The 72089-nt window shown below is 40.2% G+C and overlaps 1 pseudogene across 1 annotated transcript; it reads left to right on the top strand.

The window, feature by feature from the left end:
* Positions 1-34058: 34058 nt before the first annotated feature.
* On the top strand, positions 34059-66747 carry LOC307106575 (nucleosome assembly protein 1-like 1; annotated as a pseudogene). The gene is made up of 5 exons: positions 34059-34155; positions 38945-39002; positions 39448-39527; positions 64564-64577; positions 66099-66747. The product of its transcript is annotated as a nucleosome assembly protein 1-like 1 (transcript).
* Positions 66748-72089: the final 5342 nt, after the last annotated feature.

Genomic DNA, 72089 nt, shown 5'->3' with positions numbered 1-72089 from the left:
AGTTCTCAGAGGAGTTCTACAATCCCAAGTCATCATAATTACACACAGAGTTTATGAAAAGTGTGGATTCCTGCTCCCTACCTCCAGAGGAGCAGCATTCAATATGTCTGGGGTGAGGTTTAGAAATGGTATTTTTACTATTTGTGACACACCTGAAAATTTGAGAACCATTTCCATAAGTGGTTCTAAGAAGCATTTGATTATTTTATTTGCTCACTAACTTGATTTTTCTGTTCTGTTGGGTCTGAGCCTTTCCTCCACTCTAGAAACTCGGGCAATTCATGTCCCCATGTCATGGACTCCAGTCATTTGTTGTCTGCCTAACCTTTGAACCCCTAACATCTAAATTCTACATTGGATTAGTCTTAGTGGGAGATGGGACACCCACTTCCAGGCCAAAAACTGAAGTAGGAATGTCCTCCTCCCTCACCCTCTCATCCCCTAACCCCTCCACACAAGCACATACCAAAGCAGGACATTTGACTCAGATTAGCCACACAGACACTGCCACTCAGACTTTGAATCATGGAGAGAGAGAGAGACCCAAGAACTAAGAGAAAATGATTGGTGGCCCAGCCAGGGAGAGTTTGTGGCCTACAGTCCTAACACCTAACAGTGTGCAGCAGGCCTGTTGTTAATGAGCATACCCATCCTGCCCCTGCCAACTTTGGATAAAAATGTCTTTGATAAGGGAGGGAAGAGGCCTTTTTTAAAGCATTAAGATGTCTACAATTATGCTAAAAGTTAGACAATCTTAGGAATATTTGATAAGGTTCAGCAAAGAGACAAAGACTCAGCTAGCATACTAACATGCCAGAATTATGCTCTGTGCAGTTGGTCAATTTTTGCAAGAGAAAGGATTACTTATCTTGAAGATGCTTTATCCTGAGGCTAGAAGAGGCAATGCCAGTTTTTTACCTTCTTCTACTTGCAGAACCTGAAAACGATTCCCAGCTTCTACTCTGGGTTTATTAAGATAGAAACACATGGAACTCAATGCCTGGACTTAGTGATAATAGGAAAAAGAAGCAAAACTTGGGGCAGGGGGTACAGTAAAAGAGAGGACTATAAAGAATAGAGAAGAGAGAAGAACATCACAGGGAACTCAGGAGGTGGACATAGGTGGATGAGAAGGTTGCCCAGTGTAAGGAGGGGGACCTATTCCCATCTCCGATTCTCATAGAAGACACTCAGCTAGAAACAAGCTTCTGTCCTTTTTTTGCCCCTCCCACACTCTTCTTCCTCAGGACTAGGAGGAACCTCAGAGACTGGGAGCTCTCCTGGCCCCCTCTCTCCCACACAGAATTTTTATAGCACATGCACACATTGCCTTTCAAAGAGAAGATCAACAGACTTGGGGGTAAGCTCAGTTCAGAGGTATCATTAGGAAGGTCTTTTTGCTGAGGAGCTAGGAAAACCAAGATCCATGCTCACAAAGTGCCAGGATAGGTCAAGGACTTGATGACCTTTATTGTCTCTTCTAGCCAGAACATTCTATGTTCTGTGAATATTGTACACATGCTTTATAGAAAACAATTTTTATCAAACATGGCTCTGCCACTGTTTAGGCAATCCCTTTACCATTCTGAATCTTAGTGTCCTTTTATCCATATATTGGGTAAATATATGAGTTACCTGTGTCCCTTCCCCACTTATTCCTTTTTACCATAAATCTCATTCTGTTCTGGTATTCCCCCACCTCCCTCCCATACAGCCATGTACCTTAGGGCACCCTGAGCCCAGCCCCAGCCCTAGGAATAGGACTGGTGAGTCTGAAAGTCATCCCATTCCTCTTGCCAATGAGTAGTTCAAGAAGTGCATGCAATGCAACTCTGGCCAATGAGCCATGACGGGAAGTTTGCAAGACGGTTTTTGGACAAAACTTCTCACTCCTAAGAGAGAGAACAATGGGGGAGAAATGACCTTTCATTTTCCTCTGGAAATATTTGGGCTCTGCTGTGATGCCTGAAACTGCTGCAGCCATCTTCCTACCAGCCTGCAGAGGTAGGCAACACCAATGACAGCAATTTGATAGAAATAAAGGGGGATCTTGATGACAAATGTTGAGCCACTGAATCAACCAATTCTGGAATCTGCCCACAGACCTGAACTAAAAGAATGAATTTACTTATTGTTAAAGACATTTTGAGTTGAATTTTCTTTTACGTGAAATCGAATACATCCAACTGATACAGAGGATATAATATCATAGCATATTTGTAAGGGCCCAGGCAGATAAAATATATAGAAAAGCATTAAGTAGTATATAAAAGTAATATGTTATTATTATCATGAATGAGTGCTTAATTCTCTGCCTTCAACATCCTCATGAATTTAATATTTTAAGGTCTTTGTAACAAAACAATTTCTAAACATAAGTAATATTATCGCAACACAAGTGAGGATGGGAAGGTGGAAAATAGAAAACTGATCTTGGGTTTTCTGTAACAACTGCAGGATTTGGCAAGGGGGATAGTCTGGGGCTCCCATTACCCCCTTGATAGGGGATCCCAACCTGACCCTTCAACCCAAGTGCCCCAAACTAGTTTAGCTTTTCTTAAGCATTTCCTTTTACTACTTTCTTTGTGCTTCTGAGTATCATTTTCTCTCTGTGCTCCCCATTGTAATCCCATTGACTGGAATGACACTCAATAGCAAAGGCAGGCATAATCAATGTCAAAATATAGTTGGAAATGGGCCCTGGACTCTGGCAGCTGTGCCACTTTTTAATTCACTGAAAACTTTATGAGTGGCTTTTCTCTCTCTCATCACAGAGCAAATGACAATGCTGAGGAGTCCAAGATAGGACTGCACTCTGCTGCTCTCTGGGTCCATTTCATTCCAGGTGGGGTTTCCACTGAGGATCAGTGCAGAAGGAGACAGAACCTGAAACATCTTTCCTTTATTTTTAAATAATTAGTAAATAATAATGTACTTCCAAGACAGAACTGGCATATAAAGTTAAACTGCTCTTGCCAGCTCTGCCAATTTGCCTAGACCAGTGGTCGGCAAACTCATTAGTCAACAGAGCCAAATATCAACAGTACAACAATTGAAATTTCTTTTGAGAGCCAAAGTTTTTAAACTTAAACTTCTTCTAATGCCACTTCTTCAAAATAGACTCGCCCAGGCCGTGGTATTTTGTGGAAGAGCCATACTCAAGGGGCCAAAGAGCCGCATGTGGCTCGCGAGCCACAGTTCGCCGACCATGGGTCTAGACCTTAAAATCAGTTAGGGTTTTATTTCTAACCTCAGATATGGAATTTGGATTTCAGAGGATCTTTGCCTAGCAGGAGGAACACTTCGGATGAAAATTCCTAATTTCTAAGAGACACACTGTTCTCAGAAAACCTTTCTTAGAGCTCTGATTAAGAGATTTCTATAAAGAAGGACTATATATTTATACCTATATCGACATCTACACCGACATCTATATCTAATCAGATCCCAAGACTTCAAGGGAGCTCAAAGCTACCTAGCCCAATCCCTAGAAAGATTCCAGAGTCAAAGAGATCAAGAGACTTGCCAAATATCACACAGCCCACTCAAGATTACAGGCCATCGCAGTAAAACTTACCATAATAGTGGCTATTATTTATTTTGCTCACACAACATGCTTTGCATTCATCAATTTAGGCCTCAAAATTACCCTATGTAGTATATGTTAATTACTCCATTTTAGAAATGAGAAAAGGGAACCTCAGATATATTAATTATTGTCCAATGTTTACCTGCCAATAAGTGGCAATGGTTCTCAAACATAGGAAGGTATAACTCTAAAGCCTAGGCTTCTCACCACCCTGCCAAGTTGGTATATATTGTACCAGATACTAGTAGACCCTATCTAATCTTACCACACCAAGATAGCACTGACATTCAGAGAAAGTGGAAATTAGAGTAAAACATTATATTTTAACTTTTATACCTCTTCATGGTTATCAAATTCTAACCAATATTAATTCTATTGTAGAGGGGGAAATGAGCCTCATAATATGATCTAAACCTACTTAATGCTTGTTTATATTAAAATAGCATCTAGACAAGATATAACTTGATCTCTTTACAAAGCACAACATCCTCTTTCCTTAAAGCTTGAAAAGATTGTTCAAAACAAGAGTAAGTTTCTTTTTTAAGTATTAACACGAAACACCTTGACTTTATCCTTTCAGATCTCCTCTATTTATCAGGCTGACATTTTGAAATTTGGGTTTGCTATGAAAATAGCTTACCCCATGAAAGAGCATTGTGTTGGGCCAATGTCTTTTTTGAGCACGGTGACTCTTGGTCTCATTGTTCTGTTTTGCTGCAGAATTACCATTGCTATTTTTAAATCATCACTGTATGCTTGTCAGCTTTGAACCACTCCTCCTCTTGGCTGCACGGGCTCCAGCTGCCTTTTCAGTCCTACTGATAAGCTATCCCATGTGTAATATTTTTATGGCTTCTCATCTATTTATAATTGCTTCTCAAAAACTAGAAAATTGTGTTTGTGTCCTACTTCTCCCCACCCCAATCTACATTACCCTTCTGACTGAAGTAATAACCTGTCATGCTTAAACAATTAGCGTAATGCAGAGGACACTCGGGCCTCCTACACACTGCTAATGGAACACCAAATGTGGCTTTAGAAAGTCAGATAAAAATGTGTTTTACATGGGCCAGCGCTGAATTCTGGCAAACCACCCTTGCACGCACATGACTGACATAGGACCATCACTGAGTGCTTCTCTGCAGCAGCAGCCTTCCTCCACCCCGAAGTCTGACACTCAGCGGGGAGGCTTCTATGACTCAAATGCAACTAGTACATCAGAACTATCATTTTGTGCAGAATGTGACACCAGGGCGGTGCCATGTCCATGTCTTCCACTGATGCTAAATTCCAGAGTAAGGTTCTAAGACACATCCCTGGCTTTAGATTGTGCAAGATTTGTTTCCAACCAAGCTGGGTTGGGTTGGGTCAGGTGTGGTGTGATCTGGCCTAGCTTGGATTTGGTTTATGGAATTGTATAAAAGGAAGCAACCCTTTAGAAAGTGTGACACTCTAATCAGCAGCATCCCTCCCACTCCCCAGTGTATAAAATTGTATCTCAATTAACCTCATTAACTTCTTTTTACTTTCTCAGGATTCTTGTTGGTGACCATGGAGTTTTTCTGCACTCTGAAAGAGGAACTCAGCAGCAAGGAACACTGACCTTACTGAATTGGTTGCTATTCATGAAGCAGTTTTATAAAATAGAACTGACTCACACCAATGGTTGAAAATGCCCTTTTGAATCTTAAGTACATATAGACTTAGATTGAAAGTCAAAAGCTGCCTATCGTTTTTAATGGAAATGGTATAGAAATAAATACCAAAAATTAACATGAAAGGATGAGCTATTCTGTCATTGGAAATTTGAACATTTTCCTCCTTCTGTGTGTGGAACATGCAGCAGGAGTGGGGCAGGGAACACGATTTTACCCGCAGGCTCCACGTCCATCAGGGACTGTCTGACTGTCACACTGAGTAGTTTTACAACCCATCAAATAGAGTCTCTTTGTTCAGAAAACAAACACAAGCCTTATGATATATTGTTTGGCTAGTTATTTTAATTTATTAGAGTAGTGTGAGATAGCAACCATGATTATCTCTGTTGGGTACATCCTGTCCTTCTCCACACACTCTACTTATCTGTTGGTTGCATGCAGAAGATGCTGAGGTTCTAGGAGATGCATGACCCAAGATGAAGGAGCCGCACCTCTGGTTCACAACATGGAAGCCTGCTTACCAGGAGCATGAGCCTTGGATTGTTACATGGGTGAGAAATAAACTTCCATTATGTCAAAGCACTGATAATTTGGGGTTTATTTGTGACAGCAACTACTGCTCTCCTAAGTAATACACAAGATTAATCTGGAGGAGCCAGAAAGCAAACCAAGAGATTCTGACTCCAGAGTCCCTATTCTTACCCACTCCACTGGAGCGGCTCTCAGGGAAGGAGGCAGCAAGCTCTTCACTGTAGTTCATTCATTCAGCAAAGTGGGGTAGAGATAGGATTGAGAGGCTAATTCTAAAGAGCTCTTCTGAAGAGAGTCCAGGCACACTTGTGCCTCACTGCATTGTATGTCTCTTTGCCCACTTGATGTCAAACAACTCAACATTATCTCGAAATGCTGATCACAGGAAGTTTGCATTTCTTTTCTCATTTTAAATGGAATGTCAGCTGTTTTCTAAGAACACACCAAAAAAAAAAAAATAGATTGACTTAAGAAAGAATAAATAAAATAATTATTCTACATCCATTCCTCAGTGAATTAGGTAATTTCTGATTCTCTAACATTGAGAAGTGTGTCCCTAAGGCAGCTGTACTCAGACTCTATGGCACAGGCTGGAAGGTGACAGCTATGAATACATTTAGGTGCTAACTGAAATCAAGCAAACTGGGTTTCCCAGCTCCCTGTCCCATGCTGCCCCTACACTTTCCCTCAGTCATCCGTTATCCAGGCCAACGCATACCTTTTTTATGGGCTGAATTTTCTGGATGGTTATGATTTTAAAATCTCTGGCCTTAGAGTGCTATAATTACTTCTTGATGATGTAATTAGTAACAAAATTTAACAGAGTATCACGGGACACCTAGAACCTTTCCAAACGCATCCACCTCATTTATAAAGGGTTTTGAGCTACTTCCCCAACCAACTGCCCATAAAATGGGGCTCCCAGGGAGACAGAATTCACCCACTCCGAGTGAGCACGGCACACTGACCTAGGCAATAACTGAGGCTGAAGAGTATTATAAATGTTGTCAGTGACCAGTAACTCACAAGTGCTCTCATTACCTTACCAGCGGTGAAGGCAGGTGTGCTGAAGTTAGCACCCTGGGATACATTAGACATGATGTAGGGAATTAGTCATTAGTCCCCATAAGGCATGTTTTCCTCCCACTGTGGTGATGTGGAGGGTTAACGTGAGCGCTCCAGTGTGAGAGCAGAGCCAGTCTCTGGCAGCTTAGACGCTGTCTAATGAGAGCTGTGCAGGCCAGCCCTGAGTTCACCCGAGATGGGGATTTTCCTTTCAACCCTGCCCCTCACCTGCCATCCCCATCACAATGAAGACTGCCAAAAGAGAATCATAAAGGTCCATTATAACAGCTTAGCGTCCAACACACACATCCTCAGCCTGGATTGCGGCTGCTGGCTTTTTTAGGGCTTAAAAATTTAGAAATGTGAAGTGAAAGGAACGGGTTAGCAGCTAATTCAGCATGTATTTAAGGAGAGTTTTGTGGCATCAGATGTAACAATGTCGAACATGACAGCAAAATTCTATAAACTGATAACATGTCACCTCACTGGTGATGAAGAAGCAGCTAAAATTTGAGGTCCTCTGGGACTCTGGAAACTTCTAGTTAGTTGAACAAACCACTGGCCTTGAGGCTTTCAATGGATTTGGATGCACAGATGAACAAGCAAAGTGACGATTTGTATTCTGGGTAAGTGCTGACATTTAATGTCGCCGGCGACTTGGAAGGGGATGAAAGGTTTGTTCCCAAGTAGAGGAACTTTGAAGAAATGATATTTGACTTAGAGTTTGAAAAGAACTTCAGCAGAGTTGCAATACAAGCTTGCCACAATCTCTGTAAGATTAAAGAATGAATCTAATGCTGCGTGGGAAATTAAGTTTTCCCTAAAATGAAGGCTAAACTCAAACTTTCCTATCTCCAGCCTGACTCTGACTTGAGTTTAGACTATAAATGTTAGAATTAAAGCTCCTGGAATAAATTCTAAGGATCAGGGTAGAGAAAATAGAGGCCCTGCTACCTTTCAATCAGTGCTGTCTTGAACATCAATACCCTTTGAGGTGGAAAGTTTTCATCTTGGGGTCATCTTTTGCTAGCTATATTATCTTAAGCTAGGCATTTTCTCTCCTCTGAGTCTCATCTGCAAACTAAAACTAATAATGATATCTTTCCAATTTTTCATATTCATGGAGATTAGGTTCTTATAGGAGATTCAAAAATTAGGTCATTGTAGGAGATTCCACTTCAAAACAGAGAAAGAAATGGAAAGAGCAGCTTGTTCCTAAATGAGAGAATGCCCATATTCTGAAAGCTTCCAGCCCGACTCAAGGAAATGGCCTTGACCCTCGACAGAGTTTTACTTAAATGTCCAAGATTTATGGAAATTACTTGGGACGTACGCACCAGGTACTGTGTGGCGAAGCCTGCTCTGAGCGAGGAGATACTAAACTGTGTTACGGGGAATAAAAGCACAGTTCGCAGGCACATCCTGTCCCGAAGCAAGGAGCACACGGAGAGGCTTTTCCAGAGAGAGAGGCAGAGGCACCATGGAAGCCCATCGTCATGAAGACATGCTGCTTCTTTCCTGGGAAGTAAAATGGTGTCTGTTTTTGAAAAGTGTCCCATGAGTCATGCTCCATCTCTGCCCCAGCAGGTGGATCTGAATGAGAAATTCCCATGCTCCCCATTAACTGCTCACCCTCTCTTGTCCACCAAGTGATTCCCTCACACAACACCAACAAGAGTCGCTCAGGGGCCCTTTTATACATTATTGCAGAAGCCTGTGCGGTCTCCCCCCGCTAAGGCCACGCCACTCCAACACTCCCTGAGCCCTGTAGCAAGGTGTACCCTCCTAAAGCACCACATTAAGGAAGATCTGTGATAAGCCATGATTTACTCAAACTCTCTTAAGAGCATCCATGACCTGACCCTCATTCACCTTTCAAAAAGCTTTCTCTGCTCACAACCTGTGCTGAAGTCAAGCTACACGTGTTTTCCAAACATACAATACATTCTCCCATTTACCTAACTGCCCAGACTGCTGCCCTCCTCTATTTGAGGTGGGACATCCAAACCAAAGGCAATAATATTCCCATATTATTGCACAGATTCCTTGCAATAATGCCCCTGAAACATGGCCCCTACATCAAGCATTTTGAAATCCCCTGGCTGAATTCATCCTTTTCCTACAATTTTCTTTGGATTTTGCTGAGAACAATTACATTTTCCTAGTGACAGTTATTTATATGCTTGTTGGGTTCTATTTTATAGACTGTAAATTATTTGAGGTTAGGAAACTATGCCTTGCCTTTATTGTACAGTAGGTGTTTGATATTTTTTAAGTGAATGAATGTATTAATGAATAAATGAAGGACGTCTTGCTTTTCCTCTTTTGTTCATGCTGTTCCACACAAAATACTCTGACTTGGCTTCAAAATACCATCCATCCTTCCAGGTCAAGCTCAAGGCTCATTTGTTCCATAAAGCCTTCTCCAAACTACTTCAGGCCCCACCTACCCCTCTGCTGTATATCTAGTCCATATGCCAAAAAGCCAAAGAGATTATCTCCTAAACGTGATTCAGTATGTTTGAAGACGTTGGTCTTAAGCAGAGGGTCTTAAATCTGAGATCCATGGGTAGGATTAGAGAGACTATGAACCCTCTAAAATTGAATGCAAATTTTTCTGTAAATGCCCAGGCCATTAGTGTCCAAGAGCTCCATGACCCTCCCAAGAAGATTAAAAGAACCACTCTTCTAAGGGGACTGTAAGTTGCTTCCTTGGAGCAGATATTGAGTCTGTTTTATATATCTTTCCTATTTCCCCCGATGGCTAGTCAAGCACTAGGAACAGAGAGGAGACCATCCTTGAATGGTTAGGAATGTCTCTTTGTCTCCCACTGTGCCCACCTAGCACAGCGCCCAGCCTGAGAGGTGGTGGGTAGAGCTTAGCAATGGCATTGTAAGTAGATAAGCAAGAGCTCTCAGGAGTGTGGCGAGTTAATGCCTAAATCGAAATGGTGGAAGAGCAACTTGGCCTAACAGAATTGCCTTTCTCTGTAAAATTCTATGACAAGATGAGGCAGGTGACCTGGGCAGTTCTGGGTAGTTAAAAACTAAACCAGTAAAGGAGCTGGTCTCCTCCTGGCCCGGCCTGTTCGGGAGAGCACGGGAACCCACATGTGTTGAATTAATATAAAATAGTCTTTACAAAGCTTAATGCTTTCAGGAGATAGTGTTAGTAAAGAAATGTCAGAATTTTAACTTGGGGCTGAGCAGCAGGACAAAATGAGGTCTTTTACCAGCTGTAATGCTTTTATGAAAAAAAACACACCTATGGAGTCTTTTTAAGTTATAAATGATTACTTCAGCTGTTCAACAAAAGAGTTGATTTTCAAAGAAAACATCAGGGAAGTACGATTGGTGATTTTTGTTTTAACAAGCTCAACTCCTTTTGGTTTATCCTTCCTTTAAGTCATGGCTTTTGTTACAAAACAAAACAAAAAAAATTATAAGCAGCTAGTGCAGTCGTGGTTTCGATAAAACTCTCTTAAGTAATGATGATCCCACCTTATTTAGACAAGTCAGGGGTCAATATGGCCTTATTTGCTTCTGGTTTTCATTAGTGGTGCTCGCTCTGTAGCATCACTCTTCTTACCAGCTCCTTGAATACACAGAGGATTCATGCTTCAGTTCTGCATGTATTAAGAATGCAGCCATAGCAACTAGAAGCATTAATGAACTATTTGCTTATGCAGTAATAATTAACTTCCATTACATTACTTTGTGTGATTACTTTCTTAATTGCCTGAATTATGCATCCATTTAATATTTAATAACCATTCTCAGAAATCAGACACTGGTAAAAAAACAAATTGCTCACAGTTTCCTTGCAATAATTAAACTCACAAGAATAAATGAAACCTTTTAAAAACGAATGCCTTGTGATTATATCCTTGCATACAGAACAAGATCCTAAATTAGTTATTTATTAAATCTAAATTTAAGTCCAAATAGTGCATTTTTCACGTTCGCCTCGGGAAATCAACCTGCACGGTACCTGATATCAACAACAGAATTAAGTGCCTTCTATTTTCTTTGGGAGTCACAGGCTGCATTAATATTTATTACCATGCAAAATTCAAAAGTCCTTAAAATACTGTGTTTATTATTTATTTCAACTTGGCATCTCTTTTTACACAAGGTAAGTAAGATGTTTAGCTGGAGATTAAAGTGTTGTGAAATGAGATCAATAGCCCTCCATTGAGATGGGCTATTGTGAGCCTTCCCTATTCTTTTCTGCTTCCTAACACGTCCCCCCTCACACACTCACTCACGTACTGAGGCCCATATATTCCCCTCCCAGATCCTTATAAAACAGTGAAAACACACATAGGCAATGTCTTTTTAACCAAGCAAACGCAGATTCATGGCAATTTATCTCCAGACATTTACACTCACAGCCAGGCAGTTTGATCTCCTTGCCTTTTCAGGTTACCAGCTAGAGCTTTCAGAATCCCATGCCCTTCTGCCAGCACCCAAGCAAAGCCACATGCTGATTTGCAAAGTGATAATGCTATTATCCTATTGTACATCAGCTTCAGTTCCCACCGGCTTGCAAAGTCATCACTGTCTTAACAAATAAAACGTGCAACTGCTTTATCTCGGGTTTCTTGGTGAATAGATTCTATTGAATCCGGACAAGACAGCTTTTTTTTTTTTTTTTTTTTTTAAATCTTCCTGGGACCGCATCTGCAAAATTGTTCTGCCATTCCACATTGATTATGGCAGCCATGTACAGACGTGTTTATCTGAACCATAACCATGTTAGTCTTAAGCTACAGGGACACAGGGATGTTCTTTACCCACTGTTACCCTGTGCATACATAATATACATAAAACAATGTGTGCCACGTGAGAAAGGGGCGGGGATCACTTAAAGCATTTTGTGCCAAATGAGCTAGTCCAGAAAAAGAGGTGCAGCCTAAGAGATTATACACAGAGTGCCAAGCAAAGGGCTGAGATGAACCTTTTTCCTATCAGAGAGGAGAATCTTTTTGCAAGACATGGAAATGGCCACAGGGAAGGGATAGCACTGGGGGCAGGGGCTAGTTTGTGGAAAACAACTGGAGTTTAGGGTGTCACAAGTCAGCAGTGGCTGCTGTCCTGAGTTTCTGAACTGAGCTAAATTGATGCCAATCTTGCTGACTGTTGTTACAGTGGGCAGAGTCATTAGGATTTGCTTTTTAAATGATCTCTCAGCCTGTAAGGCTGAGAGCTGCTAGCAAGGCAAGGTTAGAGAGAAAATGATAGCAGTATGTTGATGCTTCACAGACCTCATGATAGTTTCCGTCTGTCATTATTTACGTCTGACTAGATGCGTCATGTCAGCTACCTAGAAGGCGCTTTAATATGAAGCCCTTGTTTGCCTCCGCTCTTGCGCAGCCAGGCTGGGATACTATTATTTTTGCATCACTACACTTAGGTGAAGCTTGCCTCAATCTTTCAGTAATGACACACAAAAGAAATAAAAATGGTTGTGTCCAAGTTATTATACATGCTTGTATTCTAACAGGCCTCGTCAGCATTGCTCAGAAAAAGAAAAAAAGGGGATTTAAATCAATAAACAGACATTTATTAAAAGGTCAGCTGAATTTTATTTGTTTCAGTTTCTTCCCCAATATTTTAGGTAAAACTATTTTTGGCTTTGGATTGGTGTCATTGTTATTGGATGGAATCACTGAGGTGGGGGGGGGGGCATATAAAACTAATATTTGATCAAACTTGCTCATGTTGCTTAATATCATCTTAACATCATTTTTATAAATTCTATCAGTGCCATTGTAAATAAAGCCACATGGGTAGCTTTTGTTTTATATTTATATCATTGGCACCATAAAGTACAGCTTTTCAAATATGTGCATTTATTTGTAAAACTATAGAGAGAGAGGTCTAGTGACAGAACCCATACTGATTTTTAAATCTAAGATTTCTATTTCATATATGAGGAAAAAATACCATTATGGCAAAAAATAAAATAGGATATTTATGTTATCTTTCACCAATACTGTCTTGTAAAACTACCGCTACTTTATACCTGTCCCTGGTAGAGAAAAGGAATGTTAGCTGGAAAGATTTCTAAAATGTTAGAATTTCTTGACACAATCTTATATTAAAACCTGCACCAGAGATTTTGCAAGAAGCACATTTTAATAAAGGCAAAATATATTCTAGGTGATTTTCCTTATGCTTTAAAAATCATAATAAATATAACTGGATTTAAGTGTGAATGAAGCAATTACAAACATTTAAAAACCAAAGCATATACATATATGTAGTGTACCAGTAAAAACATATAAACAGTTTACAATTTTTCTTTACATGCATAATTTAGTGCAAAGACTTGAAAAATTTCAACTTAAAAATAAAGTAACTCAAACTGTATCTTAGGATCATGTTTATAGTTTCCGCCAAGATTCCATATTTACATAGAAAATAGCATTGTAACAGCCAGAAAATGAGTTATTACTTTAAATTGAATAGTTTAGATATGAGAGAGAAATGAACTAACTCATCCTGCCTTCTGAGTTCTAAGCGTTTAACAGAATCTCGGGACTACAATGTTAACTGAACAGATTTCTACCAGAAGCCTGGTTATTCGGAAATAGCTGTGGATGTACAGTACTTGATCTCCTTATTTAGACAGAAGTGCTCACATTCTTGAAGTCTACACAAGCCGTGTAAGCATAAAAGTAGATGATAGAGATCTCTTTTCTGTTTTAAATATCAGACACCAGCTTCATGAGCTGATATTTTCAAGTTGATGCATTCGTGTTTGTGGACTATTTTTATAAATTTCAACTATAACACCTTGTCAGGACTAAATGACATGCCGTGTGTGTGTGTGTGTGTGTGTGTGTGTGTGTGTGTGTGTGTGTGTATGCATTTTTGAACATGATAGAGTTTACATTTTTAACCAATGTGACTGTCATAAACTACTAAGACAAATACAGTAATTTGAAATAGAATCAATCACATTCTCTTAATCTCTTAAATTTTTAAAATAATTATATTACAACACATCTGATAAAATACTTTTTTAAAAGATAGTTTGCCCAAGGCGTTTTTCTTACCTCTTGACCAAGCAAGATGAGAGTTGTGTTGAAAACTGAACAGTAGGTGGCAGTCAAACCACTAAACTGATTCAAGGCTTTATTAACTAGAATCTGTTGTTAAGAGTAATGGGAAAGTAGTATATTTTTTCATTTTAAAGAATTTGCTTTATAATTAAACTTGAAATACATTTCTAAGGTCCCAAGGTGCTGAAATAGTGAGTTGATTGCATCCTTAAGTGAATGAGCCTAGATAAAAGTGATTTAATTCAAGAAACCTTTCTGCTCTGTCTCTATAACTTTTAAAAAATTTCTCTGTTATTACTCTTTTAATGTGGGTCTTTATGCCGTTTGGTAGTTGTGGGCATGATCAGCACATTCTTGGGCTGGAGCCTAGAACTATGTAAGTCATGCTTGTATATCTTAGTGCAGAGTTTAAATAACCTGCAGGCACTTTCTGCCCCCCTGATCTTACAGACTGAGTGTGTACAATCCCTTTCCATGCCTCAGAAACAAACCTGTTTATAAGGAGAAGATTCCAGACAAGTAGCTGAAACACAGAATAAATATTCTCTGTAGCAGAGAATTGTGGACAACTGAAAAATCCAGAGAATGTGGGTGAAAAGTAACTTTGCATAAAAGAGGCTATGTCATCTCAAAGAGAGGAAGGGCCTTCCTTATCTGTTGGGTTCACCTTGGCTCAGAATGGATGCCAGGCACATAGTAAATGTTTAATGAATATTTTCTGAATGAATCAATGAACAGCCAAAATCCAAGTCCTACTCATTTCTCAAATGTCTATCCTATATTTTGCTTTGGTTTCAGTTCTTCACAGACAATGATAAAGCCATGTTCCCACTCTTCACCATTGTCCGTCCCCCAAACTATTATTGGTAATTGATATGGCAGCGCCAAAACAACCCCCCAGGATATGACTCCAGTCTAGTCAGTTTGGAATGCCTTTCCTGTGAGCTACTGGCCAGAACTGTTTCCAGAAATCAAGCTCATGCTACAGAAAGAGCAAAATATGTAAGTAGCACTAGCCTAAAAGCTGAGGCAACTTGATTAATTTACCTACCTGTCTGTGCTTCAGTTTCCTCATCTGAAATGTGAGGATAGTAAGAGTGCCTATATTATTAATGGGGTTGCAGTAGGAACTAAGTGAGTGAGAACATATAAAAACTCAGACTCTTATCAGACACACAGTGAGTCCTCAATAAATATCAGTTATTATACTAGAGGCTCGGTGCACTAAATTCATGCTCTTGGGGTGGGGAGGGGGGGTCCTTCAGACTGGATTGTGAGAGGGCACAGGCCAGGCCAAGGGACCCCACCAGTGCACGGTCGGGGCCAGGGAGGGACGCGGGAGGTTGGCCAGCTGGAGAGGGACCGCGGGAGGGCTCTAGGGCGTGTCCAGCCCATCTGGCTCAGTCCCAATCAGCGGGACCCCAGCAGCAAGCTAATCTACCGGTCAGAGTGTCTGCCCCCTGTTGGTTAGTGCATGTCATAGCTTGCGGTTGAGCAGCCTTAGCATATGCATATTATGCTTTGATTGGTTGAACGGACAACCAGACAATTAGCATATTAGGCTTTTATTATATTGGATTTGTTATTAATGTTAATGATACTTTACAAAACAATTTTTGTTCACCCTTATTTGTGCATTTCAATGGAAATCACTGTGAATGGACTTGGTAATGTAAAGAAAGATTTGCACAACAGAACCAGCAGCTCCATAATAATAAAGTATGACATGAAAAAGGACCTATTTTAAGTTGACCAAAAGCTTGATTTTCTTTTTTCTTTTTTGACCCAGCTTTAAGGACAGCCAGGAATTAATTAACACTCACTACCTTCTCTACTCCCACCCTGTGCTTCCTCACATCACAGTCCAACTGAGCTATGAAAACATCTTTCAAACATTTAAATAAAGCTCACCTAAACCAAGGATTCAAAAATTCTCACTGATTTTGAGTATTTTTCTCAAATTTATACCTTAGTTCATTAAAATGACCACCTTAAGGACAATTAAGAAGGATACATTATAAGGTGATTTCCTTTTATCCTTTGTGGAAACAGAGAGATGCATTTTGTCAAAACTAAATTCAGGTCCCAAGAGGACTTAAGTTTAGTTCAAACATCAGAAAGGAGGCACCTCAAGTTGTGTTTACAATTTGGCAGCTTATTCCCTCCTATGCAGATAGCAGTGGGCAAGTCCCACAGATCAGATTTTAAGGTAGCAATAATAAACATTTTCTAATCTCTCCTGGAAATGAAATTTTTAGGGAACTAAAACCCTTTCTTCAACCCATCCATCTCTTTCTCTCCTCCTATGGCAAACCCTCTATATGTATTTTAGTAAAAAACTATGAACTAGTCAAGTCTAAAAAAAAAGAGGGGGAGAATAATTTGATAACTTTCAGAAAGATAGGTTCTCTTTTTTTCCAGAATTTTCTATTCTCTCAGATGACTCTTTAAGGAAGGAGGTTAAAACATTGAATTTGAGCAATTTAAATAAGATACATTGAATAATTTCAAAATGAGACATTCAGTACAAGACCCATTCATTTAAATTACGTGAAAATTCAAGGTAGACGCTGAGTAATTAGGAGCCATGTAAGTCCTCAGGCAATTTCAGTGGGGGTTAGGCGATTGCTTTAATAGAATATGACAAGGTTCCTTTTGTTTTTCATAAAATATTCTATTCCCTCTTGAAATGTAACAAATCCTTAATGAAATTACAGCCTCTTTATTGTTAGGGAATACTTTTTATGTTTTGAGAGATCAACAATGTCAAAACAATTACTGCAAATTAATGATAGACAAACCTCAAAAGAATCATATGGTTAGTTCAAACATATGAAGCCTCATGTGAATGTATGTACTTGAAGGCTGTAGTCAAAATCTTACCTGATAAGGTGCTCCCATGAGAGATGCAAGGGCCATTGCAATGCAGGGTTGCTCTGGGGAGAAAAAACTGGGCTAGGAGAGAGGAAATCTGATTTTTACTGGTTCTGTACTCACCCCCTGGATTATTCCAAAGAAATAACTAGGAATTTCTGGACGTGCTTTTCCATTTTGTTTTCTTTTGTTTGTTTTTTGGGGTTGTTTATTTATGAAGAGAAATAAATCATTTTCTGTGAAGACTGGGAGACTTTTAAAAAAAGCAAAGAGAATTTTTGTCATTTATAAATGTAAAGTAAAACCCATGGTTGGATTAATAGTAATTAGTTTTTGCTAAGCCAGAAACACACAGTTTAATTTAGTCCTCAAATAGTGAAATTATAGGTTCTAGCTAAGTCCATAAACCAAATGATGGTGGTAACTGTGCATGTTATAGCCAATGCCACAAGTATTTAATGTGATTTATTAATAGCTAAGAGAATGGGAAAGGAGCAAACCAGAAATTTGCTTTGTAAATAAGTCATGCCAAACTAACCTCCTTTTCTTGGGTTAGTATATGGATACTCAGTAGTAAGTCGATATAGAATCCTTGCAAAGTAGACATTTTTATTTTAGACAAACATGAAATTAACTACTTTGTACTATCTTGGATGAGAAAAATAAGTATAGAATGGATGATGATGTAAACCTAGAGTGCTCTGTAATTGTTACCATCTTATTTGGCTTTTTTTTCCCCCAATAATAAAGTTGAAGTCATAAAAGGAATGCCTATCAAACTCCCAGAGAACAACAACAACAAAAAAAAATTGGGAGGGAGACTAGATATGTTGGATGACACTATCAAGATTCAAAACACTTAATAGGTTGGAACATATACTAAAATAAATCATACAAATTTTAAAAGGATAGAGTCCTTCATTTTAGTTCAAATGCACACATATACAAACCACACACACATATGTACAGTGTGTGTGTGTGTGTGTGTGTGTGTGTGTGTGTGTGTGTAGAGAGGGGGGGGAGTTAATGTTTCTTGGTTTGCATATAAATGGCCATGGTCTTTAGCTGACTAAAAGTTCAGAACGTACTGTGTGGCATGACTGCCAAAAATCTGAATGTAATGACACCTCACAAATAGACTTATGTGTCAGGCATTGTTCCAAACTATTCACAAGCATTATTATATTTATCCCTAACTAGAGGCCCGGTGCATGAAATCTGTGCACGGGGTGGGGGGGAGGGGGTCCCCTCAGCCCAGCCTGCACCCTTTCCAATCCGGGACCCCTCGGGGGATGTCCGACTGCCGGTTTAGGCCCGATCCTAAGAATCGGGCCTAAACCGGCAGTCGGACATCCCTCTCACAATCCGAGACCACTGGCTCCTAACTGCTCACCTGCCTTCCTGCCTGCCTGATCTCCCCTAACTGCCCCCCCTGCTGGCCTGGTCACCCCTCCTGCCCCCTTCTGCCAGCCTGGTCACCTCTCACTGCCCCCACTGCTGGCCTGGTCACCCCAAATGCCGCCCCTGCAGGCCTGGTCATCCCATGCAGCCTTCTGCTCAGTCATTTGGTCATCCCTTACTAATACCCCTCCTGGCCTGGTCACCCAATGCAGCCTGCTGCTCAGTCATTTGGTGGCCCCTCACTAACCCCCCTGCCAACCTGGTCGTAGGCAGCCATCTTTGTGAGGGTGTGATGGTCAATTTGCATATTACCTCTTTTATTATATAGGATATCATCAGGAATAGAGGTAAAAAAACAAAAAACAGAGGTAAGTAACTTATTTTGGGGCAGATTCAGGATAACTATGCCAGCATCTTCCCCCAGAGATGCTCTGAATCTCCACTTCCATGACTTTTAACTCAGGGAAAGTAACTGCCCATTGTTCTCTGGGCTGGAGTCTGCCTCTTAGATCTCTGTACATCTTAAGGGAGCTGAGGATCAAATGCAATATAAACATAGAGAGGCAAAGCTGTAGGAAATAGAGATGCTTGCCTGGAGGGTAGAAAGCTTGGTGAAGCCATGATAGGTGTTCTCAGATGTCTAGACTAGAGATTGTCAAGGAAAAGATTACATTTGTTTATCTATTCCCATAAGAGGTGGAAGTCACAGGGAGGAAAATTTCAACCCAATATATGTTCTTACTACATAAATGATCCAAACTAGCATATGCTGCATTGTGACACATGAGCATCTCATCCATGAAATGATAGAGAGGAGCCAGATCAAGGAGCAGTGTTGTGCAACAGTGGGAAGTTGACCCAGATGACTCCTAGGGTGCCTGCTGAGATGCAAATGTTTTGGTAATCAGGGAAAAGTTTGAATTGGAAATATTTATGAACCGCTTCACTCCCTCCACCCAACACACACACACACACACACACACACACACACACACACACACACACTTTTCCCTGTCTCCATTTATAGCCTTATATGATAGCAATTACACTGAATTTACAGTTAGCTGGTGGATCTGAATTATAAAAATTTTACTTATATCTTTGCCCCTTTAGTTTCTTTTTCTGTAAATAAGAAAGAAAGGAAGGGGAGGATGGATGGAAGAAGGAAGGGAAGGAAAATGAAAACATGAAACAAGGAGGATAAGAAAAATAGATTTAGTCATGTTTCTCTCTTCATAACTTCCTAGACTTTTGGGAAACCACTATGAGATAATAGATTAGCAAGAGTTTGGGGGAAGAGAAATACATATATTTAAAGCATTTTATAAATTCAAAGCATTGAAGGATGATTAGTCTGTAGCAGTTTGGCCCGGTATCCTGTATGTATTCTAGATCATGGATTTGATACATATAAATTGGTTAATTGCACCCTGTCCTTTGACCACATGCTCTTTGCCCAAGTCAAATCTGGCATCTGGTGAATGGTTATTCTTCCTTTCATCAGAGACTGCAGGAGAGAATTGGAAGAGCTCAGTACAAAGCCATCTCCACCACCAGGAAACAACTCAACATGGAATTTTTCATCATTGTGCATAGTGGCATCATCCCAGTTCATAAAGGACTACCCTCTTAGTAATGAGATACTTTTCTGCAAGTGGGGGAAATTTACATTTAGATGACAGTTAAAATGGAAAATATATACATAAGCATACAGGTGTACAGTGTGTATATGTGAGATACAAAAATCCCAGAATATGAAACTGGGGGGAAACAAATGCCCAAGTCATTGCCCAGTGTTGATGCATTTCCAGCCAATGAAATATATGGGCCTTATTACCAGTCATCAGTACCTAGCATTTACCCCTTTTCACTCACACCAACTTTAAAATAAAGATATAGAATTCATAGGAGATTATATAATAAAACAATACAAGAATCTCCTAAAGAGTTTTAAAATACAACTTTAAACTTAACAAATCAAATTCTAGTATTTGCATGTCAGGAATAAAACATAAGCAGTTCAATTATAAGCATAATACCCTTAAGGAGTTGGATATTATATCCTTAAGTAAAATAACAGATCTAGTAAAATGTAGAAACTGGAAATGAGGTGGTTTATTTTTCAATTTCCCTAGATTTACATTAAGGAAGTACAGTTGAACTTTGAAATCGTAATTATAATATGGAGATTAAAAGGTGTTCAACAGAGGAAAACCTTTTAGCTGAAGAATGGTTTGGGGTGGGAAGCATTACATATTGTTCAAAAGAGCAAGCTAAAGAGAAATAACATATCAAATAGACTTGGAGTAAAACTAACAAGAATAATACAATGTATTGAAAGCATTACATTCAATTGTCATCTTGAATTTTCCATTGTGGAATCTTCTCATGCTAAAGATTACTATAGCACATTTTAAACTGCTACCTGGGATATCATTCTACAATTTTCTTGATTTGATCTGCAATTAACTGGAAAGTGATAAATCTCTAAATAGAGTGCTAAATATCTTAGTTTGCATCTGAAATAGAAAAACTATTTTGGGCTGTGGGGATATGGCAAACAGTCCACCAAAAGTTATTGATCCCTTCTTCCTAGGCACGTAGCTAGATTACATTTCTCAGCCTCCTTTGTAGCTAGGTGTGGCCATGTGACCAATCTCTTACCAATACACTATAAGCAGAACTTAAGTGAGCAATTTGCACTTCACAATTCAAGAGGGAATTTCTGGCTTGGACCTTCACTCCCTAACCCCTTCCTTCAGGCTCTGATGACCAGAACTTGGAAAACAATATGTGGAGAACCACTTCATGCAGATGGCAGGGCTGCAGCTGAGTCTGATCAAGTTGGCAGAGCTTCCCTATCCACCTGAACCCCTCATCTTAGAAATGTTATACATGAGAGAAATAAACATCTCTGTTTTGTGAGCTACCTTATTTCTGAGTCTCTTGTTATAGCAGCTTAACATTTTATCCAATTAATACATTATCTTCTTATACACAAAAATGTTGAGCTTTAGGAGTAGACATAGATTTCAATATTTTAATAAAACTTGCTAAAAAACTTATAAAATAATGTTTTACTATAATATCTCTAAAACATGACTAGATTATTTTGATTTTTTTAGTTTTATTATCATTTCATTCAATTATACAACTGTAAACTTGTATAAGCACATTACCTGAGTTCTAAGAGTTTGAATGAGAATGCTCATCTCAGAAATGCTATCATCAACTAAAAATGATAGTTCCAAATGTTCCTGAGTTATTTTATATTCTAATTATTTTAACTAGGTAACTAGGTGTGTGGGGGGGGGCGGTGCAGGGGGGTAGGGGCAGAAGGGAAGGAAGGGAAGGAAGGGAGAGTGAAGCTTACTGAGCATAAAATAATTAACACACAAGGCTTGAGACTGCTATGGTCCTTACAAGTTTGGTCCTTAGCTGACATCTAGAAATTAGAATTTCAGGAGAGTGCCCACCATTCCCTAACTCAGTGATGGCGAACCTATGACACGCATGTCAGCACTGACACGCGTAGCCATTTCTGATGACACGTGGCCGCTGAGGCGGCCGCATGCCGAGGATGAAACATTTGCGAAATAATGTTTTTTCCTCAAAGTGACACACTACCTGAGTTACGCTCAGTTTTTTGGCGAAGTTTGACACACTAAGCTCAAAAAGTTGCCCATCACTGCCCTAACTGATAAGATTGGCTCACTGAGCCCATCCTATTTGTAGGAACAATGTGGTTTATGCTGAACACCTGCTTTTCATCAGGTTAAATGAACTCCTGAAACATGCTAGGCAGAGGGTGCCTATGCAACCGGCCTCCAGTAAAACCCTTGGGCACTGAATTTCTACTAAGCTTCCCTGATAGACAGCACTTCACACATGGTGTTACAATTGGATTTTGGAGGAAGTACGCGCCGTCTGTGTGACTCCACAGGGAGAGAATTCTTGGAAGCTTGCGTCTGGTTTCTTCCAAACTTTGGCCCATGCACCTTTTCCCTGTGCTGGTTTTGCTTTGTCTTCTTTCACTGTAATAAATCTTATGTGAGTCCGGTGAGTGTGTGTGAGCGCTCCTGGTGAGTCACCAAAGCCACACAGGACCTCCGGTTTCCTAGTTCTCAACAGCCCTCTGAGGCTGGTGGTTCAAGTGTCATCATCTTCTCCTTCAGAGTGAGGGGCAGAGGTGTAGCTTTGCCCAAGGTCCAGGATCACAGAGCAGACATGAGACACAGGACTACTGACTGCTAATCACTTCTATTTCTCCTAAGTCGGTGTTTGCAGCCTATGTTTCTAAGAGCCCAGAAGTCTGAGGGAGAGCCTCGGGAGTCACTGGTAGGATGGGATGACAGCTCAGGCAGGAAGGCTCCAAATCTTCTTGGCTTCACCCAAGTAGCTCCACATTGATCAGCTTTTATATAGGAATTTGGATTACATTAATATAATTACAAGAATTCCATTGGTTTTGTTTTGTTTTGTTTTGTTTGAATAACACTGAATTTTTATCTTTTGGTTCCTTGTAGGTAATCTCAAAAATCAATCCTAAAAATTCAGTTTTTTAGTTTTTTTTTACTTTTTTAAGGTATAATCCACCCATAAAGAGATTTTAGCAAATGACTCTAATGTAGATTTTTACTCAGTCATTAGTAATTAGGTATGATCACAGCAGAAATCTTTTATTCTGCTCTTACAGAGCATTTACCTGTTCATTCCTCTGCTACTTCCTTTGCCTTAAACTTCACTCTGGATTCTTCACTGTTCTCTCTAACACCCTGGATGCTTCTGTTTCTTTTACACACACTAAATTCAAACCGGAAATAGCTACAAGATCTGCCCTAATTTAGTTGTACCTGGGCTACGAAAGGTCAAAGGTAGATTAGCTACAACAAACTCGTTCTCAGCTCTGAGCTTTCCAGAAGCCCTATTTATCAGTCATTTCTACAAAATCTGTTGGCTGATGCAGAGAACATAAACTCTGGACCATAGAGACTTGGAATTCAAATCTGATTTCACCATTCTCTAGCTGTATGGTCCTGGGTAAGTCAGTTAACCTTTCTGGGTCTGAATATATTTGCAAAATAGCAATAACATCACCCATCTTGAAGAGGCTGGAAGTATTAAAAGAAACAGCACCAAATCCATAGGAGTCTCTGCTATATTTATGCAGCCCTATTGTGATCATTATAAGTCAAGCCTACCCCAGACGTAGAGTGCTTTTCCCACAGGTTGATAAGGAAACCACCACAAGTGTTTTCAGCTGTTTGTTCACTCACAACGGAAAGAAAAGCTTTTAGCCTCTTAAGATACGAAGTACGCACAATACAGGACTGGAGCTGAGAAATATTTTGGAGTAAATTAAATTTGTCCATCAGAAAGGAAGTGAGAAGTAAGAAAAGGACTCACCACAGAGCAGAGAGTGGCTGCTCCCAGTGAGTTCTGCAGCTGGAGCCAGCTGGGAAAGAAAGGCCCTGAGGTTAGGTATGCAAGAAGAGAGAGGATGAGCACCGCGTGTTAACCATCTTTTCTATTTCAGATTCGGACAAACAACAAAAGCTACAGATGCAAGTTTTAGCCTGAAGCTTGAAGAGAAAGCACCAGCGTGTGCCCACGTGTCACATTTCTTTAGGTCATGCTCCAAGTGCCAGGATAGCTAAACCTGAAATACAAGGGTGGGTGATGAGTACTTAATAGTTCCTTACATTGTAGGAATAAAAAGAGGCTTTAAAGAATCTGCACACAAGTATTAAAATGTGCGGGGTTTTTTGTCTCCAGTAGAGTGTCTAAGAGGACCCAACCGGCCTCCAGGAACAAAACCTTGTTTATTTCACCTGAGTCCAGTGACAGGAGACATCATAATGCACTTTAGCCCCTGTTCAGAAATATGCCCTTCGCTCCATGTCCAATATCCTAGGTATTATCCTCAGTCTTGTCCTCTTGGCAATATCTATCCTTAACCCAGCACACAGAGTTACGACTTCTCTTCCCACTCAAATGATTCAGCTGCCAGCAGGCAGCAGCTCTGCACCTCACTGACCCCAGGTAATATTTGGGACAGTTGCAGAGTCACGACAGCAGTTGCCCAGAACGTGGTTGTTGTGATGGTCTGGAGAGCTTGGCCTTTTGAAAGTGAATTTTGTCATCCATCTCACAGAATAGCCGAGTGCCTCAGGTGCCCAAGCATGGGGTCTGCCTTGTTGCATGTGTCTGTTCCTCCAGCTCTCAGTCTTTATTATCTATAACAATATGCTATGGAGTTCATTTACAATGCAGATTTCCAAACCCCACGCTAACAATTTTTATCGGATATTCAGGACTTGGCTCATGAACCTGCTTTTAAAAATAGATATTTTTTATTGATTTCAGAGAGAAAGGGAGAGGGATAGAGAGGTAGAAACATCAATAATAAGAGATAATCATTGATCAGCTGCCTCCTGCACACCCCCTACTGGGGATTGAGCCTGCAACCTGGGTATGTGCCCGTGACCAGAATTGAACCTGAGACCCTTCAGTCCATTGGCCAATATTCTATCCACTAAGCCAAACCAGCTAGGGCATGAACCTGCTTTTTAAACAAGCACACCAAAGAGTCTGGATGCAAGTGATCCTTGGACTACATTTTAAAAATTGCATTCTCTCTCATTCTTTCACCTATAACATCTTGACTCATAATTTTTAATTCTAGTATAAGAAACTCATGAGTTACAGCCCTGATGGAAGAAATAAAATAAGCAAAAGCCCTAAATACTGTTATGCTTGTAAAGAATTGTTCTCTTCTTGGCTTCTCAGATATTGTTGGGGGCTGAGCTGGGGGTTCATATGTAGGCCATGGCCAGACAATGAACTCTACAAGGGAAACTGTTCAGGAGTATAAAAGTTGGATGTATTCAGAAGTGTTCTGGAAGAGTTGAAAAGTATGCTGTTATGTTGAAGGTGATCAGATGTATCTCGTTACAATGAAAAGTTTCATCTGTGCCTCACACACTTACAGGGCTATAAAGGACAGCAAGGCAGGCTCTTTCCTAACTCCCAACTTCCTAGACTTGGTGCATCTTCAGGCTGTGATGAAGGCTCATCTAGTAACTTCCAGTTCCAGGAGTCTTTGTTCCCTGCGATCTTCATTCTGTGCTAGACCTCTGTACCTCAATAAAGATGCACTTGCTCCTGCTAAAGCATGTGTGAGCATGATCATTTGTGTTCAATCCGGTGAAGAAGAAGGATAAACATCTGTATGCATTCCATCTTTACCTGGTTAACTTCCTATCACCTCCATGTGCTGCAACATCATCTTCAGGAGCTCCATGACAATTTCTTTCACTGATTATGATAACAGAGTGATAGATATCTACTTCCTATTCTGATATTGCATGCATTCTATGTCATGCACTATGCTATGTGCTGTATAGTATATTTAAAACAATGACTAACACATAATCCCTGAACTTGAGAAAAGCTTACAGTCTAGTGAGCAAAACAGAAACAGTACAATTATCAACCATACAATCTGACAGGTACTTTAATAATATGTTATAATGGAAGCACAGGAAAGCAAGATTAAACTGGTTGGAAGGGGAAAGCCTGGGAACATAGGGAGGCTTTAGGGAGGAGGTAACATGGAAGTAGGCTCTTAAAGAGGAATCGGGAGTGTAACAGAGAAGGAGAAAGCATCACAGCACAGCAATCAGCATGTGCAAAGACTCAAGAGTTGTGAATGACTGTTGTGTCTGGAGCAGGGGGAGGGTAAAGGCAAGGAAGGTTGTGATGAGAGAAGTAGAACATTATCAGATGTGAAAAGTCATGCTAAGGGATTTGAATCATCTTCTATTGGAAACAAGCAAAAATATAACTTGACAATGTGAGAATGAATGGAAGAAAATTAAAACAAAATTTAAGAAATCTTCAAATCACTAGATCAGAGAGGATGAGAGCCTGACCAGAAACTTGGGCAGTAGAGATGAAGACAATAGCATAAATTTGAGAATATTTTAGAGACCAAATCCATAGTCCTTGCTAACCAATGGTAAGTATGGAGAGAGAGTGTGACCTTGGATAAAAGTAGATGAGGTCGCCACATGCTGCATTGTGGAATATAGATTGGGGAGTAGGTTTGGTGCGGAACACATAACAATTTGCCATTTGGGGGATAAGTTATTTATCTAGTGGATTTAGAGATGATCTGTTATAATGATGCTGAATTCATGTACAGTTGACAGATTTAGAGGGGGGAAAAGCAAAATTATTAAATGGGATTACCAGTTAAATTTTATTTTCAGATAAACATTTTTTAGTACAAATATGTACCATGCAATATTTGGAGCATATTCATACTAAAATTTATTAGCAAAATAATTTGTCTATAGACATGCAAATTCTGCCCTATTGGGAAGATGTTCAATTAAACCCATTTAAAAAAACCAGAACAGTTTTGCCTCCATTTCTCATTCATTTCTATGTTGGTCATCTCCACTGTGTCTGTCCTTTGGACTCTCTTATAAATCAGTTATAACATCTGTTTGTGTTCCCTCACCGATTAATAAGAAAAATCTCTAACATGTACTTATTTTATATCTGTGTGAGAGTCATGATTTGACCTTTTTTGAAAACTGTATTTTAAACAGGGACAAGAAATGAGTCCTCTGCCATTAAGGACTGTGCCCCCTGTTGATGCTGTAGCTACAATCACCATCTGCAAAGCCATTTTCAGTTTCCACCCTGCAGTGTATTTTCTCTGTCGCTTTTATCTGACACTGGTTAAATGGAGGTGTTTGCACCTATGCAGAAAGTTAATCAAAAGTCATTATTAACTGTTCTGGCATGTTAATAACTTCTAAACTGGAGGGACCTTATACGATAATCTGAACAAATTAATCACTTAAAAAGCAGCAGCACCTTAGTCCATTTTCAATTTGCAAAAACCTGAGAAATGAAACACTAGATAACCCAAGCAGGTGCCTAGAACACAAACATGGTGACAAAGTGACCTGTCCAGCTTCCTGAGCTGTTCCTGAGAAACCCAGCCTGCCTCTTTCTTCTCTGGTATAAGCATGTAGTCAACCTAAGTCCTCTTCATTCAGTTACTCCATCAACGTTTATTGAGTGCACATCCATGGCCCTGGGTTAGGTGCTGAGGAAGCAAAGATGGGTAGGTGCAGCCCACAGACTATTCTAACAGAGTGGTGAGTATTGTGGTGTGCGGCAGACAGCCCAGAGAGGACAGGTCTCTGACTTTCTCTTGTGGGTTAGGGAAGGGACTTAAACTGAGCCCTGAAGGATGCAAAGCAGCTAGGCAGGCGAAGCAGGGGCAATTTAAGGCTCTAGGAATGGAAACTGTATGAGCAAAGGCCTAAGATGACAGAGACTACAAGCCGCCTGGAACAATGAAGGCAATCAGTGACAGTGTGGAGGAAGACAAGGGCCAGACTGCTGTATGCTACACCAGTCCAGACAGAAAAAAAAAATCAAATAATAATATCCAGCATTTCTCAAATGCTTACTAGATACCAGGGATTATAATAAGCATTTTATAAATATTATCTCACTTAATCCTCACCAAATCCTAAATGATTCAGTAGATTTTCCTTCTCTCTACTGCATTGTAATAAAAGATCATATAGATGCTTGTTGTAACCCATTAAACAGCCTCTGGACCCCTAACCCCTAGCAAAAGTGACAATTGTCTTGTATTCTTCCACATACTTTGCAATGCTCACCCAGCAAATATAAACATACAAAAACATATATATGTATACAGATGGGCTTATTCTATTTTTTACATTTTTACAATAGCTTTTTAAATCTAACAATATACATGGGCACCCTTGAAATCAATACATACAGATATAAATCATTCTTTTTAAACATACACATAATAGTTTACGGTAAGAATGTACCAGAATTATTCAACTATTCCCCTACTAATGGACATCCAGGGTTTGTTTCCTTACTACAAACAATACTGAAATAAATACTGCTTTGTGAATATATCCTTAAATACTGATGCTTTCAATTTTGTAGTGTACATTTTCCTAAAGAGGGTATGCACACTGAAATTTTTAGAGATACTGTAACACTAAATTATTAATGTTCTTTACAACCTATTCATTGTATTCCTCTGTAAAATTATAGAAAATAAACTGTTTCTCCAGACAACTCCTTGAGCTCTGTGCAGAATGATGAGGCCCTTGGGTCTGAAACCTTGAAGGTTTCAGGCTGAATTTAACTAACTTGGACAATGAAATTTTAAAAAATGTCAACTAATAGAACATTGCTTTATACCCCTAGCTTTTCATTTACTGTGGGGGGCTCCTTGCTGACTGCTGGGGTTGAGCAGGTGCTGGGCTGTCAGACTGCCAGATTCTAGGAGAAGAAATCATCAAATTATGAATGAATGCCTGTCATCATGGTCACATGACATGCCCCTTCTGATTGAGCTACTAGCCAATCAAGTCAAAATTTATTGCCATAACTATGGCTTCATTTTTAGACATATAAGAAGACATAGAACTATTTGCTACACAATATATTTTTCAAGACTTACCTGTATACTTCTAACTAGGTTTCGAGATTATGGCAGAAAAGTCACTTAAAGACAAAGACAGAGCAGGAACATTCTTTAAGTCCAAAGTTAAAGCATAAACCTTATTTTAAAACTGAGCAATCCCCCCACCCCCTTATTTTGACATCACTGCACTGGCTTTTGACTAGTGGATGAGGAAAAACTTAAAGGCTCTACATTTCAAATATTTAACAGCATTACTATTAGTAGCAAGGTTCAAAGTTCCCTGTGTCCTGTGCAACTCTCAGGCAGCATCAGAAGCACATGCAAAAGCTCCTCTTTGTGGTTGGCCTTTGTCATTCTGTTGGGCTTCATGCTCCCATCAAAGCCCCTGGCCCACAGGGTTGAGGGTGCCCCCCTCAGGAGTCTTGGTCAGAGAGTCCACCTATCACAATTTGCACCAGATACTCACCTTTCAGCCCCCGTATCAGTAGCAGACATGCAACTGACGCTCACTGATCTGATGCAACCTGCTCGACTTGACCATGGAAGCTGGTGACTCAAGGAAAAGGTGTTTTCTAGAATCCATTCTGGTGAAAGTGGATGCAGTGTCCAGAGGCTATTTGGCAGTTTTGGTGGACTCTTTCAGTACCAACATCAGCGGTGCTGGCAGTGCCTGATGCAGCATCTGTGCCCAAAGTTGAAGCAGAGGGGTCTCCACTAGACCAGTTCTGCTGCATGGTTTTGGTAGCTATTCATGGCTAAAGACAGAGCTTCCATGCCAGTTCACAAGCCTCCTGGAGAGTCTAGGAGCTGCTGAATCTCCTTTAATGAACTCCTTTTAGGCTGAAATTGGCCAGGACTGAATTCTGTTGTCTGCAACTATGTAGCCCTTTGATAGCCCTTCAAAATTGTTAAGGGCCCCTGAGAGCTACAGTCTTGACCAGGATTTATTTTGTATAAGGTAAATATTTGTGTTTTAAAGTATTTAAAAAGTTAAAGATTTGAAAACAATTCACATCTCCACATCATTTCCAACTGACCTGACACTACATTACCTTTTGGTGTGACTGAGTCTTGAGTCAGCTCTGGATTACTGCTATATTTTTTCCATGTGGTCACACTCCCAGTTCCATTCCTCTAGGTTCTCCTCCTTTCCCTCCTCCCTTCAGATCTCACCAACTCCTGCTCTTGGGAAAGCTGCTCATGCATGCTACTGTGGTGATGTTTAAGTGACTTATGAGAATATCCTATAAGTGGTAGGAGATTTAACAAAGGAATAAATCTCTAACTGTGGGATTCCAAACACCAGCAAACAGGTAGGACAGATGAGACAGAGGGAGTAGGGGAGCTGGGGCACCAAGACTGCCACTTCTTCCATGTTAATATAAGGTATTCTAGAATAACAAGTACGCTTTCATGAATCATCCACATTCCAGTTGGACAAATGGCTCAAAGAGCAAATGTGTCATCGGGGTACTATTTGCTTACAAACCTCTGCTGACTCTGCACCCCACCAGGACAAAGTCCAAGTCCCAGCCCTTGGGACTCATTACCTCCTAGTGAGGAAGGCCCTGTGCCCCTCCCCTCTATGCCCTGGCACACCAGCTCCCTCCTTACTCCAAGGTGACATTCTAGTCATCTTTTATGCTCAGCTCACTCAGTACTGCTTCTGTGAAGTCTCCCCATCTCCTCACCTAGCTCCCCACTCTGACCTTCACTTTCTCAGGGCTGCCAGACTGTAATGTTTGTCATTTATGTCATCAAGTCTGGGCCCTTCACCACTGCCGTGCTCCAGGTTTTCAAACTGTATCTCTTAGGGGGCCAGCAAACAGCCCTCGACAGACACTTGTTTCATGTGCACAGGCACAAATGCATAAAAGTTTCTCCAAAGTGACAGAGGACGAACCATGGGTCCCCCTCCTATGGACTCATGCTTTGTTTTCAAACTCCCCAAAATAATACTTTTGGATGAATATCAGTTTGCCAAAGGTCTCTTAAGAAAGAAGACTCCATTCAGCTCTTGTACAACCTGCCATAGCAAAGCAAAGCCATTTTCCTGCCTCAGTGCGGTTGACAACTACAGCCGTGGAACCCGAGGCATGAGAACACAGACGCTGGAGGCAGCCTACCTGGCTCATACCCCAGCTCTGCTGTTTATGAGCTGCTGTGCAATCTTAGACAAGTTATTGAACTTTTCTGTGCCTTAATTTCCTTATCTGTAAAATGGGTCTGATAATAGGGCCTATTTCATAGAGCTGTTCTGAGGATTAATTAATATTATATTAGATATTCACAGCAGTGTCTGGCATAAAATACTTCAATAAATGTTAGCTATGATTATCATTAAATCTGAAATCATTTAATGTCCTTGAACATTATTCAAATTTATATGTATGCAAATTCCACTAATGTATGCTCAATGATGCCAACATGAATCATATCAGAATTTGCCCCATAAGCATATTTTGAGCACAGGCTAATGTGCCCATATGCAGAGGACTTCACAGCCACCATTTCACAGACTAGCAGTGAGAATGTTTTTCAGTGAACTTTGCCCTGGCAGTTAACAAGTGATAAGAAAGTTCATTCAGTGGGATTTTAAAGGCAGCTAAATTGCCCCACATTTAGACTACCTGAAGCTCTTAAGGTAAGGCTCATCTTGGCAGCAAGGTTACCCAGCCCATGACCTCTGCTAGTTAATATGAAGGGGATGGAGTAGAGTAAGGGGAGACCAATGTGAATAGAGAATGAGATGAAATAGAAAGGGTCCTGACATGCTGAAGACTTCTCTGAGAAAAAACATTCGAGCTTGAGAAACATGAGTTTTAAGAAGAGTTGCCAGTTTTTTTCCACGTTCTATTTTTCTACATATATAAATTCTGCTAATTACTCAGTCATTATTTAAGATAATTACTAGAGTTGACTAACAAGTCAAACAGATTCAAAAGCATCTCAAAGGAATGCATTTTTTTCTATCCTAACAAAAGTACCTTCCTGTTTATTTCCAAAGACCAAAATATTAAGAAAAATAATTTTCCAATTACCATGGCATCATCTGATTGTCAACTGAGGACAAAATGCAAGTTTCCAATAGATTCTAAGATTGTTTTACAGTCCCTATTTGCCAAAAACTCTACATTCATTTACAAATTAATATCCAGCTGCCCAGGAGGCACAGGAAACTCTATGCAAAACAAGCCCCCTTTACTTTTTGCGTTACTTTTTATGGGATCTATTTGTAATCAGCCAACTTACTGCCAAGGTATTAATTCAGTTCTAATTTCACTGTTAGAATAAAATGAAGCAAGCTTTAGGTTAAATTTAGCATGCAGCTATCATTGGCTCCAGGATTATTCAAAGGAGTTAGTTCCAAGAGAGAGAGATATATAATAAGGTAACAATACTCCAGCTTTCATAGCTGTTGTGGACTGAATTATGACTTCTGATAAATTCATGTGTTGAAGCCTTACCTCGACCTACCCCCTTCCACCCCTGTCCCTCCTATACCTCCTGCATTTGGAGACAGGGCTTGTAAAGAGGTGATTAAGTTAAAATGAGGTCTTTAGGGTGGGGCCCTAATCCACTGGTGTCCTTATACGAAGAAATTAGGACACAAAAAGAGACTTGGAGTGTGCCTGCAAAGAGGGACAACCGTGTGAAGAGGCGGCTTTAGGGCAGCCACCTGCAAACCAAGGAGAGTGTCCTCAGAGGAAGCCAACCCTGCAGCACCGTGGTATTTCTCATGGCAGACCTAGCCGACTCATTCTAAGAATTCAGCTGTAGTAATTGAACCTCCATGCAGTGACGAGCCAAATTCTGAAACTCTATGCCACAGTCAATGATATAGCCATAAACAAAACTGTTAGGAACTCAGCTTTGTGTCTCTCCCCTTGTCTCCTTTACCCAGTGCCCTTGGTCTCCATGGGAGCAGTTGCTGTGACCTTCACTCTGTTCTGCGGTTCCCGGATGTGATCTCCCGGTCTCCAGCAGTCCTTCTTCAATTGTTCTCAACTATTAACCTGATGCTTGTGCAAACAGATTGCTGGGTTCCACTCACAATTTCTGACCCAGTAGATTTGAGATAGGGCCCAAGAATTGGCATTTCTAACAAGGTGCTAGTGAGATACTGATGCTTTGAGAACCACTGTGCGAGCCATCTCCCCACCTCAGCTCCAGATACAAATTGTGCCATATATCTGGAGGGTGCTGCTTGGACCTGGCAGGCTTAGCTTATAAATTAACTTAAGCTAATGCAAAGAAATATATTACCTCTCCCAGGGTATTAGATTACATAGGGTCATTTAGAGAGAGTATTAATGATGGCTGAAAATATAGTAAGTCATAAGCAAGCTATATTTTTTAGGGCAGGCTAATTACTTTTACAATTAGCCCCCCAATTCTCAGTGGCTCAGTAAAAGTTTATGTCTCACTCACAGACCAGTGCAGTTTGTGGAGTGTGACAGTTACTCTGCTCCATGTACTCATTAAGGGACCCAGGTTCCATCTATCTAGTGGCTCCCCATCCTCTATAGACTTGGAGTCCTGCACTGGATCCTCTATTCGGCAGCCGATGAGAGAAGAGGGGAAGATTTGTGGGAGATTCTTAGAGGCCAGGATTTTCATTCACATTTCACACCCCCATCATTTCTACCCAGGTTCCATTGGCCACAACTCAGTCACATAATTGCTTAACTATGAGGGAGACTGTGAAATGTAGTCTAGCTGAAAGGAAAAGGGAAAAGGGTCAGTGAACCACCAGTCAATTTGTGCCACATGAACTTCCATGAAATCATGAAGCCAAGGCAATTTCAAAGGGCCAACCACGCAGACTTAGGTCACTGAGCATTCTCGAAAGAGAACTGTGCACCACGCTAATTGTTCCAGCTTCCTTGTGCCTGGCCACAAAACAAGGTATTTGGGTATCCATACAATCTCAAGTAAATAAAAGAATACTGCTCAGCAGATCAAAATGGTCAATATTTATGGGTCCAAACAAGTTAATTTGGAAGCAAGCATTTGCTGGAGAAGAATCCAGGGCAGAAGAGGATATATTCTTTGTCAAGAACAGAAGTACATATTAAACATAAATTCTATCACTCCACCCTGATGATCCTATAGAGTATGGACTATTATTCCGATTTTACAAATGAAGAAAGAAAGGCTCAGAGGAGGTAAGCCAATTGACCCAGAAAGGCTAAATAGGGACAGGATTTGAACTCAGGACTGTGTGTCCATTATGGCCAATCCGTTTTGCCCCTTTCCCATGCTGCCTCAACTGTGGCAATATAGTTGTGTAACTTTTAATTGATTAATTTAAATCAACTAAATTTACCACAGATTATATTTGTCTCAGAAACCTATCGACTGCCCACATGGCTCCTAAGGCACCAGCTTTGGAAAGCGAGCGCTCCGCTGTCACCAGCCAGGTCCTTCACCCATTGGCCTCTTTGAACCTCAGTGACCACATCCGTAAAGTGGGAACCATCTCACTGTTGTGTGAGGGTACATAACACATGCCAGAGCACCTGAGACCTGCCTGACATCCTCACGTGATGTTGGTGGGAATGGGGCTGCGTGAGGAGATGTGTTAGTACCCTCAGACCTGTTCTGTGCCCAACGTCAAGCATTTCTTGCACACGTGAGCACTTAGAATATTAGGTAGGTGGGCAGGTAATGGTGATAAATGAAAGCAAGGGAAACACATAGACAAGGTTTTATTGCAGCCTTATCTGGAAGTGAAAGTCACATTTCAAGTTTTGTCCTGTCCTATTTGATAACTAGTACTGCCAGGATCACACTGAGGGCAAGGCCTGACCCAAGATAATGGCTGCTTGGTCTTTTTGCTTCCCCACACCCAGGGCCTACCTGTCTCATCCCATCTCTTGCCAGCTTCCCCAGAGAATTGCTTAGGAGCTTTCCTCCGCCTGCTTCCCCAGTCCCATGCCCTCCCTTAGATCCAAGGCACACATGGCAACCAGGAGCAATTTCCCTGCCCTCTGAGCTGCCAGGGGTCCTCTGAGCTTTCACCTCCTCATGGTACTTAACATTCCTGCTCTTTGCGCTTGAAAGGGATGAGCACACTCCCACAGAAGCAGCATGGTAGAGTGAAGCAAGGAAGGGCTTTCGTGTCTCAGAGCCCTGCCACTTTCTAAAGCAAAGTCTAGCAAACTTACACCTGCCAGATCTTAACCACGACAACCCAGGAGGTTAGGAATTCATGAAGGTCAGGAATTCTCTTTATAATTATTATAAAGATCCTTGAGAAACAAGACTTAATCATTTCATCTCCCTCCACCTTGCTCATAGGTGACTGCATGTGACTCCATGTCAATCATTTCATCTCCCTCCACCTCTATGTCCTCATCTATAGAATGGGAATAAGAATACAGACCTCATGGCACAGGAAATGCTCAGCAAATGGTAGTTTCCTCCTCCCCAGCAGCTTGCAGAATTCTCAGGGCAGAAATGTTCCTAATTTTCCCTAGTGTCCCCAGCGCTCCACACAGAATGAGTGCCTAATAAACATTTGTAAAACAAAGAAATGGATGCACTCAGAGCACAGTCATTTATTGAACATGAATGAACAGATTAATTGCTCTGTTTTCTTGAATGTCTCTCTTTTCTCTTGTCTTTCTTCTCAAAAGATGATTAAGAGGACATGGTCTCTCAATTTCTTCGGAGAGAAAAATTAAACTAGTCAGAATTGCTCACTAATTTTCCAAGGCTCATCCAGGCTTGGGTTGGCCCCCAGAGACATTACGGTGGCCCCCAGGGAGGCAGCAGCTGTTGCTCCAGCCTGCCACTCCTGTGTCTATGCTGTGAGGCAGAGGCAATGACAGGCTGCTCTGCTCGGGAGCGGGGCTGGCCTCTTGCTCTGAAAGTGGCTGTGTGAACATGGTGGCAGAAGCCACAAGGCATGGCCAGGACGGGATCATCTAACCCAACATGACCAGATACTCTGAAATTCTGCGGACAGTCCCAATGCTGAAATTTGGGCCTCCCTCTCTACCTAAGGAGATTCATATTTGTTGTTAATGGGTCTTGACTTTGGCTCAGAATATGAGGTCCCACTATCTGTTTCCCAATGCATGAAGTAGGACTGAATACGGTTTAATTCCATCTTGATTTCATGGTGAGAATCAGGAAGTAGTGAGGTGCTAGAGATCCATTCTCCAAGGTGCTCAGGATCCCACCTGCCCAGCTCCACAGTGCTCACCCCATAGCAGCTGCAAGGTGTGGATGGAGCTGCAGAAGCTCAGGGAGGGAAGAAGGGAGGGAGGGAGGGCACAGGAAGAGTCTGGAAGGGCCTGAAACTCACACCATGGGCTAGAGATATCTGGGGTTATAATAATCATAGGACTAATAAGTGAAATGTACTGAATACCACTAAATATTGGGCAAGGCACTACATACAGACTTTTCCGCATTACCTCATTTGAGCTCCCCAACTACCTGTTGGAGACCCAACCATTTCACAATCAAAGAAACTGAGTCACAGAAAGACAGTCACTTGCCCAAGATCTCCTCACTAGTAATTGTCAGAGTTTGAACCATTATTTTGTATTGCTTCGTATAGTCTATTACTGTACACTTCCTTTTTATTCCATAGCAGGGCTTCTCAAATTTCAGTGTACATCAGAATCACCTGGAGGACTTGTTAAGACAAATTCCTGGGCCCATACCTGGAAATTCTGATTTCAGAGGCCCAGGGTGGGGCCTATGAATTTGCATTTCTTTCAAGTTCCCAGGTGAGGCTGATGTTGCTGGTCTGGCGATCACACTCTGAGAAGCCAAGTCTAGAAAACTTACACCTGCCAGATCTTAACCACGACAACCCAGGAGGTTAGGAATTCATGAAGGTCAGGAATTCTCAAGAAAACCAAAGGAGTCCATGCAATGTCAATCTTCAGCTCTATGGAGCAGGAACTCTACAACCTTCTATTTACTAGAATGATAACTACCAGCTTTTTTCTCGGGAATTTTATTAGCATCACCTATAATCCTTACCTAAGTTAAAACATAGAAAAAAAAAAGGTTTCATACAGAGTTCAAATAACTGTGGCACTCTATTTTAGTTTCCTGTCTCCTTGTTTGGTTAGTTGGGGTGATTTCAGCAACCCTGTCACCCAAGGTCAGAATGAACCTGGAGATGTCACAGGCGGGCTGTAGGTTATATTAGAAAAGCATTGCTGGGAGTTCAGAGAACTGGATTTAGTCCTGGCTCTGCCACCTCCAGCCACGTGCCCTTAGACAAGTCACTTCACCTTTCTGAGTTTCATTCTCACTCTGGCTTCTTACTTTCAATCTAACACTATTGGTGGCCATTGGCTAGTCTTGGTGGATGAGAACCAAAAAATAACATGGGGTGGGACCTACTGACAATGCACACTGAGCTGTCCCAGTGTCTCCCATACAACTCTGTGATGCCACCTCTGAGAGTTGAACCCCTGCTTTTTCCTCCAAATGCTTTGTCCTCTGAATGCTGGCGTGGCTGCCCCTCCAGGTCTCAGCACTCAGGCAGTCCTGTTCCTGAGAGGCTCCAGCTCCTGGCCCCAGTCCCCTGAGTACCAGAATCTCCCCTGGGAGACTCTTAGATTCCTGGGAAAATGGCAGGAGTCTTGTCAATAGTGAAAGCTGAGCTAGAACCCAGGACTCTGTCTCCTCTTTTGCTCTCTTTCCATTACTTCCCATGACCTCTAAGGGTTGCTATACCTGTAGCATGCTTTAGTAGAGACTAGAACTACCAACGCCTAGTTGATTTAACTTCCCCAAGGAAGTACATCACAGTGACAGTGACATTTTAACTAATCTCTATAATTATGACCCCTATTTTAATTAACTAGCCAAATGGCTGTGTAAATGAGCTGGAGCTATCCCTGAAATTTGAACATGATCTTGCCCTCACAATCTATACCTGTTGGACAGGTTGGTGGGTAAACTAGCCAATTATGTACTGACAGAGAAAAATATCCTTAGGTAACTATACTCACCCAATCCTTAACTCTCCTCTCTACACAGAGGCCAACAAGGTTCTTTTTATTTTGACTAGGAAAGTTGCACAAACGATGACTCAAATGGAACTCTTTTATTTTGATTTGAGGGAGAAGAGCCAGAAGAAAGAAATTATATATAACATCTAAGAACAGATCTGGGAGCCCAGCTGGTGTGGCTCAGTGGTTGACATCGACCTATGAGCCAGGAGGTCACAGTTTGATTCTTGGTCAGGGCACATGCCCAGGATGCAGGCTTGGTCCCCAGTAGGAGGTGTGCCAGAGGCAGCTGATCAATGATTCTCTCTTATCATTGATGTCTTTCTCTCTCTCTCTCTCTCTCTCTCTCTCTCTCTCTCTCTCTCTCTCTCTCTCTCTCTCTCCCTCCCTCCCTCCCTCCCTCCCTCCCTCTCCCCCTTCCTCTCTGAAATCAGTAAGAATAATTTTTGTTTTTTAAAAAAAGAATAAAACTGGGAGAGGGAGGACAGTTATAGCAGAGTATGGAGATGTGGAGGGGATTTGGGTCCCAGGAGCAGCCTGGAGAGTGGCACTCACTGTCCCTGCCATAGCCAGGAGCTCCTGGCACCTGCAGGGTCCTCCTCTCTCTGGCTTACAGCCAGGTACACACCTGCCCACATGCAGTGGAATTCATAAAACCATGGCAGAGAGTGAGGTCTGTGTCTGAGGTTAGTGCTTACAAGCCCACCCTTGGGCCATGTGTAGTAACTCACATGGACAGCCCTCGGGTGCCCTGAATCTGGTGTGCCTATTTGGAATATTACTCTTTCCTCTGCTCTTGTTGATTTCCTTTCATCTCAACCCAGCTTTTCTACTTATAATAGCCATTTGCTGTTTTGTATCTGTATTGAGTTATTAAAATCTGGACTCACTCAACTTCCCTGGAGTTAGAATAATTGTTATAAAGATCCTTGAGAGACAAGACCCAAATATCTGGCAGTTACCACTCCCCCCTTCCCACCCACACCTACATCTCTACAGGGCACACAGATCCTCATTGCTGGCCTTTGCCACTCCATTGCCACTCAAGTCCTTTCATGTCAGAGAGAGAGAAGAGATGGGGGGGTGGGTAGAAGGAGAGAGAGAGAGAGAGAGAGAGAGAGAGAGAGAGAGAGAGAGAGAGAGAGATTAGTTAGAAATAAAGCCACCAATGCAGGAAAAACTTAGGTTTACCGCCTCCCCTCCATGATGGCTTTATCTAAAAAGGATTTAAATTTCAAATAATAAAATACGCATTTAAAATTCCCTAGGCTTCAGCCAGTCCACCTCTGACCCTACCTTCTGCTGCAACTTGAGTAAATTGAACAAGTAAGTAGGAATGATATTATTCTTTAACAGGAGGAAGAGAAATATGCATTGAAAGGAAAAAAAAGTCCACCCGTAGGAGCTCCCTTTTTCACTGAGTATAAATAAGAGTGAAGACACAATTACAACTTGGCATTTTAGCAACAGCATAAACCAAACCAGGCAGTAAGTGGGCAATTCCCCTTCTGTTCCAATATGCCCCAATTAACACAAACTGAGGAAGGAATAAATTTAAGCAGGAACAGCTTATCAACATACAATTAGCACTCAATAATTTATCCCTGTAATGCCAGATCAAATAAAAACATTGTGTCATAAATCACTTACTCAAGTAAGCCACCAGCCCTGTGCTAAAATGATGTTTTGGTTGATTTGCTTTCTATTCACCAACCTTCTGCCACAACAGTTTGTGTTTTTTGGTGTATGTTTTTGTTTTTTTCTTTCTCAGATCCCAGACAGCAAAGCAGCTGCAGTGGCATTTGCCACTCTTCCGAGTTCAAGGTGCTATTCACCACAAACAGAATTATAGTGAGGGCTGGCTCAGACCCATAGAGCATGCACCAGATAAGCTGGCTACCAAAGAAATGCAGATAAATAGATGCCTAGTCCTTCACCATTTCTAAGGAAGGTAATTCCTCATCCATCCTTTCTAAAGTATTTCTAGATCTTTCAATTCTTACATGGAGAAGAGTTTTCATAAATCTTCCATCCATAGTTTCTATTTTAATTTAATAAGTCAATTGACATTGGCTTTATGGAAATTAAAAACAGCCTGTCATCATCCTCTCTATAATAAAGTCTATAAATCTAAAGGCAATCATTAAGTTCCTTGAATAACTTCTCATTAGTTCTTTCACCACCAAATCTTAGTTCTTTAAACCTTTTGTGCTGTGCATCCCCTCTTTGTAATCAGATGTGTTCTCCATCCTTTCCTGCTAACTCTGTTTCCCAGACTCACATGCAACTGATTTAGCCAAAGAGAACACTGGTGGAAGACTAGAGGGTGGGAGAATCCAGGGTATTACATCATCTCTCTGGCCTGGGAAATAAAGTAGAGCCTCATTACCCATAACTTCCATATTTGCAAACTCCCCTACTTATTAAGATTTTTTTTTTCTAATCCCAACATCAATACAGTCAGTCCCTGACTTAGAACGGTTTGACTTAAGATTTTTTTTGACTTTACAAAAGTGACAAGAATTCAGTACAAACTGTACTTCAAGTTTTGAGGTACTTCACCATCCTTTGACTTTTTCAAATCTTCCATTTTTTATGTAACAAATTCTCCATATTAAATGTCCTCTGTTTAAAATATTTAAATGTTTCCTATTTCCTGGCTGAATTCTGATTGCTATACCTTCTCTTATTAATCCTACCAGAAGCCCAGTGCCTGAATTCATGCATAGATGGGGTCCAGCCGGCCTGCCCTGATCACTCCTGATTGGGCCGGGCCGGCCAGGGAGAGAGGCCAGCCAGGGGGAGGGCTCTGCCCCCTGGTCGAACTCCCGGTTGAGGGGACAATTTGCATATTAGCCTTTTATTATATAGGATTTCCCAACTTCTTCATTTCTCTTTGTAGTAGGCAGAATATCACCTCCCAAATATGTCCACATCTAATCACTAGAACTTTTGAATATGCTACCTCACATAGCAAAAGGGACTCTGCAGATATGATTAAGTTTTTTTGGGAGATGGGGAGATTATCTTGAATTATCCAAGTGGGACCAATGTGATCACAAGGGTCTTTATGCGTAGATAGAAAAGCAGTAGAATAAGAGATGTGCAGACAGAAGCAGAGATCAGAATGAAGAAGACCTGGGCCCAAGAAATGGAAACAGTCACTAGGAGATGGAAAAGGCAAGAACAAATTCTTCCCTGGACCTCCAGAGGGAACACAACCCTGCCGATACTGGGATTTTAGTCTAGTGAAACTCCTTGTGGACTTACAGCCTCCAGAACTATAAAATAATAACTGTGTGCTGTTTTAAGCCACATCAGTTATGACAACTTGTTACAGTCATCATCAGAAACACTCTTTCTGAGGCTTCTCTTCATTCTTTCAAGCTGAGGGGCACAAAGTTGGTTCCAAACCTTATTTAAATGCTGATATAGTCTCTATACCTGGAAATATCTGAGAAACTTATAGAAGGAAACCTCATTGAGAACTGAGGGCATCTATTTCCTAAAACCATGGTCCAAGAAGATCTTCACCTCAGGCTTCTCCAGCTACTTCCCCCCTTTCATTAAAGTTCTAGCATATACAAAAGTAGAGAGAATAATATCATAAACCCATGTACCTATCATCCAGCTTCACCAAAACTCAACTCTTGACCAATTTTGATTCAAACATATTCTCATAATTCTTCCTTCCCTGGATTATTTTGAAGCAAATTCCAGGCATCATTCCTTTACAACTACTTCAGTATGTATCTATTGTCAATGTAAGAAATGTCTAAACATGTAAGAATTTTTATGAGTTTACTAGAGGCCTGGTGCATAAAATTCATGCACAGGTAGGATCCCTAGGCCTGGCCAGCAATCAGGGCCAATCTGTGGGGTGACCCGCAGGGCAATCAGGGGGGCCCCCCCACTGGCACTCGCCTTGGCTGGCCTGGGGCCTGTGGGTTGGGGGTGGCTCCTGCGTTGAGTGTCTGCCCTCTGATGGTCAATGCGCATCATAGCAACCAGTCATTCCTCTGGTCATCCCACTGTTTGGTTGATTTGCATATTAGGCTTTTATTATATAGGATTTGAGCCAAACTGAAAACATTGCCAAGAAGCAAATCTCAACAGATGGAGAAAATGCTCCAGAGAACAGTAGTTTTGCACCTTATTTTATGCATTACAATCAAAGGAGGAGGTGTAAGGGGGATACATAAAATCCACTGGTGGCAGAGTAGGGAGGCAGGAGAAAGCAAAGGGGGAAATCGCTGGGATTGGATAGGAAGTAAAACAAACAGACACATCTTTCTGTATCAGGGAAATTGGGGCATCATCTTCCTCACTGGGGGGTGGATTCCTTCCAATATCTAGAGAAAAAGAATTTTCTGAGACTGTACAGCAAGATGAGTGACTTTTATTTGCAATTACATCCCTGGGTTTCCAAAGTGCCATTTCCCTTAATCCAGTTATAGAAGAAGCATAGCTGGGAATTCAGTAAAGCTAAAAGCAAAGCCAGTGTCCAGAGTTTTCTTTCCATGTATCAGTCAGGTCCAGTTCAGTATCAGGCTAATTACAGCCCATTAGTCCACTGCGTATGAGAGCCACGTGGCTGTGGGACAAGTGGGGGAATTCAGGCGAGCAGGGGCATGAGAGCCCCACAACATACCAAGCGCAACACACCAAGAGCCAAGAGAGCGAGCTTCTTTGTTTAGGGGATTAAATATCCCAAATTTTGTGCCCTTGCAGTGGCCACACCCATTCTGGCCAATGACCTGTTCCCAGTTGTGAATGACAGTCAAGTACCTTTCCAATGTCACCCCAACTTTACTGGGCATGCATCTATTCCCCCTCCCTCCCCCCGTCTAGTCCCTTGCCCCAGTGATCTGTGGGGAAAAGACAGGTGGCTCCCTGGGCAATGTAAAGCTTTAGCTTCCTGGTGAAACTGCCCAAATGACATGCCTATACTATTTGGCCTTCCCTTTTCTCCTTTCCTGTTATTAATAACGAGGTTAATTACAATGGTATCACTTTTATATAGGTGGATATAGAACAGTTAACAGTTAACAACATGATAATAATAATGAGGGACTCCATGGTCTCTGGATCTGGTGGGAGATTGTGCCCTGGAGAAAAGGAAATTACCCTGACATTCCAAAGGTATGTTATCATAGATGCAAAAAGACAATAGACAGGCTCACTTGGTTAAGGGAAAAATTGACTTTTGTCAGGGAAGATACTGACCTAGGACATGACTACCCACCAAGACTCACTTTCAGCTAGAAAGCTTTAATTTCAGACTATACTATGTAGTTACTTTAGGTCTCTGAGTTAGAAAGATCCACGATGCAGGCCTCCCCTGAGTTTGTCAGGTTTAGTATGTAGTCCCTTTTTCCTCCACACTGTAAAAGACTCTTAAAAAATGTTCAAAAATTATTATTGACCCAAAAGAAAATTAATAATTTATTATATAATCAATTATGTAGTCAGTGTTGAAATTTCCCTAATTGTCTCATGATTCTGTTTGTATCATGATCCAAATAAGACTCTACATTGCATTTATGCAATATTTCTTAGGTTTATTTTAATCTATAGGATTTCCCTCTACTACTACTGCTTTGTTCTTAAAATTTATGTACACATACAATTTATGTACATGTTAAAACCCACAGTCTAGGTTTTACTGAATTCATTCCATGGTGTTGTTTAACATTTTCCTCTGTTCTCTATAATTTGGTAGTTAGTTCTAGTGGATTTATTAGACTTGGGTTCAATTTTTTGGCAAGAATGTGCTATAGATAGTGTTGTGTATTTCAACATACTATCTGGCTTACTCTCTGTAATGTTAGCAGTCATTGATGATGTGATATTGTGATTTATAATAAGAAATATATATATATGGTCTTTGTTCTTATTTCTGGCACAGAGTTTCTGAAACTCTTGGAATTTCCTAACTGATGAGAGAGACAAAGGTGTTTTCTGTTATGTTAATGAGGTAACTTTTGAAAAGCACAAAGGATAGGACTGGTTGCCAGAAGAACCATCCATGTGATCAGAGGGTGGAAACTTTCAGTCTCAACTCACACCCCACCCCCTCCAGGGAAGGGAGAGGGGCTGAAGGCTGAATCAATCACCAATGGCCAATGATTTAATAAAGAATGCCCGAGTAATGAAGCCTCCATAAAATCTCAAAAGGACGTTGTTCAGACAGCCTCCTGGTTGTTGACCACGTGGAGAAGGTGGGGGAAATGACTCACTCAGAGAGGGTATGGAAGCTCATCACCTATTCCTCATACCTTACCCTATGCATCTCTTCCATCTGACTGTTCCTGAATTGTATATTCTTAAAATAAACCATTGATCTAGTAAGTAAAATGTTTCTTTAGCAAATTAATAGAACCCAAGGAGAAGGTGGTTTGAACCCCCTATCTATAGCCAGTAGGCCTGTGATTGGCATCTGAGGGTTGGGGTGGGCTCAGTTTTGTAGGACTGAACCCTTAGCCTGTGGTATCTGCTGCTATCTCCAGGTAGATAGTGTCAGAATTGAATTGATTTGTAGGATACCGAGCTGTCTGAGCAATGTTTCGTGATATGTGGAGAACCCCCCAACCAAACATGCATCCACGTTGGAACTGGTATCAGAAAGTTAGATGATCACTGCCTTAATTTATTAGGGATATTCTAATTCTATCTTTCCTTCTTTTAGTACCTAGTATGCTTTTATAAAGAGAATTTCTTCTAATCATTTATTTGGTTACTTCAAGATACTAGTACAACTCATAAAAGAAAGGCAGAACAAAAATAGATCCAGAGATATAGAAGCATTGCACAGACCGTCAAACATCAGAGAGAAGGCAAAGAAGGGTGGGCAAGGGGTGGGGAGTGAGGGGGTAAAGGAGTGGGGCGGGGGGTTAAGAGATCAACCAAAGAACTTATATGCATATAAGCATAACCAATGGACACAAAGAATAGGGGGTGAAGGCCTGGTCTGGGGTTGGGGGCAGGCTGGAAGAGGTCAATGGGGGAAAAAGGGGACATATGTAATACTTTCAACAATAAAGAATTTTAAAAAAAAAGAAAGGCAGAATAAAAAAAAATATTCATCCACTATGTGAATTGGCTCCTTAGCATCTTCCAAAGGTGAACAATAATGTTTCATGTTTTTAATTATTAGTCTCATGTATGCATATGTATTTTATGTGCTTCAATTCATTACAGTTATTACTCTTACTGTTGTTCAAATTGACCCATATTTGGCCAATGGAAACTTCTTTGAGTTGACTACTGAGTTTTTTTGACACAACACAAATTGGTGCTTGATAATTTCCTGCTCTGTGTTATGGTAAGATGTTCCAGGTGTATATTGTATATTTCCTGCCTCCTCGCTATCAGCCATTTCTCCAAGAAATGCTCATTCTTAAATATGGGAAATTATATTTAGAGATGACAATCTGTGTACTAAAGGTGCTCATTGCTAATGGATAGGTCATTGTTTCTTGGCCTTTTTAGTGGGTAGAGCTAAGAAATATATTTTTAAAGATAAAATACCTCATCAATTTAAAGTGTTAATTGCAATTCAAGACTACAGAGTTTTTAACTTAACCTCATTGATCTTATACTTGTATCTCACTCTGAAAAACTTGATACACAGTGACACCAATATAATTATTCATTTGCTTTATCACATAACGCTCTGGAAGAGTTTTGGAAAGCAATACCAACACTTTATACCTACAATAGGATTACTTAAACAGTTTAATGTCATTTTTCTTGGTTTTTGTTTGTTTTGTTGTACTCCTTTTTGTTCTAAGAATATACAGTAGTCCCCCCTTATTCCTGGGGAATATGTTCCAAGACCCCCAGTGGAAGCTTAAAACTGCGGATAGTACCAAACCATACATATACTATAACTTAAGAAACTATATTTTGTTTATACATATGGATCTATGGTAAAGTTTAATTTATAAATTAGGCACAGTAAGAGATTAACAACAATAACTAATAATAAAATAGAACAATTATAACAATATACTGTAATAAAAGTTATGTGAATGCAGCATTATTGTGTAAAATAGCGGTTACTTGAACACAAGCACTGCAATACCTTGACAGTGGATCTGATGACCAAGAAGGCTACTAAGTGACCAATGAGTGAGTATCCTATGCAGTATGGATACGCTGAACAAAGGGAAGATTCATTTCCCAGGCTTGATGGCGTGAGACAGTGAGAAATTTCATCATGCTACTCAGAACAGTGTGCAACTTAAAACATATGAATTGTTTATTTCTGGAATTATTTTTTTACAATGGTTGACTGCAGGTGACTGAAACCGAAGAAAGCAAAACCACAAATATTGGAGAAATGCCATAAAAATCTCCAAGAAAAGAGACCAGGACTCCTTGGAGAAGTGGCTGGTTCTAGAGCTGGGACAGGAAAAATATAAGATGAGCCTGGAGCATCTTATGGTGTGAGAAAGTAAATAAATGTTCAAAAAAAGTCATGATCCTGTTGAAAGGACACAGAAGCCAACTTGAAGGAGCTCCCAATGGCCAAAGCTGGGACAGTTTGAGCAATAAAAATATAATAATCATAACAGTAATGGATTAATAATCCATAGAATATACAATAAATATCCATGAGTGCATATAAATCTAAATAAATAATTGAGCAAAAATAAATAACAAACCTCCTCCCCTAAATATAAGACAAGCAAGGGTCATATGTGTGTGATCAGATATCTATCCTCAGAGAAACTATATAACTTGCTTTTAAATATGATTCTTTTCAGTTCTCTGATTAGGAATGATTTACCCATTAAATAGGACAGCAGCCAAAGGAAAAAGAGACCTACACTGAAATCTGTTAGCATCAACTGTTATAGTCATCCTTCTTAGATGACATATTGCTGCTATATATAGTTTAGATATGAGCAATGAGAATGTGATTGCAAGCCAATATTTAGGGAAAAGTTAGGCCTACCACAACCACAACTCTGATGGAATGTCTTGGTGATGGATTTAGTCTTACACTTTCTCAATTTATTTTTCTGTAGGATGCTTTTCTATTTACAGTATTAAATGATTTACAATTAAAGGACAGAGAAAGACATTAATTAATTGTGAAATCTTGGGTAACTTATTTAATTTTTCCAAAATCCCTTATCTACAAAATGGGAATAATAATAGCCTCTACCTCACACAGTTATTTATGAGAATTAAATGAATCAATAGACATCAAGAACTTGGAATAGTGCATAACATATAGTAAGTATTCAATAAAGTGAACTGTTTTTATTCTTGCTAGAGAAATGGTTAGAGGTCCTTTCAATTATCAGGTAAAAGCAATCTTATTTGAAGACTTCTTATAAATCATAGCTAATACTAGATCCAGGAGAATAAGTTAATGATACCAGTAAAAGAGTCACTAAAAGTAGGAAGAAAATTTCACATAAAGAAAGAGTTAGGTATTCATGTAGAATATGTAGAGGTTATCATGTGGTGAAGTCCAAGAACTTCTACTCCCCCAAGACCAATGAGGATGGTAATCATAAATTTAAGCAACTTCAAATGGGAAAAAATATAACCTAAAAGAAACATATAATGCGAGGATCATTCTGAGAAAGTAAGAGTTGTTGGAACCTAATCCTCATTAATTTTGATATTTGACATGAGCAGTTCATCTGTTTGGAAATTGAAAATGGGAGAGCTATTGGACATGAGGAAGATGTGAGCATGCCCAGCATGGGTCAAAGGAGAAAAAGAGAGAGGTGCTAGGAAAAATAAAAACTTCCTTTCACTGAGCTGGAGAAATCCTTGTTCTCCTTCAATTCAGCATCAGAATGTCCTGCTTTGCTGTCTGGTGTGGTTGAAGCTGAAGGTCTGGCTTCATATAAAAAAATTACACAATCTTTATATTCCCTACAGAAAAATAGCTATATAGCTAAAGGTGATAACATGTCACTACAAAACAATACTCTGTGATGAGAACTATAGTGCTTCTTTTTAAAAATATATTTATTTTTTTAGAGGAAGGAAGAGGGAGAGAAAAACATGGATGGGCTGCCTCTCACATGTCTCCTACTTGATGGAGCCCACAACCCAGGCATGTGCCCTAATAGGGAATCGAACTGACAACCTTTTGGTGCTTAGGACAACACCCATTAAACTGAGCCACACCAGCCAGGGCTATAGTGTTTCTTTATGATTCAAAATAATTATGAGAGTTAGGGACCTATGTTGAAATGATGGTCCCTCCACTGTAGCCACAAACTGATACACACACACACACACACACACACACACACACACACACACAGAGCACACATATCTATATCTATATCTAATCTATATCTATATCTATCTATCTATCTATCTATCTATCTATCTATCTATCTATCTATCTATCTATCTATATAAAAGCCTAAGCAACCAAATGACCAAACGACCGGTTAACCTGTCACTATGAACGCACTGACCACCAAGGGGCAGACACTCAATGCAGGAGCTGCCCCCTGGTTGTGAGTGCACTCCCACAGCCAACTTCCCATGGTCCCTCTTCCCAGCCGGCCAGCCCCAATCAGCCCCAATTGGAACTGGGCAAGATGGCCTCCATCGGCCTTGATCACGGGCCAGGCTGAGGGATCCCACCTGTGCACAAATTCATACACTGGGCCTCTAGTATTTATATATTTATGTTAACATATTCAGAATTATCATAAATGTGACTATGCCAATGCAGACTAATACAAATATATTATATCAGAGTAACTCAAATCAGTAGTTGTAACATGATTTTGGAAATGAAAACTTCTTGGTAAATTTCCAAACAAAAAGGACAATCTCTTCTCAATTAAATAGTAGTTGTATTCCTGGAAATTTCAGTCATCATTAAGATTGAGCAAAACTACTTTGTGCTTCTATATTAAATTGAATTAGGTTAAAAGTTCAGATAATTATAAACAAATCTTGTGAGACATCCAAAATTCATGTAGATCATGCCACAAATCTTTAATATACAGTATCCCTGGCCTCTGCTCATAAATGCCAGCAGTCTCCCATTCATTATGTCAACCAAAATTGTCCCCCTACATCTCTAAAATGCCCCCCTTCTCCACCAGAGGCAGTAGAACTACTGTTAAGAAGCACTGATATATAGCATTCATGATTTTGAAAGGGAGTTGGCAATAACCTATGTAATAAAATACTATTTTCAGAAAATACCCCTATTACACAAAACACAAGCATATACATTTACTATGGTCATCAATTCAGCTCTTCACATGGCAACAAGTATTGTAGACTGAGCTGAACAGTCACTAAGTGACCCTAAAACATCCTGGAGAGAAATACACATACCTGCCTCTTGACCACATCTAACTTCCCACATCAAGGCTAACCCTGGCAGCATGCCACACATCCATAGCTGGCACCCACCCTACTCATCATTACAGACCTTGATGTGTCTGTTCACCTACAAGTATCACTGACAATAGTGCCCGCTTTCCTGTGGGAAATGCTGCATTGCGGTACTACAAACAGGAAAGTCCCTTCACTTCTATATGTGGAGTACCTGGTAGAAAGACAGTCATACCCAAGGGCCCACTGAGTAGAGTATAAAGGAAAGAAGCATGGAAGAATGATGTAGTTCAGTGCAATTATGTATTCACTAACCACAGCGACTATACCAAAGTTTCATAAGCTGTTAGCCTAGAACCACTGGACAAGGATGTATCTGTCCCAGGAAATAGGGAATCTGGGTTCTTGTACCCCATGACATTGCAGCTAAGTAATGTAGGTGTGGCCAGAGATGGGTAATTTAAATTCAAGAACCTCAGTTGCCTCCCTTTTTTATTGGATAAAAATTGTCCATATCTTTCCAAAAGTTGGTAAAGTGAGCTCCTTGTGGCTCTTAGACCCATTCTGTGACATTAGAGATTTAGCTTCTTTGAGAAGTCAGAACAGGAAGTGCTAGAGATATGTTAATATTATTAACCCTAGGAAGGATCATGAGTAGGTTCCAAGAGACACAGCATACTCTCATCTCTGGGAAATTTTGGACACATTTGTATATTTCTTGAGCAGTGGTTCTCAAAACAAGGTCAATTCTGCCCCCCAGGAGACATCTGGCAATGTGTGGAGACATTAGTGGTATCACTACTTGGGGTGGGGGTTAATGGGAGGGGGGTTACTGGCATCTAGTGGGCATAAACCAGCAATGCTGCTAAACATCCTACAATGCACAAAGAATTATCTGGTCCAGAATGTCACTAATTCAAGGTTGAGAAACCCTGTTCTAGAGTGAGGTTCCACAGTAAGCCTTCATCACGTTCTCAATGTGCCCAGGCCCTAAACAGGTTTAGGAAGCACAGATCTAGACTTAGGCAGAAGGCCACAAAGAGTCCTGCTTGATGTTCACTTCCTGTTTGGCTCTTCCACCTGCACCCAGGGCAAGGCCCCCCAATTTCCTCTCTAGCTCTGCTACTGCAGTCACCCATCTGCAGAGAGGAAAATCCCTGTCCAAATGCCAACTCACCTTTGAACAAACCATCTCCCGAATTACCTGATTTTCAATTCCCTGGGCCAATTTAAAGGCCCTTGGCATTTCACCCTTTGACACCTTCCTATCACCACACACACAGCAAGCTGCCACGTCCTTCTCAAGCCCAGCTGGCTAGTCTGTGACTCGTGCTAGGTCAGTGACGATTTCCCTCTTGCCAATAATCAGCTGTCTTATTGCCCTGTCACTGTAGGCTGTTTCTCCGTTTCTATCCCTACCTCTTCCACTCTATATAAAGACAAATACGCCTTTCTAAAATAAATGACATAGCAACAAAGCATCCTTTCCCACTAAGCAAAAGGGAGCTCTGCCCTAAAGAAGTACTTGAATGGGACACGTTAGGGCTTCCGTGTTAGCACAGCAATAGGTTAGTTCTCTGAGCTAGCAGAGGTTGAACTCCTCTCTTTGAGATGCATTCAGTTCTCTGCATGGAAGAGAGTGCTCCGTGTGGTTTAATACCACCACAAAGTATAAATACAAACATTAAACTACTGCAATAAAGCACAGCATAACATCAGCCAACCTCCACAGTTGTGTGCTGTTAAATATTTAATTAAGAAATCACATGAAGCAAACTATTGTATAGACAATAAAGAGAGAAGAAAGAAAAACAAAATGCAGGTGTAGAACAGAGCCCAGCTGGGTAATATGTACAATTTTCATTTGCTTTTACCCAGGGGCATTTGTATAAAAGATTATTTTGCCAAATATTTACCTTTTTCTTCATTTTCTTGAAGCATGTCTTTTCCAGAAAGAAAAAGACATTTAACAAGTATTAAAAACATGTGTTTAAACCATTTTAGAAAGTTTAATTTTCTTTTAAAATGGTTTCCGGAGCTGAGGTCTTCTCCAAGTTTCTGGAGCTGAATTTTCACCTGATCATATGTCAAGTCTGACCTGAGTGACCCCACATGGGCCTCTGTCAATCACATGGGATTTTCCTTGGACCCCCCACCTGAGAAGATCCACCATCCACTGCATCTGCTAGAAGAGAAAAGCAAAAATGAGCAAAAGGCCTGGACACAGTTGTTTGACATAAAGGCTTTGATTTTCTGGGAGCTCGTTTCATATAATTGTGAAGTTTATAAAGCAAACTCCTGGAAGAAGGCCAGGGAGTATTGAATACTATCGTCCTGAGCAGCTCAGGCCCATAAACATACAAAGTCTGTATCAAGTTTATACTCAGGGCAGTAGTAACAAATGACACAAAATGTAGTAAAAGATGCTGGACACCGATCAGAGAAATTAATGAAACATGAATGAAAGTAAACAAGTGCCTCATTCACTGTAAACCGGGTCCATGCGGGGCCCTGTTCTTCTAGTGGTCAATTGGGCTGAATGAAAGGGAGGTGCCAGCTTCCAGCAGCCCAATTCCCGCTCCAGTTTTATAGGACCTACCAAATTCACAAAGGCAGAATGAGAGCAATGGTTGAAACTGTTTCTTGTAGCTTTGGCTTGCCTGATTCCCATTTCTAGAGCTGATAAATTAAGCTAAACCTGACCTTGAAGCTGGCAGCATCTGAAGGTGAAGGGTCTTGAAAAAGTTCTCAATATAATATTGAGAATATAAGTTCAGAATATAATATTTTTTTAAAAAAAGAAATAAAAACAGACTGGCAGTCTTTCCACAGTGTCCTCCACCTTCTTTATTCAGAAGAAAAAAAGAGCAGACTCAGTGCTAACAAAAGCCTACCTCATTTCCTTTAGGATGGATTTTGAGCGAAGGATGGAGCAGCAATCAACTCCTCGGTAATTGCATATCTCTTAGAAGGGTTGTCTTCATGATCCATGCCGAGAGAAACTTGAGTTTCCTTGTACCATGCCTGCCTTGCATTAGAGGACAAGAAGGCCTATCTCCACTGCAGCAACATCAAGATCTTCCTAACTTTCCCTAAAATTTTTCTTCCAAATAAAGCAAGAAGTCTTACAGGAGGAAAGCAGCTTTTTCTGAATATCAAATGGCTGGATATAGAGATTCTTCTTGCTAAGCAATCTACAGAATGTATTCAAGAAAAATTCCTCCAAATATAGAGAGACTTAACCATGATTTTGCATACACTTGCACAGATATTGCTAAATTAGAAGTACAGCAATTATATATTTTTTGCTATTATTAAATTTGGGTAAAGATTTGATTGCCTGAAACTTACTTTAACACTATCACCAGTATGTATTTATTCTACTCTGCTATTAACAATTATATGGATAGATTCAGATTTAACATATGAATATACAGGTTATCGGTGTCACTGCTCATTATGAAAATGGCATTAGTGACCAGAAAGAAAAAAATCAGGTAGAAATAAACAAGAAATTAGTTTAGTCATGGAATACTTGGATCCTCAGCCTTCAGCTGGCTCAGCAATCCTACCGCCAGCAATTACACCAATGCCAGGCTTTCATTATTTTGCATTTTTTGCACCTGAAGTGTGTAAAAGCAGCTCAGTTCCAACTGACATACAGTTTTACACTCAAAGGCTCATTTGCCCCCGTGAATCCAAACTAAATCAGCAGTGGTCCTCAGCTACAGAAAGGAATAAACAAAGCAGATCCTTCAAGGCACATGGCTGGTGAATTTATTATTTTTTTCTAAATCTGGACATAGATTTCATGCACAATTCAAAAGTGCTTCAGTACTGTGTGTTTATATAAAGTAAATCCATCGGAAATCAAGTTGCCAGCAGTCAGTAGGCACTAGAATTTTTTAAAGGAGGAGACGAAGAGATACCATGAAGAATAAAGAAGTTTAAGAACCATGAAAGTCAATCCTTGCAGAGGGTAAAAAAAGAGAAACATGTAAGCAGTGTAAAAAATAAAAGACAATAAGTATCACTGAGTAGTAAAATAAGATGTATTTTAAGTTTAGCAAAGATCTGATTGTACTTTTGAAGTACTGGGAGCAGGAAAGGAGGACTAAGAACAAACTACACCGCAGGGTTGCTCAATGAGGGAAACAAAGAATAATAGAACAAAAAAATATGCCAGACTTTTCTTTAAAATGGCCAAGGGGCTAGAGGAGTTTTAGGTGATTATAGACCAAGAAATATTGGGTGTTCTTATCTAGAAAGTCAAAGACTGGAATGGGGATGAAGAGACAAAACAAAACCATTAAAAAGAAAAAATATATAAGTAGAGTGAATAGCGATTTACCAAATGCTGCAATTCTTGGAAATTTTTTGGAAGAAAACAAAATAAACTCATTTTTCTAAGAATTATTATATATATATATATATATATATATATATATATATATATATATATTCTAAGTAAATTTTTAAAATTTGCATTGCTAAATGAGAGTTTACTGAAGAAAACCAAAATTGTTCTAAATACATTTCTACTGGTTGTGCTTAGCCTCCAAAATTCTGCTTAGGTGCTATAATTAGATCGATGTGCTAAATCTAATATTCTTAACCAAATGTGTGAGCTTATAAAAACAAATTAAAAAATGAATAACACCTCATTGATCAATATTGGTCCTTCATATTCCCCCACCAAATACATTAAAGCTCATATTTCCTCAAGCTACAAAGCAAGGTACCACCTTGAGGACATAGAGTAGAGTCTTTGAACTTGACTTTACATTTAGTGTATAAAAAAATAGGTTGCATTATATTAAACCTTTACCACATCATGTTTATTTTGGGGAAACCAACAGACATGGGAACCAGATGCCTTTAAGAAAAAAAAAAACCCTCTAAAATTATTCTATCAACAGAAAAAATGGTCTTGTCTCCTACCCTTAAACCTGCTATACTAATTCATAGTAATTTGCTGAAATATTTTTGCCTTTGCCTACCATTAAGGAAGATGATACCACTGAAAACGGTTTTTGGCCCACACCACCAATCCAGAACCAAATGGAAGAGAGGAAAACCTGAAGATTAGAAGTCGAGGGACCATCTGGAATCAATTCTGAGTAAAGTTCCAAGCTATAGCACTGGGGTCCAATCACCAGAATAGTCTTGGAGCCAAGACAAAGAAATCACCTGGCAAATGTATGTGGGATCCAGAGAAAACAACTGAGGGTGATGGAATTCACCAGGAAGCAATGCAGCATTTTGATGCATTCCCTCTGGGAGTTTGCTTTGGCTGGACTGTGTAGAAGAGAGGAGTGGGTCTTGAAGGTTAGACAACTGCCTTAAAAATGGAATTGGTGTGGGAAGAAGGAGCTTAGGGAGAAGGCACCCTAAGAGTGGGCATATGGCCTTCTCCTGGACTATGCATCTGCTAGTGCCTTATCTTCCCCAAATGCTCTAAGATTTGAGAGGCAATAGGAATATCGGTGATGATCAACAACATGTCCAGGTCAGAGAGTCAGGCTGGAAATAAAAAGGATGCCCATGCCAAAGGTGCGGTGTGTAGGGTGGAAGGGAGACGTGCACGTGTCACCATAAGCAACGCTCCATCCTGGGCCTTTTCAACAGGTTGTGGAGAAGCTTTAAGACATGAATGGTCAAGGTAATATCTTAAGCCTGGTATTCCTGTAATTGTCATCTAAAAGCTGAAAAGTAGAAAGTGTCTTCTTTTCCTCATGGAGTCCGTAAAGTTACGAAGTCTCTTCTCTCTCGTGGCTAGCTTATCTTCTTTCATAGACTATTCCAAGTCCAACTCCTTTACTTGCAGGGTACATTTTCTTCCTTTTCTGCTCCTAAATTCTTTTTAGCATATATATTTATTTTCATCCCTCCCTCCCTACCCTGCCATCCCTTTAATGTATCCAGTACCACATGATCATGCCATCTAAGCCATTGGCATGGAGTTGGCCATTCTGACATTAAAGTGGGATCCAAGTCATTCAGTCTTGGTTCAGACCCCTGTAGAAAACCTTGGGGCTTAAACTGAAATGATGCTGTGGGTTACATTGGGTATATCTATTTGTCAAAATTGTAGAGTTAAAACTTTTTGATGTATGTAAATTTTATCTTGAAAAACTTAAAAATTATTGAATAGGGGATGGGGATTGAGTAGAGGTAGATATGAAGCAAGAAGGACAAAATATGATAATGAGTGATTGGTACAGGGGAGTTTATTTTACTATTCTGTTTACTTTGTGTATGTTTGAAATTTTACATAATAAAAAGATAAAATGATAGTTCTTCAATATGTACTATGCCATGGCCATATTTGTACTCATGTACAAAATATGAGTACACACACACACACACACACACACACACACACACACACACATATTCCAGAGGAGTGGGGGCATTCTTTTTAGAGCCATCTGGTTCTAATTTTTTCACATGTGGTTCACTATTCATCCAGCAAGGAAGAGAGGGAGATGACGTCTGTCAGCCTACCCAACATTTTACATTGACTTGAGCATTTGGGTAATGAAGTCATCTTTATTTTTTTTCTGGTCTCCAGAATGGAAGCTAGACAACTGGAACTCATCTCTGCACTGAGAGTTTCAATAGCACCGCTTTATATAATCCTCTCAATCCCTTGCCACTATCCAAAGCATTCGTCTGCACTCCATTACTTGAAATGAAAATGGAGGCTGCAATGTGATATCTCAGGGAACAGCCAGGTATGTGACTAAATACTTTCCCCTAAAATTCACTTCAACTGCTGGTACTATTAAGGACACTGTTCTTCTCATTCTCGTCTGGTAGTTTATTTCCTTTTCACTGGTACATTCTTAAATTACCAAAATACTGTACAATATATGGTTTCTCACCAACTCTCTAACCGGTTTATTTCATCACCTCACCATGGGTTACCTCCCATCCTGTTTTATTTTTCTCACTTTTGCTGCCTCTTCCTTAATATAATCTCTTAAATGCTCTAGAATAATTTCTGTAATAAGTGTATTTATTCCATTTCCATGTATAGAAATTTATTCCATTACATAGGAAAGACCACATCCCAAATATCTTTAAAAATAGTCTGTTTATAAATCCCTCAATAGACCCTTTAGTATGAGATAAAATATTAATGATTTGGACTAATGCATAGCCTAGTCTGAATTAAATAGTTATTTTTTAATCTTTATTGTTGAAAGTATTACAGATGTCCCCCCTTTTTCCCCTGTTGACCCCTTTTAGCCCACCCCCACTGAAAAGAAATATCTTATAAAATAAAAACTACTACACCCAATAAAGGACAGAGGCTTACAAATTATTAGAAACAGAGATGCTTACAGATTTATTCTGATGAATAGAAAATAATGCCTTCAATTAGTATCCTAGTAACTTTCTACATAAATTTCTGCTCCTAAAATACTGGAAACAGCATGCCTTCCTAATGAGGTTCATATGAAAGCCCACTTTCATCATTTCTGTTCCCCAGATCCTTTTTCTTTCTTTTAATGTAAGATAAACTGGGGAGGCCTCTGCCTCCATTTCATAAATTTTGAGTTCCTGGAGTCCAAATTCATGAAGTTCAACTATCATGTAATAAAATGATGTTTCTGAACAACTGTAATCTGACTTAGATTACCTGATGTGGTCTGTAGCTCTTCCTACTGTGTTTTTTGCTTACTTGTTTGTTCGTTATCACAAAAGGGATGTAATGCCACAAAATAATTCATCATCATCTCATATAACTTAATTCAAAATGTAGAAAAGAAAATTTCTGAATCCACTAAAACTAGGCGCAAAAATAATAGCAACTGTCGGATAAACAGCACAGATTTTAGGCCGCCCATTGCTCCTCACTTTAACAGGTCTTTATCTCAGTTGCTCAGAGCCAGTCACGGTCTACTTTCCTTCCCATCCACGTCACTTCCTGCAAGCTTAAACATTTCATCCCGGTAATCCCAGGCCCAGCCCTCTTATTTCCTGCACTTTCCTTTCAGCTAGAAATGCTTGGACCTTTGTCTCAAGCTGTATATTGCTGAGTCTGCCAATGTGTTATAAAGCACCTTTATCACCGGGTCCCAGGGTAGATCTGAGTCCTTGGACCCAGCTATGTGGTTTGAGCCCAAGCAGAAGGACTGTAACTAGGCTAATGACTGAATAACCAAACCAGTACAAATAAAAAGGTACTTAAAGTGAGGTGCAATGCCTTTAATGCACTGAAACTTAGGTGTACTTCCACATCCAGCTGAAGTGAAGAATAATGGCTAGACCATAAATTTACTACTGTGGTGCAGTCTTGAACAAATATGTAGGTATTACATTAGTTAAAATGAGTCAGAAGTTTAGGTTAAAATTAACTTGACATTTGAGATCAAGAGAATAGAAGAGAAGGGGAACATCCCGAAATCCCCAGAACCCACTCTTATCTCATCTAAGCTCCTCTTTATAGCTACAAGTGGGTTTTCTGGAATATGGATTTCCAGAGCCAAATTCCTCTTGTGTTTCCCTCTGTTACCCAGCTCAGACTAATTTGGATCTGCCTGAGCAAAGTACAATGATATAGAAGTATCTTATTTTTTAAAAGGAAAAGAAAAAGTATAGTCTAAGAGTCTCATTAGAGTTCGTTATTCTCCTAGGTAAATATCCAGGGACATTCCTAGGATTATATATGGATTTGAAAACTTTTCCAAGATTCCTGGCTACTTGAAAATGGACACTTTAGTGGCATGGTGTTACATTTATGTTCCAACATCCAGAGTGGATATTTCTGGGTGTGGGGACTGTGCTTGAATCAAGGGACTCAGTAAATTTGCCTTCTACTAGTAATTCTGAACCCAATGAAAATAAATCCAAGAAGAGCTGCAAACAGGATACTCAAAGGAGCAGAAAAGGAAGGAAACATGGTTCCTAGCACCTACTAGGAACCTGACACAGAGCTAAGCATTTCACATATATAACTATACAGAATCCAACTTACCTTCTCCAATCGCACCATTCCCCATTATACAAAGAGAAAACCAGGGTTCACACATGTTAAGTAGTATGCTAGTACATGATGGAGCCCAGAGTCAGACTCCTGTAGTGCCAAGGGCTCATACAGGCTTGCTTGTCTGGGAAACCCTAAGAACACTAAGTTTACAATAATAGATTGATAGATTGGAAGGACATTTCAGATAGCCTGCCACAAAACATTCCATGGAAGATGTTTCCTGCTCTGTATTTTTCAGTGTCTTGAACAAAGCCATGGGAGGTAAAGTCCCCTAATTTTCATGTGATTGCATATGACACTTACGAGAATAGTAAATATATTAGATGACTAAATCAAGATTATAAAAAATACTAAGCAGCTAGAGTGATGGACTGAATGGAATAAGCTGTTACTATAAGTAGGAAAATGTCAAGATCTATATATATATGCTCAAAAACCCAATCTTACAATAATATATGAAGAGGCAAAGTTTGAAAACAACTACAGAAAATGTTTTAGTCAACAATGGATTCAGGGTCATGTGATCACATGCATGTGATTCTAAACTATATTAAAAGATATACAAGATCTACAGTAGGGTGGTGATATTTCTATTACAACGTGCATTGATCAGTTCACAACCTAAAAGGACATTTTATTCATTTAATATATATTTACTGAGTGCCTTCTATGTGCTAGTATTGTGGTAGGCCTTGATGATCTGGTGGAGAACAGAACAGATACATACAGTCCCTGTAATCATGAAGCTTCATAGGCCAGCAAATGCAAGTACAGCATGCTCAGAGGATGGAAAGGAACTAAAAACTATGCCTTAGAAAACAATAAAAGGAATGAAGAACTTATAGCTTTGAAAAAAGTATTTTCTTGAAGAGCTTTTGAAAGGTTGATGGGGGGAAAATGGACTCATGTTTTATGGCAGATTTTATAATATTTCAAAATTGTTCTTGCCCTCTCTGTGAAAAGATTTTACATCCCTGGCCCACAAATGTTAGGGCTGGACACCTGACTTGTGATGCGCCTCCTCCTGGGAGAATTATGTGTCTCCACCCCTGTTTGGCCTCCAGAGCAGCCACATGACTTGCTTTGGCCAATGAAATCCAGTCACAAGGATTTTGTAAAGAGAATGCAATGAACCAAATTAAATATGGCACTTCATCCTTGTTCTAGCTGGAAAACAATTCATTGAGTAGTTTGGTTTCAAGCAGTAGCAGAACATTCCGTTTATAACCCAAAGAAAGAGCTCCTTTTATCAAACATGTGTTACCTTAGCCAAAACTAGAAGTAAGATTAAATTTACTAAAAAGTCGAACAGACAAGGTCAAGGCTGCATTCTAATCGTTACTATTTCTCAAAATTAGGTGGCCCACCTATCGTTAACACATATTAGCGTTGCCAATTTCACTCTAATTGTGGGTTTGATTCAACTTGTTCAAATCAATTTTATTGATATATAAGGACACTTAAAATGTATCACATGCAGTTTTGGTAAAAGTTTAGTGATCGGGCTGGAAATGAAAAATAGATGCTTGGCTTTATTAGTATTGCTATTTACTCTTCTCTTCCACAGTAATCTGCTTCTACTTAAGTGTCCAGCATTAGGAAATGAGTTATCATTGGTGACCTCTAAGTGAAATTGTAAAGCTGTCAGATAACTAGGTGGTTTGCGAGCACACAGAAAAGGAGGATAATGTGCTTCCTTTCCTTCCTTCTGCTCAATACTTGGCCTTTTAGTTTGCACTAAAGCTCCTTCGGAAACTCATTTATGTATTTCTCGCAATTAAGAAATGCTGCTTCTAAAAGGAACTCCAGAGTGAACTTTAATTAGGCCTTGCTTTCTGGGGATATGCCCTGCTAGCCACTCCCTTTCATTTATTCCTCATTCTTCCAGAGGAATTTAAACTAGGGATCACCTTTATGACCACCTGAGCAAGTTTTCTTTCTCTTTAGAAGAAGATACTGCCCAAGCAGTCGTTGCTGGGTTGGAGAGGTGTCTCAACTTTGAATCTGTATACCTGCCACTATGACAAGGGCCAAGGTACCCCTTTTTTACATTATCCCTAGCTAAGACTTCGACTGTAAGCAGCAAACATCTCATGCTTATTTTGAAAGCATTCACAAAGGATACCTAAATATTAGAAAACATGGTCTCATATTTTATAATCCAGTGGAGAGATGAAAGAAACATAAAACATGTTTTTAAAAAGTCAAACAGAACATTTTTATAACAGTTCAAAGCAAAATAGTTTATCTATTTTCAAATGAATTGCACCAAAAATAATTGTATTCGTGTTCAGAGCAGGAAATGTTTATTTTAAAATATGGAGGGTTACATGATAAAGATGGATCTTATGAGCGGATTTGAGAGGAAAGGAGGTAGAAAGGAGGTTCATTCCAGGGAGGAAGAACATGAGTGGGAGACAAAGAGTGTGGGAGGGACTAGGAATCAACTATTTTGGCCACAGCTTCTAGCATGCAGTAGGACTTAGTAAATGTTGGCTGAAGGATTGAAGGGAGTGATAGAATGGCTCAGAAGGAGAGCCTTCTTAGAAATGAGACCAAAATTATTGGATTTGACTCCAATTGTGCAGACTTTTCTACTCAAGCTATGGAGCTTGGGCTTTATCTTTTGAGAGGGGTTTTGGTGTTTTTGTTGTTGTTGTTTTGGTGGGAGGGAGTGGTGGTGTTAGGGCTTTATCTTTCTTTTTCCTGATCCCAAATATATCAGTCTTCACTTATCTGCCATCCAAGGCTACCACAGACTGAAGTGACCTCACCCCCCTCAAACATATCAGAGTATTTATTATCTGTATAACTTGTGGGGCAATTAATTATGCACAACTTTGATGTCTTTGTGATGGTTAATTTTATGTGTCAACTTGACTAGGATCACAAGACACCCAGATATTGGTCAAACATTTTTCTGGCTATTTCTGCAAGGGTGCTTTTTGGATGAGATTAACATCTGAATAGGTACACATAGGTAAGCCTCATCCAATCAGTTGAAGGCCTGAATAACAAAAAGGCTAACCCTCCCCCAAGTAAGAGAGATTTTTTTTCTACCTGATAGCCTCTTAACTGGAACACTGACTTTTCCTGTCTTGGACTTGAACTGAAACATCAGCTCGTCCTGGATCTTGAGCCTGCCAGGCTTTGGATGGGAACTACACCATCAGCTCTCCTGGGTCTCCAGCTTACCACTCACCCTGTAGATGTTGGGACTTTCAGCCTCCATAATCTCATTAGTTAATTCTTTATAATAAATATCATAGATAGATAAATAGATGATATAGATATAGACATAGACATAGACATAGACATAGAGATAGAGTTAGAGATAGAGATAGAGATATTTATCTACTATTGGTTCTGTTTCTCTGGAGAACCCTGGCTAATCTAGTCCTATTCTCCTGTTTTAAACTGTTACTAAACTCTTTTAATGTTACTTAATCTTTCTTCATGTTTTATCTTGCCTTCCCAACTCAATTGTAAACTTTCTGAGGTCTGAGGCTAGGAAGTCTTCAACATCTGTTGACCTTTGGGGAATTATTGGAGGCATGACCGTGGAGGGCAGCAGGGCTATAGCATACAGTTGTACAAATTGTGCCCTGCGCAAGCTCCTGAGAGGAAAGGGGGATAAAAATGCATCACCAGGTCCACCTGACAAATGTTATCCTGGAAGGGACTGTGCCCACCGGCAAGAAGAAACCCTGTTTCCAATTCTCAGAAGCACTGAATGGGCTAGTGGAGGCCCTGGACAGCAGCATTTCATGGAGGACCCAAGCAGGGGCTGTATGAGCACTCCAGAACAATCCACATTGCCTGCTCCGCCCAACACTGGGTGAAATTCACCTAGCTCTACCTTACAGTGGCCAGAACTAAGTTTTAGGAATTGCCATAAAGTTTCCAAGAAATGCTCTAAAAGCAAGTGTTCCTTCAGTTTATTTGGAATGAGGACAATACACATTTTACCAATAACCAAGTTCCCATAATTTCCATATTTAAAAGTGTATCAGGGCTCTTAATTGCTAGCACCAAAAACCAACTCCAAAAGATTAAGCAGAAAAGAATGTATTAAGTCACTCACAGAATCATGGGGAAGACTGGAAAACCACACTCAGAAAACAGGTAGGAAAACTGTGTGCCCAAAGCCAGGACAAGAACCAAAATGACACTTAGAACTAGCCAAACACACTTCTGCCACAGCCATTAAACACTGGTCGCCTCCCCTTCCCCAGCCATCACCAGCACTTGCACTAGGATGATTTCTCCACCACTCCTGCTTCTTTGCACTCCGACCCTAGGAGGCCAAATCTCAGGCAGGGGCGCCTGATGGGCTGAGCCCCAGGGGTACTGAGAAAAAGAGTATCCAGCATTTTCAGCATCACAGTGGGGGTGGGCTCTGCTTCTCACCTTGCCTCCTAAAGTGGGGAATTCCTCAAACACAGGAATGGGATTCAGATTTGGGAAGCCAAAAAATAAAAATTTTCACTCTATGATTATAATTGTACACATATTTGAGCATCAGTTGTGAATAAGACAAAATTTAATATGTATGGAATAGAAAATTGCATTCATTTATTTCAACTTCATTTACTCTTCAGTGGGAGATCCTGCTCGCAGCTCCCTAACTTCAGGAGAGAACCCAACACCTAACAGAATTCTGTGGATGATGAGTATCTCACAGAACTGGGTGGAAATGCACTGAATCAGGGCAAGTTTATACACAGGGGTAAGTGATTCTCACAGGAAAACAAATTTCAGCCAAAATCTCCTTAATTCTGACAGGTCCCATGTCATTAGAACCTACGTTAACAACAAATGCAAAGCAATCATGAACACATATTTAGCAACTGCTTCAAAAACACTTGAAAGTTTTTCCCTGTTGGTAAACCTCATAGGCTTCCTTATGAAGCTAGCAAGCAGTGTTTATCATATGGAAAGAGCACAGATGGTCTTATTATTTTTACTTCAGGACCTGTATCAAAGCCCATAATGGATTTTTAAATCTTAAAAATATACAAAACATCAAGTATATTTTCTTTCTTGAAGTCTAGTCTCACAAATCTGGAAGAAATTGGTATGGCTCCTACCCACTTTGTAGATTGCTAACCTTTATAAAGAACTGTTGACTGGATATATAAATGAATAATAATTATATCTCAATAACAATGTGTGTATAAATGAAATAACATAAGTAAAAATATCCGGAATTCTTTTTGTTTTAATCCTCACCCGAGGATATGCTTATTGATGTTAGAGGGAAAGAGAGAGAAACATCGCTGTGGGAGAGAACATCAATTGGTTGCCTTATGAGCCCCAACTGTGGATTGAACCCACCACCTTTTGGTGCACAGGGCAAAGTTCCAACCTACTGAGCCACACTGGCCAAGGCAATATTTGGAATTCTTAAGAAGAAAATGTGCTGAGTAAATTGAAAGCAAGAGTATTAAAGAATAGCTTCCCAACTACATGATGGACAGTAAAGAATATCATGAATCTGATAAACAACATTTTTTGGTTTAAAGGAGTCACGCTAGTATATACCCTTTTTAATTTTTCCCAAATAGAAGATGACTTCTGCTGTCTAAGCCCCATGTTTTTCCTCAGGCTGTGGGTGAAGGCCTGGTTCGTGGATTCCATCTTGCTATCATACCACTGAGGTAAACTATTAAAAAGTGTTAAAATCCTTATTAATAAAATCAACCCCAGACATCCCTGTCATCACTGCTCTCTCTGCTCCGTGAATCCCCAACTCCTGCTACTTGTGACCTTTGTCCCATTCCCCTGAGGCCTCACTCTAAATCTCCTAACTTTTAGCTACTAACTCTTGCTGTTTTTATCACGTCCGTGTGTTTTGGTTTTCCTTCTGAAAAGCCTTCAATACACAGAAGAGGTCATTTGGAGTAAAAGGCACCTGACATTATACCACCCATGCTGCATTTTCCTAGGGCACGGCTCACCAGCATTACATGGGTTAAATCAGCTCCCGCATGAAGGAGAACTGAAAACGGTTCGTCTGGAGCAATGTCTCCAAAGCACTGCCCTTCTGTGGAAAGAGAGATTCCAGAGATTGGGAGCCCAGAGGAAAGCCCCCAGGTTTTAACAGACCAGAAACTTCTGGGCAATTCTAAGATAATGAGCCCTCTGCCCAGATGACAAGGCAAAGGAGAAGTCCTATGGGCCTGTTTGTTTACTCAATTGTCTAGACTACTCAAGATGTGGTCATCTGCACATGTGGTACAGGTCAAGGACAGGTAGAATTAAAATGGAGAGCAGACATTGAGAAAATTTTATAGCAATTTGATAGTCTGCTGAATCTAATAATGAAAAATTGACATTTGTATTTTGTATTTATTTTTTCCCTAATGATTCATTTTTATTGTATTTTACAAAAGTATGGATCTACAAAGGATTGGAAATTTTTTAAATGGTCCTGCACCACTGACAGTTTGATAAAAACTGGTTGAAAAGAACCAGAAGACACTGAATTACTTGCAGTGAGACTTGAGAGTGCTATGATACATAATTCCTGATGATTTTTTGTTTAAATAGATTGTAATAAACAGGTATGCATGTGTGTGAGAAGTGCATTGCCATTATTTGTGTACTAATTTCCTAGCAATACTAAAAACATGGAACACACTTCAGTCAAACAAATGCGGTAGAGAGAGGTGAATTCTTTTCCAAGACTAAGGAAGGAAGATCTAATAAGATGATAATAGCAATGGATGTCATTTGGACTCTGCCATTAAAATGACATAAATATCTGCCCTTTCAAGCTGGAAGTTGAGAATGTGACTTGTTTACTTGGCACTGACTGTTTCTTCACCATGGCTCCAAGGAAGCCGTGCTAATCCCCTGTGGCCTCTGGCTGGCTCTGGAATACCATCTTGGCTCACACTGAAGCACAAAAGGACATCTCAAATCTTGCTCCACTTTTTCCCCCTCCCAACACCTGTTACCAAGTTGCTTTCTTGGCAGGAGAAAGGTGGGGTGGTCAATGTAGAGGACAAATAAAGTTACTGTCATCACCACAGCTGAATAAGAAGTAGGAAGAGATGAGCACCATTTTCTAAAGAATGTCTCAGTCATGACCTTGTAATAATCTACATTGAAGGGTTATATCCTGTGATTTGCAAACTTTCTGTCTCTTTTTTGTCAATTTTCCTGTTAAGCTAAGAGCAGTCCTTACTGTCTCTAGGTTTGATTAGAGAAATCAGACCTATCCCATGCAATATGCCCAAGAGTCATGAGCTTACAAAGAGCAGTTACACAATCTGACCACTTCACAGATATTTCTAGCATTGGGATACATTTGTCTTCATCTTAAACCTGTTCAAGAGAAAGTGGTTCCTGATCAACCCTTAGGCTAGTGCAAAAAAATTCCATCCCAGAAATGTGTTCAGAATTATGAGAACTTAACTTTTTTTCTCAGACTTGGCCAGATTTAGTAATCCTAATGGATATTATATCAGATTATATTTTTATAGTAATTCAAGGTAACTCCCTAGATGGTGTGATTTGAGGAGGGGAACAGAAAGATGAGCTATTGCAAAATTACATTTCCCCATCAATCTACCCTAATACATAATGTTCTCCTATTAAAATATTCCCTTTGCTTTAGTTCTCCCAGACTGCCATAACAAAATACCATAGACATGATGGCTTTAAGAACAGAATTTTCTCATGTTTCTGGAGATTGGGAAGTCCAAGATCAAGGTGCCAGCAAAGTGATTTCATTCTGAGGCTTTGTCTCTTGGCTTGTAGGTGGCAGGCATCTCACTGTGTGCTCACATGCACGGGGTGGAAAGAACTCTCTAGTATCTCTTCTTATAAGGGCACTAATCTCATCATGAGGGTCCTACCCTCATTACCTCATGTAACCCTAACTATCTCCAAATACCATCACTTTGAGACTTAGAACTTTACATATGAATTTGGGGGGGAGGAGAGGTGCAAATACTTAGTTCATAACAACTTTGAATTAAGATATCATATCCAGTCACTGACTAGATATAGTCACATAGCTCCCACTGCCTGGCTCCCTATGCTAGACTTCGATACTTGGAGTTCTTACAACATAACAGACTGACAACAAGGAACAGTCTGAACTTGATGGAGATTTGGATGATGTTGAAGAAGTACAAGAAGAAAAAAACTGGTGAAGAAATAAAAATCAAAGCACACAGATGATGCAAAAGTCTTAGATTCTTGCAGCCTTCCAAGAACGACTTGATGGTCTGGTAGAAACACCAACAGGATCCACTGAAATGCTCTCAAAAATCTTAAAATTAAATGTGCACAGATAGAAGCCAACTCCTATGAGGAAGTTCGTGATCTTAAAAGAAAGTATGCTGTTCTCTATCAGCTTTTATTTGATAAGCAATTCAAGATCATTAATGCAATTTATGAACCTACGAAAAAATGTGAATGGAAACCAGATGAGGAAGATGTAATTTCAGAGGCGCTGAAAGAAAAGGCCAAAATTGAAGATGAGTAAAGGGATGAGGGGAAAAAAAAGACCCCAAGGGAATTCCTGAATTTTGGTTGACTGATTTTAAGAATGGTGACTTACTCAGTAATATGTTTCAGGAACATGATGAACCAATTCTGAAGCATTTGAAAGATATTAAAGTGAAGTTCTCAGATGCTGGCCAGCTTATGAGTTTTGTTTTAGAATTTCACTTTGAACCCAACGAATATTTCACAAATGAAGTGCTGACATATAGGACCTGAGAGTGGGGATCTGGATGATGATGCTGAAGCTATCCTTGCTGCAGACTTTGAAAATGGTCACTTTTACATGATCATATAATCCCAAGATCAATATTATACTCTACTGGAGAAGCAACTGAAGAAGAAGATGATTATGATGAAGAAGGTGAAGAAGCAGATAAGGAAGGGGAAGAAGATAAGGAAAATGATCCAGACTATGACTCAAAGAATGATCAAAACCCAGCAGAATGCAAGAAGCAGTGAAGCAAGAAGGTCTTGCCTTCTGCTTCCCTGGAAAGGATGAATTTTCATCATTTGACAAGCCCATTTCAGGGTTTTTGTTGTTTGCTTGCTTGTTTTTGTTTTTACAGCCTAATATAAAATAAAAGAGATATAATATCCATAGTATCTTTTCAAATAAAACATTTTATTCTTGATACCTATTTTTATACAATTAGAGGGTTGTTTTTTTCTGTATTTGTTTTTCAGCTATTATCACAGAATGTGGGGCAGGGAGTGAAGAAATAATATGTAACTGGCAGAAAAGTATTAAATACCGAGACTCTAAAGCAAGAAAAGAGAAGTAAAAAAGAACAAGAAGAAAAATTACTATTTAAGAATTTTTCCTAAAACTACCCTTGTAAAATATTATTAATCCATTGTTTACTCTACAGTAATGTGTTAATTGAACACAGTAGGTGCAGGTATTGTGCTTAGTATTATAGGGATAAACCTGCAAGTAATACCCTACCATAATGGACTTTACAGATGATGAGAAAATCAGACCTTCAACAAATAAGATTCATGTGCTGTTAGGGTGTTGTGCCAGAAGTAAGTTCAGGTTGGAGCAGAGCACCGTAAGAAGGAAAATCTACACAGGGACTCAGAAAGTGCTCACAGGGGAGACCACACTTCATGTGACTCTATACGAGAAAGGTATCCAGCAGAGGAGTGGGGACGAGAGAGAAAGGTAGGGCATGGAAGGTGGGCAATGGAGAATGGGGTTGTAGAAAGGTAGGGCACTGAGGGCCAGGCACAGAGTCCAAAACTAGAAAGGCAGAAAGTTCCACATGCATGGTAGGCATGGGATAGATCAGAGTGAATTTTCTATGCCCTGTTAAGGAGTTTTTACTTTGTCCACAATCACTGAAGAATTTTAAAGAGCCACAGAATAATGGAATCAGATTTTCCACTCAGAGATCACTCTTCTGCAGGCAAGGTGAAAAGTATATTGAAGAAGTCAGAGACTAGATTAAAAAGTCAAGGTGAGAAATAACGGAGGATGGGAGAGGATGAAATAAGGCAGTAATAGTGGTAATGTGGAGTTGTGAGAAGTGACAAGACTAGTGGATAAATCCAAAAGCGTACTGTAGTAGAGTGGTGTCTCAGACACGCAGGTGGCTCTAGGTGACTGGAGGCACCATTTATGAGGTAAGGAAATCAAGAGAAAAAGCAAATTTGAAGGGAACAAAGGAGTTCCGCGTTAGCCATTTTCCACTGGAGAGCTGAGAGGCAGTTGGAAATGTGGAGCTCAGAAGAAAGGCTCGGGCCAAACTTAATATGGAGAGTTACCTGCATTCTGACAAGGCAGTTATTACCCAACAAGAAAAGCCATGTCAGAGTGCAGGCTGCCTGAATGAGGACCCTGGGCAACCCAAATAAACTCTGTGCATATATCTGTCTTCATGGCTACGTGGTGAGTTCCACTAGTAGAAAGGTCGAAGCAGGGCAGTCCATAGTTTCATCCCTTACAGCATTGTGCATATACAAACTGTTCCATATGAGATATCAGCAGCACCAGAAAAGCAGATTCAGGCTCTGACATGAAGTCTGTGCCAGCTTAAAGTAGAGGTGAACTGCTACCCAGCAAGATTTTAGAAATGAGAATAAGAATAGTCTTGTCTTGTGCATTGTTACTAGGTTTCTTTCACTTACTAGATAAACAACTCGTCTTCAGAATAAAACAATCAGTCTCAATGACTCCAAAAACAGATTTGAAGCCTTCTGGTAAGGACCCGTGATGAAGTGGAGGAAGTACCTGTAGAATTATTTCCCAAGTAGGTGTGGTCAAAAGTGAGGAGAAGGGGGGCAAAGTGAAGAATCACCCAGTGATAGAAAAGCAGTGTAACAAACCGTGCTCTGAGCTTTCTGCTGTATTAGTAAAATGGCCTTTATTGTTTTGGCTAAGAAAGGTCAATTAATCACCCAAAGTGTAATCTGACAGTAATTAACCATCAGCAGTGACAAAATATCTGTAAGAGCTCAGAACAACAAAGGGTTTTGTTTGGTTGGGTTTTTTTGTTTGTTTGTTTGCTTTCTCTTTCCAGATTGAAAAAGGAGTAATCAACACACCATATTCCTTTTCTGGCTTCATTAGTGATTTTTGGCACCTAAAGGGATGAAAAAACAAACAAACAAAAAAAAAAACCAGTGTCGCAGCTCACTTAAGCAGACCTGCAGGTAATTCACACAGTCCCACTCCCTCTTCCCTATCATCTCTTAACAAGGCTCTCAAATGTATGGAGGCAAACCTTGTCCAAAAAAAAAGGAGAGCAAAAGATAAGTAGCATGGCCCATCCCTCTGCCTGAACTGGGGCCTAATAAATCCCAGAACCGATGAGAGGTAAAAAGGAGAATTGCTAAACTGGATTCTAATTCTGGGTTACAAGAAAATTAACACTAGTGTTAGAAATTCCCATAAGTACTCCCTTGCCTCCCCAAAGATTTAAAACAAACCAGTGTTCTTTTATTTAATCAAGTTTTGTCATTAATATTTCCACAGCAAGCAATGAAGAGATTTTGCAGTACATGGATCTTCCTCCGCAAAGAAGTCTGCAGTGTCCCCAGAAGACTGTTACATGTGGTCCTTTTCTGCATCCCATCGATCTCACCACACTCTCAGCACGGCCAAGTTCACATCCTGCTTCTGGGAGGGCCACTGTTGCTAAGTCTTCATGTAAAGGTGTGTACTCTGGGGAAGCACACCCTTTATATGCTCAAGTCTTCTCGGATGATTTCCATAGAAGGTTCTGCTGAAGGCAGCAACAAGCCCTCCAGCCTGACTGCTCCGGGGGCTGGTGCTGTTGTCTGGGTTTTTGTTTTTGTTTGTTTGTTTTAATATCTGGTTCTTCTCTATAGGCCAGCAATCTCTGGCTCTAGCCTCAACGTTCTCTGTCTGCTGTTTCAATAAACTGAATGCCTTAAGTTTCTTTGGTTTGAGAACAGTCACTTCTTACTTGAAATAAAAGATGAAAATGGGTTCCCTTCATTATGTAGAAACTGTATTCTGTGCAACACCACCAAACACACCCACATCCCCAGCAGCAGAAGTCAGGGATGCCACTGTTTAACCACTTCCCCTTGTATCGGTGGGTTAGGATTGTCAGAGGCTCTCCTAGTCTTAGGAACGTTGAGACCTCTATCACTTGCCCAGGAGTCAGTTAGTCTCGCCTTTAATAGTTTCAGGGCAGAAAGCTCTCAGAGCAGCCTCTTCTCTTCTTGTGTTTATCTCCAAAAGGATCTTCCTTAAGCAGAGTGTAAATATTTTTCCCATGAACTTTAGTCATTTGCTCCAATACTACCTTCTGGAGCAACATATCATGAATATATTTTCTTGTACATCATGGTCCCCTAAAGGCCTGAAGACATTCCTTATGGCTCACTTCCTTCCTTCCATCCCACGAGCCTTTTATTCTCCATGCCATTTACCACTTGTCCCTTCAAACGTTCTTTATAGGACTCCTCTAGGTACCACATTGTAGGTACCTCAACAATGGTGTTGTTTTAAAGCTCCCTTGATGATTCTAATATGAGGCCACTGTTGAGAACGATGCTATAATGCTGGCTGTTTCAACATGAGCACAGTGAAGTCCCCCAGGGTCATGCTAGTCCTAGGGAAGAGAAAGGATTATGAAGCAGATAAAGTCTTTAGCAGAGGCGTTGCATGGGGTAGGAAGAGGAAATGATTAGATGATGGGTGAAGGACAAAAGTCTCAAAGGAACCGGGTTTTTACACAGGCTCAGCATGAACCAACATGGAACAGAGATTTATACCAAGGTCTGATGGCAAAGTCCAGCCTCCTGTTAACCAGTGGTTCGTTCATGAATAAATATTTATTGAGTACCTATGATGTGCTAAGCAATGTCCTAGGCATAAATTTCCTGTTCACAGGGAGTATATAGTCCATCGAGAAATCAGATAGCAACCATGCAAATAAATAGATCATTAAGAATTCTAGGCAGTAAAAGAAAACAGTAAGGAGGTAGAGGGTGAATTGTGGTTGTCAGGAAGGCTTCTCTGATAAGATGATCCTTAAGGTGAAGCCTTAGTGATGAAACAGAGGCTGTCGTGCCAAATGCAAAGGAGTTCAGTAAACACCAAGGCCCTGAGGCAGAAACAAACTTGGCCATCTGGCACATGGGAACTCAGAGAGTGAGCCATCAATCAAGATAGTCAGGAACCAGGTCGGGGTCTTATAGGCCAAAGTAAGACATATGGGATCAGTTGTTCATGTAGTAAGATGTTATTGAAGGGTAACAAAGATCAGACTGGCTGCTCTAAGAAGGAATAGGAGACAAAAGTGGAGACAGGGAGATTGGGGATGGTAATTACAGTAGCCCAGAGGAGAGATGGTGACAAGTTAGACTAGGGTTAGTGGAGGTGGCAATGATGAAACGTGACAGAATCATGATTTCCTTCAGAGGTAAAGCCAATATAGGATTAAGGGAAAGAGGAATGACTCCTAAATTTTGGCCAAGTATTTAGATGATGGAGATACCATTTACTGAAGGAAGATGAGGTTTGGGGGGATAAGAATTCTATCTTGAGCAAGTTGTGTTTGAAATTCCTGTTAGATATCCAAGTGGACATGTTGGGAAGGCTGTCGGGTATACAAGCTCAGAACTCAGGGAAGAAGTCAGGTCTAAAGACACAGACTTGTGAGTATGCTTGAGAATCATCTGGAGATAGGATTAAAATGGTGATTCCCAGGCCCCACTCCCAGAGATTCAATAGGTCTGGTGTGGGCAGAATCTGTACTTCTAATTAGTTCCCCAGATGGTTTTGAAAAATCCTACACTCCACCTTTCTACTTCCTGTGGTTGACACTAATCCATTAAGCAGCCTGTTAGCCACTTAACTATAATTTTTCCCTTCTTATTCAAATATCTTCAGTATTTCTACATTAAAATATATTAATCATATGTTAATTTTATCACATATTATTGTCAATAACATATTATAATGTAATATTCTATAATATTTAATATCCTTCATAATAAAAAGGCAATATGCAAATAACCATCACTCCTCTACGCCCACGATTGGGCGGTGGGAGGCTGGGGGGCGGGACTCGGGGTGGCAT

The sequence above is a fragment of the Cnephaeus nilssonii genome (assembly GCF_951640355.1).
Source record: "Cnephaeus nilssonii genome assembly, chromosome: 10".
Classification (NCBI taxonomy): Eukaryota; Metazoa; Chordata; class Mammalia; order Chiroptera; family Vespertilionidae; genus Cnephaeus; species Cnephaeus nilssonii.
The sequence above is the reverse complement of the archived record's forward strand: the minus strand, read 5'-3'. Positions and strand labels throughout refer to the sequence as shown.